This window comes from Macrobrachium rosenbergii, chromosome 16, assembly GCF_040412425.1.
Source record: "Macrobrachium rosenbergii isolate ZJJX-2024 chromosome 16, ASM4041242v1, whole genome shotgun sequence".
Lineage (NCBI taxonomy): Eukaryota > Metazoa > Arthropoda > Malacostraca > Decapoda > Palaemonidae > Macrobrachium > Macrobrachium rosenbergii.
The window spans coordinates 12,851,769-12,913,725 of NC_089756.1; the positions used below are offsets into that span (position 1 = coordinate 12,851,769).

General features: G+C 35.7%; 1 long non-coding RNA gene across 1 annotated transcript; it reads right to left on the reverse strand.

The window, feature by feature from the left end:
* Positions 1 to 23,926: 23,926 nt before the first annotated feature.
* On the reverse strand, positions 23,927 to 53,348 carry LOC136847091 (uncharacterized). The gene is made up of 2 exons (XR_010855610.1): positions 53,200 to 53,348; positions 23,927 to 26,960 (listed from the first exon to the last, which is right to left on the reverse strand). It is a non-coding gene; the product is annotated as an uncharacterized lncRNA (long non-coding RNA).
* Positions 53,349 to 61,957: the final 8,609 nt, after the last annotated feature.

Genomic DNA, 61,957 nt, shown 5'->3' on the forward strand with positions numbered 1-61,957 from the left:
AGCAAACAGTGGTAGACTTGAAGTTATCTGCCATCCTCCTGATGTACTTTTCCCTCTGGAAAATCTCTTTTTAGTCGATCTGCCTCGCCATCCAATCCATTTTAACCATTGGCTGATCCCGGAGATGGCCACTGGAGGCACTGGAGTCAGTGCACCTACTGAGTTATGGAGCTATACGCATGCGCGATTGGCATTTCTCTCGTCCTTGCAGGAGCTGAAGACGGAAGGATTCTAAAACGTCTTTAGGGAAAACAAGAATATATACCGGTACCAGGCGACAATGATTCTTTCTCGCAGAAGATGATATGAAATTTTCTTGAAAGCTTTATTGCCACGAAAATATCAATATTTAAAAAAAAGAAAGAAATATAAATTTAGCGAAAAATCATCGTCATCATATCCTTTTCTTTCGTCGTCGGATATATATATATATATATATATATATATATATATATATATATATATATATATATATATATATTATATATATTTTTATAAATATTACTGCTGTTCGCCCTCGATGTATTTAGGTTTAGGAATATTAGTCAGATTGACCTCGACAGAGAACATCTCTGTCCCGCCGGTAGGCCAGGCAATTCTAAATAACGATCACAGCAGAGACATATGGCGCCCGAGCATAGGCTGGGTAGTTCAAAAAACAAAATATGCTATGGCATTAGGGACCTAAACCTCAGAGAGGGTTTTCACTCAATCGTCTCTAGTAATGGTGGCCTTAAGCTATCTTTCCCTTTACTCTATGCATTCGGCGATGCCTTTGTCAAGGTCGGATTGCCTGGGGCGGTATGTCAAGAGACCGCCTCACCTTGCGGGAACGCGAGCGAGGTCAGAGAGAGACAGACAACGAACGAGGGAGTACGCCGCGTAGCGTGCCGGAACGGTGTCCCTTTGTTCCTTACTCCACTTTTGCTCCTACGTCTATATTAATTAGTGAATTGGGAAGACTGCCAGAATCCTGACTCCTGAGGTCCATCGTATGCGCAAACGACTCGATGTTCAAGGTAAGTCCGATTCTTGTTAAAGCTTCGTCGATTGACTAATAACTTTTTTGTATTTCCGTTTTCTTTGTTTCATTCTTCAGCCACCACTTACGGGATATGCTATTACGAAGTCTAGATTAAGTCAAATTATTATATTGTTAGCGTTAGCCGAATTGTCCCAGTAAGTCTCGGGGATTTAGGCAAGCAAGTCATTTTTAATACTCTGGTATTCGTTATGCCTAGCGCTCATTGTTTGGGGGAGAACCGTTGTGGTTTTTGTATTTAATGTGGTGAAACTTTAAAGTTTTAGGCCCACATTCGGTACGATTTCATTCAACCTTAAGCCCTCCTGCCCTAGCTTTGAATGAGACCAAGTTACAGTGCTGAGGAGTTTACTAACTTACTTAAATGTACCATGAAGTCAAGAAACATTATATTCTTTCCAACAAAGTGCAGTTGAGAAACAATCAACTATATTTCCTGCACCAATTCTTTTTGGGTGATGCCACACGGGTTCACAAATACGCAATTAAAAAGGTTTAACACATATAATTAATATTTAAAGGACACAACAATCATCCAAGTTACATTAAGAAGCAAGAAAACATTAACATATTACTGCAAAAATTGACAAAACGTTATGTTACTTCGATAGAGGAAAACATAAATAGCCAAAAAAAAAGGGGGATTTCAGAATATTCTTATGAAGAAATTACTGCAATGACGACGACAGTTCACGAGGTGATGGGGCTGGATTTTTACGAGAACTTCTTCTAACTTGCCTTTCTGGGTATGCTGCGAAACAGGCAGAGCTTCATGTTCTCACCCTGGAAGAAAACTCGGGAGCAGTACATTGGATAGCACAGTTGTCACATCTACAAAACTACAGGGTTACGTAACAAACCATCAACTAAAACACAAACATTAAGTTGTTTAATCGTAACCCAACATACAAAAAAAGGGGTTTCGTCCAGAAGGCAAGCTTAATCTACTGGCATGTGCCCTTACAAATAAGAAAATAACACATATATTCTCCACAAGAAGAAGTTTGACAACACTGCAATCAGACGTCATTTAATTTTATAGAGATGGATAAAATTTGCGAAAAAGGTGTTTTACTACTTTAAATATCAATGTACTAATTTATACAAACTCATTGCTATAGTTAATATAATAAAAAGCTTCTTCTGTGGAGCAAAACAATCACATCAACGTATTTTTTCATAGAAACTGGGAAATACATCAAAATAAGTATTCAAGAAAACTAGGAAATTTTATTCAAGGGAATAAATGGCAATTTTGACATTCTCCCCAAGAAGAATCATAATTAGAAGTAATCACAACTGCACCTAGGAGCGAATTCAATTGAATAACGCTATGCAGCTGTGACCATCTTAACACATCAAAATTTAAATCAAATATACATTTTAGAGCACATCCATAATTTCCTTCAGGAAATTATTAAATCCAACAAAATTCCTACCATTGTCAGATATAATCAGACTCGGCAGAGAATGATATGCTACAAAGCGTCGAAAAGCCAGTAGGAAATCGGAAGCAGTCATGTATAATCAACTCCTACTGATTGGAAAGATCTATCATATCTCACTCTTTCTGTGGGTAATGGTGGAGGAGGAGGCAAACACAACCGTTTCTTGGTTAACTTCTGACACAAAACACACTTTGACAGAATTGATTTGATAACTTGTCTTGCTTTCGGTACCCAAAAAGTTTCTCTCAACAATACCAGTACAGAATTGACACCACAATGGTGATGATGTCTATGCAAATGTTCAACTATCAACACTGTTAAATAACTTCTGGAAGGCAATAACATTGGGCACTGAGTATCATAAGACATGGAAGCGTTTTTCATGCGACCCTGAGACCTAATTAGATTTTCCTCATCAACAAATAAGTTCAACTGATTACAGAAATTTTAATATCCATGGACACTCCATGTGAATTCTTATCACAGAGGTACATTCTGGTAGTAGAAAAATGTTGCTTCTGTTCAAGGAGGACAAGTACTTTCATTTCGTTAACAACAAACTTAGAACCTTTACTGCATTTATTAAGAAAAAGCAATATTGACCTCATGATACGTTTAAGCTTACTTAAATTACTGTAACGTGGGATGTCAATTAATGGGGTTGGAGGGTTAACAAACTTAGGTTCTGAAAGAATTTCATTAACATGCACAGTTTCTGTAGCTAAAGATTGGGGATAATCACCAGTTAAAAGCCATTTAGGGCCATTCCACCATAAGGAATTTTGCGCTAAATCTTTACTAGTACTACCTCTGGATAGAATATCAGCTGGATTATCCTTAGAGGGGTATACCATAAGTGGAAACTTGAATTCATTAATTTCAGTGACACTGTTTCGTACATAGGGAATTTTACTATTATTGTTCTTCACCCAACAAATAGAAACCATGGAGTCACTCCAGAGAGTGCAAGAACTCAATCTCAAATCATTATTCTGCATTAATCTTCCAGCAAGTTTCGCACCCAAGGACAAGGCTGTCAATTCCAAACGCGGAATAGTCTGTTTAGGGTTTGGTGCAACTTACACTTACTGACCAGTAAACTGCTTACACTTCTCCTGAAATCAATCACATAGGCAGCAGCTCCATATGCCTTGTTAGAGGCATCACAAAATACATGTAAGTGGGAACCTTCAGGATGTACAACAAACCTAGGAAACTTTAAACTTTCTACATTTCTAATACATTTGCAAATTTCATCAAACCTTGAACATAATGATTCTGGCAAAGGGTCATCCCACCCGTAGTTACTCCACAAACATTTAAGAAAATATTTACCTCTCACCTGTATTGGTGACAATAATCCTAGAGGATCAAACATTCGAGCTATTACTGATAAAACCTTTCGCTTGGTTAAAGGTCCTTTATACTCACAATTTACTTCCTTCAGTGACATCTCATCTTGTGTTAGATACCACTCTAAACCCAAAACGTTCACTCTTTCTTTGATAACATCTATGGTTCTGTTAAACTCTGAATCATTACTGACCCATTCTTGTAGAGGCATATTAGCATCTTCAAGAATCTCATTTATTACTGGATACTCATCCATCAAGACTGACACATCCTTGTAAGTTTTACTAAAATTATCTACATAGAAATTCTTCATCAGAGATGATGCAAGGGGGATTATCATGTAAAGATAAATGATGCAAAAGGGTTTGCTGCAAGAGAAAGGGGGAGCATGTAGCTCCAAAACAAACTACACAAAACCGGTAAGTTACAGTAGACTTCAAATCGGAGGGATCAGTTATCCATAGAAATCTGCAATAATCACGACAGTCAGGTGAAATGCCTATCCTTAAAAGGCTTTACTGATATCTGAAATCACAGCTACTGGGTTTGTACGGAAACTCAACAGGGCATCAAAAGTTTAGTAGTTAATGAGGGACCAGTTAATAAACAATCATTTAAGGAAAGTTCTCCTTTAGCCTTGGAAGAAACATTAAAAACTATTCGAATGGGAGTTGTTTCTGAATCCTTCAATACAGCATGGTGGGGTAAATAATGCCCTATAATAGGGAGCCTGAGGAATTAATTCTATAAACCCAGACTGAACGTAATCTTTGATAATCTTATCATAATGAGCATACAAGGAGGGGTCAGATTCGAATCTATGTAGCGAGGAATTTAATTGACCAATGGCTATTCTATAGTTGACAGGCGGTCTACTTTCATCTTTAAATGGCAAGGACACTTCATACTTATTGTCAACCCTTTTTACTTTATCCTTAAAACACTTAACTGATTCTCTTTCTTCAGGACTAATTTCAGATTGACGGATACCAACACTTTCTAAATCCCATAATTTTCTAACTTCACAACAAGAATTAATAGGGATTTCCTCTACTTCTATTCTTGAACAACATACATTTGATGTAGTAATCTCATTAGATTCTACGTTGTCATAAGACCAACTAGGAAGAGGTCCAAAAATTAGTGCACCACCAGAACTATTCAATATCTGTATTCCAGAGCAAATTTGACTGTTGTGAATGAATTTTCCATAGTAATCAGCTCCAATGACTAATTCTATACCATTCACTTCATCTGAATTTAAATCATTATCTGCTAATTTTATGCCTTTACTCGTCAAGAACGCAGCTGACTTACTTAAACCTGGAGAATAAATTCTGGAATTAACTCTATCGAATGCAATGGCATTAATGACAGTACGAATCTTACCTAGTCTCACCACAACTCTTACTATATTACAATTAACTTCCATGGCATCACTGCCAAATGGTTTTACAACTTAAGGCTACTGTTGCTATGGACGGTAGACTAAGCTTATGAACTAATTCCGTTGCAATAAACGTTCTTTGTGCACCAGAATCAAAGAGTGCTCTCCCAAAGGAACGATGTCCATTCCTGACACAATTACATTAGCAGTAGGAAGAGCAGTCGAAACAGAACTCTTATTAGTCTGAGAATGATCAATACCCAAAGAAGCAGTCATAACTACTGGGGAATCACCTTTACTTACAGTACCTTTAGAATCATTATGAGATTTCCTGAATTAACATTTGACTTACTAACATTAGTACTATTTACACTCAACTTTGGTGGAGCAGGATTAACAGGGTTTTCTGTTTTCTTACAAATCATCGGGTAATGAGGCCCATCACATATATTACATTTCGGTTTGTTTCTACATTCAGAGAATAAATGACCTCCTTTGAGGCAAGCAAAGCACAATCTTAAGTATTTAACTCTGTCCCTTCTACTATCAATGGTTTTGAAAGTCTTACAATCGCGAGAGGCATGGTTCGATGAGCAAAACACACAATTATGGTAAGAACTACTATTACTAGGCTTACTGTTACTTTGTTGTGCTCTCTGCACGTTTTGCACATTTGAGGGAATCACTTTAGAATAGTTACCCTGATCACGTTTTCTCTTATTAGAATTCTCACCTTCGTAACAAAAATTCCATTAATTCACAAACATATTTCAAACCTGAGGAAATTTGCTTTAAATCAAGAGACATACTATTATGTTTATTAGCTATAGCCTTACGTGTTTCAGGTGATAATTTCTCGCATATTATACTAGAGAAAATGGGGTTCATGGCCTCTACATCTAAATTCAATGTGTTCATTTGTAAAATAATCTTCTCATATTCCAATTTGAACGTGTTCAAATCCTCTATTGTATGACTGAGAGGGACTAAATGCGTTAATTTGGACATAAGTCTACGTTTCAATTTGTCCTTATTATCATACTTCTCCTTTAGGGTCTGAATAGCTACTGAATAATTGGCATTAGTGACAGCCAAACCTTCTATGGCTTTAAAGGCGTTATCCTTTAAACTAGCTCTGAGGGTAGAAAACTTAATCACATTGGAAATATCCCTACGATCGTGAACTAAACTGTTAAATATATCCCAAAATGCAAGCCATTGTTCTTCCCCACCGCTAAATTCAGGTATCTTAATTGCTGGGAGTTTAGGGGGAGGGAGAGGGTTAATGGGAGCCGAAGGAGGAGGCAAAGCGGGCTGTTGATTTATATCTCCTGTGTCAATCTCGCTCATAGTTTTCTGTGCAGTAGCAATAGCTTTCCTTACACATCTAGTTATTGCTCTATAACTTCTACTTAAACTATCATATTCACTATCCTGTGAAATAATCGTCACATTCTGTGACCAACTATCTTCAAAACGTTGTAGACCCTCAATAAGACAACGTTCATACATTACAAGGGTCGATTTTGGTGTATCAGTATCACCAATGCAGTTATCTGTCTCATCAAGCAAATCTTGTAAGGAAATAATTTCCCTTTCAATAACTACCTAATCTTGGAATCCATTTTCTTGTTAATGGATCAATAAGAAACTTGCTCAAATATCAAAAATGTATGGCAAATTATCTAAACCTGATTGAAAATATAACTAATCTTATTCATAGGTCGAATAACATTCACTGAATGATAGATAATTTGACCACGTGCTCTTCATCACTTCACAAAATAAATCTGGTCACGAAAACCTGTTCAAAATAGCTACGAAATTCAACAAGAATTTCTTCACAGAGTAATCACTAAATACGAACAATAATGTTCCATAAACAATAGATTAGTTGGCAAAACACTCCATGTAATCATCACTTCACAAAATAAATCTGGTCACGAAAACCCAAGTTCAAAATGGCTACGAAATTCAACAAGAATTTCTTCACAGAGTGATCACTAAATACGAACAATAATGTTCCATAAACAATAGATTACTTGGCAAAACACTCCAAGTAATTCAATACCTTACCCTGCTCACCAAATAACTTTGGACACGTGCCAGCTACACTAAAATGACTTTATAGCCATCCATCACCAACGTGAACTTTATCGTAAATTATCTTTAACATCCAAAAAAATCCTTTGTGAATCGTTATGGCATCCGGTTCGTTCGAAGGACCAAAGCAAAGTACTACTATAACTAGCAAAGAATGTGGTGAAACTTTAAAGTTTTAGGCCCACATTCGGTACGATTTCATTCAACCTTAAGCCCTCCTGCCCTAGCTTTGAATGAGACCAAGTTACAGTGCTGAGGAGTTTACTAACTTACTTAAATGTACCATGAAGTCAAGAAACATTATATTCTTTCCAACAAAGTGCAGTTGAGAAACAATCAACTATATTTCCTGCACCAATTCTTTTTGGGTGATGCCACACGGGTTCACAAATACGCAATTAAAAAGGTTTAACACATATAATTAATATTTAAAGGACACAACAATCATCCAAGTTACATTAAGAAGCAAGAAAACATTAACATATTACTGCAAAAATTGACAAAACGTTACGTTACTTCGATAGAGGAAAACATAAATAGCCAAAAAAAGGGGGATTTCAGAATATTCTTATGAAGAAATTACTGCAATGACGACGACAGTTCACGAGGTGATGGGGCTGGATTTTACGAGAACTTCTTCTCTAACTTGCCTTTCTGGAGTATGCTGCGAAACAGGCAGAGCTTCATGTTCTCACCCTGGAAGAAAACTCGGGAGCAGTACATTGGATAGCACAGTTGTCACATCTACAAAACTACAGGGTTACGTAACAAACCATCAACTAAAACACAAACATTAAGTTGTTTAATCGTAACCCAACATACAAAAAAAAAGGGGTTTCGTCCAGAAGGCAAGCTTAATCTACTGGCATGTGCCCTTACAAATAAGAAAATAACACATATATTCTCCACAAGAAGAAGTTTGACAACACTGCAATCAGACGTCATTTAATTTTATAGAGATGGATAAAATTTGCGAAAAAGGTGTTTTACTACTTTAAATATCAATGTACTAATTTATACAAACTCATTGCTATAGTTAATATAATAAAAAGCTTCTTCTGTGGAGCAAAACAATCACATCAACGTATTTTTTCATAGAAACTGGGAAATACATCAAAATAAGTATTCAAGAAAACTAGGAAATTTTATTCAAGGGGAATAAATGGCAATTTTTGACATTTAATACCATTTTAACAAGTAGAGATTTTTTCTGCGTCCGCAGTTAGTGACGTTTATCATAAAGTCTTTATTCCTTGAATATTCTTTGTTAAGGTTAATTACCCTTAACTGGCGACCTTTGATTAATTAACGTCTGTCTTTGAGGTTAACTCTTGGCTTCAAGAGACAGGTTACGTGTATTCTTGGCCTGCAAGGCTGTGAAACTTTACGTAAATTAACCAATAACTGATTAGCCAAGACACACACGTAACACTGACGACCTTGCGTAGAATCTAAAGTAAATTTTAGAGAAAGAATCTGGAGAAAAGGAAACTAATTACAGTAATTCCAAAGATAAAAGTCAGATATTGAATTCCATTTTACTCTTCCAAACAAGGAGCCAGGCATAATAACAAACAATAAGAAGTATAGTGAGAATTAGCGTAGGTAGGCAAGGGTGCATCGAAGGCAGAGCGAGTCATAATTTGTAGCGTTGTGAGAAAGGGCATTTTTACCGCGTTCGAGTTAAGTCGTTCAGTAACGAATCCTAAGACCGAATCCGCGGAGCCCATTTCCTGTACACAAAGTAATTTAGTAATCGCGTCGGTAACGTATCCGATCGTTATTGTTTTCATATAGCGGGAATCATTCAAAACACTGTGTCAGTGAAATAGCGAACGAACGGAATTAGTAATTTTACCATAAAATACATTTTTCAGTAACGTAAATTTGGTCCCATCCGAACCACACAAATCCATTTCATTGTCCCGTCCGAATCAGTCCTTAAACGGACGTTTTAGCTGTGGAAAATACGATAACAAAAGACACAAAGTTGTTTGGTAATTTCGTTTTCCATCCTTAACGTAAAACGCTATGCATGATTGGTATATTTAAAGTAAAATCTGGATACCTGCATTTGTTTCGTTCGTTATTTTGAATTTTGTGCCAAAAGGAAAATACCCACTATCTTGATTCCTCCGCTGAGCGGGTATTCAGAATTGTTTTGAACTGTTTGTGAGAGGACCCGCTATTTGGGGTTCCCGTGCCGCCCAAGGTTTTGAATTTAGGCCTAACGGGACTTGGCCGCTATCTTAAGACCTTGTTATTGTGACTGACTCTGCTTCCAGCCACTTTTGGGTCATTTTTTTTTTTTTTTTTTGGCGTAGTAGACCCACCTCGCAATAGCTAGACAGACTTCGGTAGACAAAATCAAGATATAATTTAGTTAGGATTAATACAATAACACGTTCCTATACAATTACCTGCTGTAAAAATCATATAAAAAGAATTTTAAATTTTACGATAAAGTCGTGTGACGTCACGTCGGCTCCTTTGAAGGTCAGATATAAAGCATCGCACAGGAAGCCAAGACGACGTATCTGAATTTTATTTAGAACCATGCCATTGTGCAATTATAAAATCTTTGCTTAACATGTTCTCAAGCAGCAAGAAATTAACTGATTGAAAATCTCTCTCTCTCTCTCTCTCTCTCTCTCTCTCTCTCTCTCTCTCTCTCTCTCTCTCTCTCTCTCTCTCTCTCTCTCCATTCAAGTAAGCCGTCTCTCTCCCTCTCTCTCTCCCTTCATTTAAGTAAGCGTGAAGTAATAACCTTTAGAGTGTACGTGACCCGCTTTAAAGAAAGACGGGCCGACACAGAAATTAAATTAATAAGTAAAAGAAATACCTCTGTCCCACAAGTCAGATGAGGACAAGTTAAGCTTTTACAGTGATAAATTGTCGGTCGACTGAGGCCTGCTACCCATAGCGAAACCGTAGTTTTCACCCTCTGAAAGAAGAGTACCTTTAGAAAAAAAAGAAAACCCAAATTCACTTTATTCCACAGTGCCAATAATTTGCTGCACTGTCATCAATTGAATAGCTTACTTCTCTCTCTCTCTCTCTCTCTCTCTCTCTCTCTCTCTCTCTCTCTCTCTCTCTCTCTCTCTCTCTCTCTCTTTTACCTTCCCTTTCTCTCTCATTCAATTGTTACACTCTGCAGGGGGTGTAGAGTGCCTTTCCTCCTATATAGCCTAGTTGGACTCCAGTAGAGGGTCCCTAGGAACACATTGGCACCATAGTGCCACCAAGCAAGCATATAGAAAATAAATAAAACCAAAACAAAAGGGAACACAGAAGAGAAAGTTCTTCTGGAACCTAACCTGCACCAGTGCCTAGGGATACTGAGTGCCACCAGTGTGACCTGTACACGGCACACCCAACTACAGTGCCACCTTTTGAAAGGGTGCCACGTCACTGAAGAGACACTTCCTCGCTGCCCAAGTACGCCCGTCGACCCGGCAGCAGAAAATTATAAAACCTTCCTGGGGCTGGGGACGGCGGCAGGTCTCACCGGCTCGGAACTTACCACCTGGGTCAAGGAGCAAGTGGACGACTTGGCCAAGCGGGAGAAGTTAGAAAGACTTGAACGGAGGAGGTATGAAGAAGAACGGAGGGCGTATGAAGCCGAGCAGAGGCAACTAGAAGAGGAAAGAGAAGAAAGAAGAAGACAGCATGTGTTAGCCTGCAAGGAAAGTGAGCTAGCCTTCAAGGAGAAAGAGCTCGAGCTGGAAAGAGCGAAAATGGAGAATGCCGAAGCTATGGCTAGACAGCAAGCCTCCAGTCCTACACCTGCTGCATCAAACGCTCCAATTTCGAGCATCAATTCCCTAGTCCCCAAGTGGACTGAGGACGAGCCAGAAGCATGGCTGGAGGAGATCGAGGCTCTTTTCGATAACTACAGCACCACGGAGACAGAGAGAGCCTTAATACTAGCCAAGCATATGGAGGGAAAAGCCAAGGCAGCGCTTCGCTCACTGGAGAAAAGCCAGAGAGGCAACATGGCGGAAGTTCGTAGAGTCATTACCAAGGCCTACGAAATAACCCCAGAAAAATGGAGACAAAGGTTCCGAGGTCTTGCCAAGGAAGTCGGCTGGTCTTGGACGGAATGGGCATGTCACAAAACCCAGTCCGGTACGCGCTGGTTCGACTCCTTGGCCTGCACGACGTTTGAGGATCTTTTCAATCGGACCATGCTAGAAGACCTTTACCAATGTGTTCCTGGGCCCCTTGCTGTATGTCTTAACGATAAACAGCCCCCCATACTTCTGGAAGCTTGTCGCATGGCTGATTCGTGGGAAACTTTTAATCAGTCACAAAGCACCTCGCAGAAGCGAATCGTTCCTCCAGCCTACCTCTCGAACTCAAATTGCTCAAAGAATGGACTGCCGAGCAAGACCATGTGCAACTATTGCAAGAAGGGGGGACACGCTGAAGCTGAGTGCCGATACAAACTCGGCACTAATAAACAGCCTGCCCCTACCAACCAGAACTCCTCTCCCGATTCATCTGCTCAGCCCTCTCCTCCAACAGTTACTGCAGGCCACCGAGCAAATCCAAAGGGCCCGTGCAAATCCTGTGGGGCTGCCAGCCACTACAATGCTGGATCTCCGGCCTGTCCACATCATGTCCCCACCACAAAATTTGTCAACCTAATTAGCACTTCATTCTCTGCGGCCGGTCCGCACCAGATCCTTTACCACGAGAGACTGGAAACGAAGTTCATCTCGGTGGCCCCTCTTCAGTGCACTAGCCTGCCCGTGACCCTTCCGGTCACAGTAGACACTGCGGCAGACATTAGCCTGATCACTAGGGCCCAAGTGCCAGCCGGTGCCATGGTTGACGAAAAAACCCGGTGGGAAATGAAGTGGATAGAAGGCCACACCATTACCGTTCCCACGGTCCAACTCCAGGTTACGACACCTTGGGGCACAATACCCCACCGCCTTGGCGTGGTAGGTGGAATTCGGCCCGGAGTGGCCTTCTTGTTGGGACGGGATCTTCTCTGGGGAAGCCCGTTACCAATGCCACTTCGCAGCCACGTTACCTCCTCCACGGAGGCCCCATCTAGAACTCTCAATAAAGTCAAACCCCCCACTTTCCGCCCTCTCCAATCGCGAAGGGCTGGCCCACCAAGAGGTCCTCCCTCTCCCCGAAGAGATATTCAGGAGGAGCAGTACCGCTGCAGGACGTGCAAGCAGACAGACCACTCCACAAATTGGGAGGGCTGCCCAAGTAAGCAACGCCCAGCGGACGCCCCCAAACAAAACTCTCGGAGAGGCTACGATCTCCTGCTGGGGCAGGAATCTCTGCCGCAGCCAAACCCAAGTCATCCGCGAGGTATTGCACCTCCGGACCCCTTGTCAGGCATGCCTGACCCTCAACTGCTGCCAGTGCCACTTGCGAGCACTGAGCAGTGCCACCCTCCGTCCGCCAAGGACGTTGAGCTACCAATTAAGAAGGCCCCTATGCCGGGTCTAAATCATGAGGCGAATCCTCCTCCGGGAGATTTAGGATTCCCCATGCAGTTGATCATCACAACTGGAGAGCCTCCAGCACCCGACACTTCCTCTTTGCCAAATCTGACTCCAGGGGATGAACCCCTGGAGGATCGAAATGGTACCCCGTCTCTGGAAGACCAGGAACTGGCCTCCTCGGACGCAGGAGTCGAGATCGCTCTCGCTCCGGTTGTCGCAGCAGCCGGAGTAGGGAGCCCTCCTGTAGCTTTTGAAGTTGTCCCTGACTTCGCGCCCGCTAGCCCTTCTGGCCTGTCCCCAGAGTCGGTGCCCTCATCACCTCCTAGGCCTGCTACTGATAGGCCTTGGAGGAACCCAAAGAAGAAGAAGAAGGGGCGGAAGAGAGCCCAGTAGTTGCCGAGCCATAAGCTCATCCAAGCACTAGTGCCCTCTCGGCACAGTGCCCTACCATCTTAGAGTGATCCTGGTCCCTTGCCCAGAGAAGGTAGCCAGTGTGATCTCTTTTCTTGTACATAGCCTAGACTGCCTTAAGTACGGTACATCAAATTAGTAGCCTTGTTCCTTCCACTTACCACCGAGCCGCAGTAATCACGTAAGTAGCATAACTAATTTCAATAATCTTAACTATTGTGAAACGAGCCACGATGCTCATGACACGCATGGCCTAAGACCTCAGTGACGCACCCACTTATCACATGAGGCAACCCTCATGAATTAACTAGTAATTATTAATTGTATTAAACATAAACCAAGTTGTGATTTAGTTAGAACATTAACTCTTATGTTGGTGCTACGGTCCGGTTAGGGTAGGTTAGGCTAGGGAATACCATAGAATGTACCACTAGGCTAGGTCTAAAAACATCATGATTGTAGGGGGTAGCCTATAATAACCGTGAGCACCTTCTAGTACTATTAGAATTAGGTAAAGTAGTGATTATAGCTCATATCCTATCTAGGGTTAGGTAGTTCTGTAGCTAGGTAGGCTAACCAGGACTAATCTGCTCAGGGGAAGAAGAGTAACATACTAGAGGCGAACAGCTTGCTTAGGACAGACCTTCACGCCCGAAAAGGGAGTGAAGGCCCTCTTAAGTGGGGGGAGCTTTTATAAATATTACTGCTGTTCGCCCTTGATGTATTTAGGTGTAGGAATATTAGTCAGATTGACCTCGACAGAAAACATCTCTGTCCCGCCGGTAGGCCAGGCAATTCAAAATAACGATCACAGCAGAGACAGATGGCACCCGAGCATAGGCTGGGTAGTTCAAAAAACAAAATATGCTATGGCATTAGGGACCTAAACCTCAGAGAGGGTTTTCACTCAATCGTCTCTAGTAATGGTGGCCTTAAGCTATCTTTCCCTTTACTCTATGCATTCGGCGATGCCTTTGTCAAGGTTGGATTGCCTGGGGTGGTATGTCAAGAGACCGCCTCACCTTGCGGGAACGCGAGCGAGGTCAGAGAGAGACAGACAACGAACGAGGAGTACGCCACGTAGCGTGCCGAACAGTGTCCCTTGTTCCTTACTCCACTTTTGCTCCTACATCTATATTAATTAGTGAATTGGGAAGACTGCCAGAATCCCGACTCCTGAGGTCCATCGTATGCGCAAACAACTTGACGTTCAAGGTAAGTCCGATTCTTGTTAAAGCTTCGTCGATTGACTAATAACTTTTTTGTATTTCCGTTTTCTTTGTTTCATCCTCCAGCCACCACTTACGGGATATGCTATTACGAAGTCTAGATTAAGTCAAATTATTCATTTGTTAGCGTTAGCCGAATTGTCCCAGTAAGTCTCGGGGATTTAGGCAAGCAAGTCATTTTTAATACTCTGGTATTCGTTAAGCCTACCGCTCATTGTTTGGGGGAGAACCGTTGTGGTTTTTGTATTTAATACCATTTTAACAAGTAGAGATTTTTTCCTGCATCCGCCATTAGTGACGTTTATCATAAAGTCTTTATTCCTTGAATATTCTTTGTTAAGGTTAATTACCCTTAACTGGCGACCTTTGATTAATTAACTTCTGTCTTTGAGGTTAACTCTTGGCTTCAAGAGACAGGTTACGTGTATTCTTGGCCTGCAAGGCCGTGAAACTTTACGTAAATTAACCAATAACTGATTAGCCAAGACACGTGTAACAATATATATATATATATATATATATATATATATATCGAATCTGGGAATTCCGAAGGCTTCTGGGAATTCCAGAGGCTTCTGGGGTTTCCGAAGGCTTCAAGACAGTCTCCAGGCCCTATAGCCTTTGGATTTCTTGCATAATACTAAAGATCAGAGTTTTATGGAGAAGAAATCGGAGACGGAAGGCTTCGAAGATTTCTTTGGGTGAAGCCCACGTTCTTAGAGATGAATTCCGGAGGCTTCTGGGGCTTTCGAAGGCCTCAAGACGATCTCCAGGCTCTGAAGCCTTTGGAAACGCCCATTGGATTCTCGAGGAATGCTTCAGGAGCTGAAGACTGCTTCAAAGGATCCTGGAAGTCTTGAAGACTTCTTCAAGAATACCCAGAAGCCTTCTCAAGAAATTTGCTGTAAGAAGTATCACAATTAGGTAGAGCCATTACCAGAAAATTAAGCCAAAATTTTAACAACTCATAATTGATTAATAATTAAAATTAAAATTAATTACTATGTATGAAAGGCGAGATGAATGAGAACATTTGGGGTTACCAAAATTAATTAAACCGTAGGTCATTGAAAATAGTCTCTGCTGGTATCAGCTTCATATGAAATATGACATGTTTAATTAAGCAAATCGAAAATCTTTAAAGCATTATTAGATTTACGGTCATCTATTTATAGACATATACTAGTAGTCTTGGATATTACTTTATTATGCAATATGACATTCAGAAGACACCTATTTACTGAAAATCTCTCTCTCTCTCTCTCTCTCTCTCTCTCTCTCTCTCTCTCTCTCTCTCTCTTCTCTTGCTATATTCGCTGTTTTGTCGAAACTACGTGAACATATCCAATTTCTACTCTCTTACATAATTTACAGTCAAATTTACTGAAGAATGCAACGACAAGAAATACAACACAAGAACTTACCTAAGCCTTCAAAAAAAAAAAATGTCCTTTACCACATTGTTTTCCAGAATGATTTTGGTTTGTGAACGGAACCGTAGTATTTCATAACTGCGGTTCAGTTCAAAAAACAAAATCATCCTGGAAAACAATATATTAAAAGAATTTTTTTTTTGAAGGATTAGGTAAATTACGTAAGAGGGTAGAAATTGGATATGTTCGCATAGTTTCGACAAAACAGCGAATGTAGCGAGAGAGAGAGAGAGAGATTTTCAGTAAAGTTGACCGTAAATCTAATAATGCTTCGAAGATTTTCGACCTGCTTAATTAAACATGTCATATTCAGACTAAGCATGAGACTGAACCTTTTAAAAAAAATCCTGTGTTAAATTTACCTTTGCAACATTTTGATACTTGAATTAATAGCCAAAATTAATAACCTTTAAATATCATTCGACACACAATGTATTTTATATTAAATATGTTTGTTTATTCACGTAAAGAGCGGAGGTAGCGTACAACTCCATCAGATTAAAAACAATCATTAAGAGTCCCCTTCGCGGGGAAGTGGCAGCGTGGAATGAATTCTAATATTATTCGATTCTTCGTCCTAAGCTCGCTATTTGAAATTCCTCAGTTATAAATTCCCCCTCAACATCTCCTCCTTCTCCTCCCCCTCCCCCATTTTCCCTCCCACTCGTCCCCTTCCCTTCTCCCCTCCTACCGCTGTAAATAAAAGGAGAAAAAAGTTATATGTAAAATGTTTTAAAAATGACATTACGCTGGCAAACTTCCCATCTGGGGTCGTATTTTATCCTCAAGCCTCACCATTATATTATCTCCTCGCTAAGATTCCTTTTGGATCGGCTCATCGTCTGTCTGTTTGTTTGCCTGTCTTGCGTCTTCGTTGACTTGAGTTCATTTTGACCTCACGCTGTTAACTTAATTTATCTGGAGTTATATTATTCAATCGCTGCTGAAGAGAGGATGACTTTTTTCAGCGTTCATTCACCTAGTGAATGGTGCTTTGTTTCATCCTGTTATTATTATTATTATTATTATTATTATTATTATTATTATTATTATTATTATTATTATTATTATTATTATTGTATTTTCGTTGGCGTTGCCGTTTCTTCTCGTCATTTTAGTGTTCGTTTTTTTCATGGTTTTAGAATGATAGCAATTCACTGTGAAGTGAAAGATAGACAATTTAAAGGAATAAAATAAAGCGAAAAGGTATAGTTAATAAAGAAATCGACTTAGTGGTCCAAAAGTAATTTACATTTCTTCCTGACTGGCAATTACAATAACAATATTTGTAATGCATCTCTACTCGTTTTCTTACCATTGTTTTCCTTTATAATAATTTACATAGAATTCCCTTTAAAAGGTAAAAGAGAGGTCATTATCAATCAAGGCTTTTCCTTGTTTCATTTTTAACGAATATTTGTGCTGTATTAACTACGAATTTCTTTTTCATATGCTGGAAAACATAAACATTGATTACCTGGGAGAATCGCTTCTGAGATTTTGCTATGCTTTTATATTGGCCATGACCATTTTATAATATATATATATATATATATATATATATATATATATATATATATATATATATATATATATATATATACATATATATATATATATATATATATATATATATATATATATATAGTATCTTTTAATAATCGTTGAATTTATATTTTATTTCCTTTTTTTTTTTGCACCGTCATTGAGTTTATTCTTTATTTTCGTTTTTATATACACCATCTCTAAGTTCACATCATTTTTTTCTATTTTACTCTAGAGAGTCATAGCTGTGAGATTGCAAATTTGCGCTAACAGTTGTTATTAATAAAATATGTTCCATCTTTGTGATACTGTCAAATAAATATTGCAATATTGTTTCTCGTATTTATTCATATTTTCATTCATTAAACGTTTGTCGTTCATATTTATATTTTAACTATTGATTCAGTTTCTCATTCACTCTGCTGGCTCCTTGGATTTCAGTTGCCGCTCACAGTAGACTTCCAGCGTCTGTTGCATGTTTTTAAGCATTGAATTCTAGGATGATGTTTTTAGCACCATGGCCATTGCCGCCCCCACCCCCCAAGATAGTCGGGTACCTATTTGCTAAATGCGCGTGGTTTTCACAGCTGGTCACCTATCCAAGTACTGACCATCCTTAAAGTTATCAAATTTTTTTGTTACGGAAGATTTTATATATATATATATATATATATATATATATATATATATATATATATATATATATATATATATATATATATATATATATATATATATATGTGTGTGTGTGTGTGTGTGTGTGTATGTGTGTGTGGTGTGTAATATTGATGAGTGTCAAATGAAATTGGTTTTTTCTAGTTTCACAGAAATTTATCTTCTTCAGTAAAGGAAGTAATTTGGGTAGTCTTGAGAGCGCATTTTTCTTCATAAAGGAGATCATTTTGATTTTTAGATAGCCATCAGCATAAACCTTCAACAGGTATGAAATGTCAAAATTTTACGCTAAACTTCTTTCTCTCCTTCGGAAGTTTTTTCCATTAGAGACATTTCCACTGGGAAGAAGGAGTCTCTCTCTCTCTCTCTCTCTCTCTCTCTCTCTCTCTCTCTCTCTCTCTCTCTCTCTCTCTGTGGGTGTATGTGTGTAATGTGGTATCACTTTCTCTGTAGTGATTTCTTTCATTCCATGTATTCGATGTTCTCTCTCTCTCTTTGAGAACACCCCCCACCCCACCCTCCATTAATCTAACACAGATCCCAGCCGCAACTTTGCCGTAATACTGGAGATGTCCTATAAGATCCTCTCTCTCTCACACACACACACAGAGGAGGACGTTCCAGCAGATCGCGCCGGACTCCTTTCGGAAAACGACCAGGAAGTCATCGTCGCCCGCGACCCGATTTTCCGCTCGCTTGATTTACCTTCTTAGGAGCTGAAACCGTTCCTGAGAGAGAGAGAAATTCTCTCACTGGTATTGGATGAGATATTTTCCTCCCAGTTTCCACCCCCTCCTCCTCCCCTCCACCACACCGTTTCATCTACCCATGACCCTCCCTCCATCTCTCCCTCCCTCCCTCCCTCTTTCTCCCCTTCCCTCCCTCTAAATTCCATCCTATGTCTTCGTTAAATGTTTCATTTTGTGTTTTGAAAACGTAACGTTCATGATTTACTGAAATTGATGGGAATGAGTATATGATAAGAATGGTTAAAGCATTACGTAGTTATTAAAGAAGGAAACGTTATATATATATATATATATATATATATATATATATATATATATATATATATATATATATATATATATATATATATATAGGAATTGGAGTAACGGAAAGGCGTTCTTTTTCTTTATCCATTTATTATTACGCCGACGTTTCGTATCTCCTGATACATTTCCGAGGCTGAAAAAGCGATGAACTTGAACAGTAATTGTGTATAAACACTAAAAGGTATACACACCATACTTAACACCATGTTAAAGGACAATTAAAAAAAAAGACAACCTTAAAAACACTTAAAAGTTATTTAAAAAAAAGTATTTAAAAAAGAACAACACAGCAGAAGAAGGCCAGGGCCAATACGAAAAGCAAAAGACACCTATCTACGCCGGTAGTGTAAAGCAAACTGACACAGGCAACCAGTGCAAGGCGGTGGGGGGGGAGTATAAACAAAGAGGTTACAGCAGGTACGTTAAGCGATGAACAGCTGGGTGAAAGTTGATTGGTGATTAAGGGCAGGGACAGTTAATTAAATCATAATGGATTCAAGTGTGGTTAATTCTTCTGCGTATCGGGTTCCTCCCACAATCCTAAAATCCTTAGCATCTACTGTATGTGTCTTACAAATTTTACTGATTTCTTACATTGGACTGCTCGGGATTGGGTAATCGGCAGCCTGTTCTAAAACTAACTCCTTGATGAGAGGAAATTCGGACTTTTAGCAGCCTCCTGGTACAACCGATGTAAGTGCCAAGGTCACATCTAGGACAATTATTATATTTATAAATCACACCGGAAGTAAATAAGGGGCTAATAAGATTAAGAGCGGGTACTTGTCCGTTGAATAGCCTGATACATTTTTTCCGAAATCTGTTGTCATATAAAAAAGGAAATCTTGCATTCAAACATAATTTGGGGCACTATGGACTAAAGGTGGGGGGTTAAGTTTCAAATTAAGCAATATATTGAGAGCTCTATGGACAATCAATGGTGAGTAGTAATTATTCTTAAAATAATCAGTGAGGATAATCACCTCAGCATGAAATGCGGACCAACTTGAGGTCAGGTTAATGGCTCTACGAAGGATAGTGGTCAAGGAATTAATTTTAAAATTGTAAAAACATGAGCTATAAAAATTCGTGCCAAGGCCAGTAAAAGTGTTCTTCCTATAAATACCTGTATGGAAGCCAATTTTATCCTTAGTTACCTTTACGTCCAGGAAGGGGAGAGAATTATGGGCTTCAACCTCAATGGTAAATTTTATGTTCTGGTGTTGCGCATTTAAATGTTCCAAAAACGCGTCATCATGGTAGTCAGATCTAAAAAGGGCAAATGTATCATAAACGTAATGTTTACAAAAGAGTGGACGGAAATCAAAAGGACATTCATCTATAGCTAGCTCCTCCAAGAAGTTCATAAAGATGTCGCCCACTCTCCTTCACAGAACCATTAACCTGACCTCAAGTTGGTCCGCATTTCATGCTGAGGTGATTATCCTCACTGATTATTTTAAGAATAATTAGTACTCACCAGTGATTGTCCATAGAGCTCTCAACAAACTGCTTAATTTGAAACTTAACCCCCCACCTTTAGTCCATACTGCCCCAAATTATGTTTGTATGCAAGATTTCCTTTTTTACATTGCAGTAGATTTCGGAAAAATGTATCAGGCTATTCAACGGACAATTACCCGCTCTTAATCTTATTAGCCCCTTATTTACTTCCGGTGTGATTTATAAATGTAATAATTGTCCTAGGTGTGATCTTGGCACTTAAATCGGTTGTACCAGGAGGCTGCTAAAAGTCCGAATTTCCTCTCATCAAGGAGTTAGTTTTAGAACAGGCTGCCGATTACCCAATCCCGAGCAGTCCAATGTAAGAAATCACAGTAAAATTTGTAAGACACATACAGTAAATGCTAAGGATTTTAGGATTGAGGGGAGAACCCGATACGCAGAAAAATTAACCACACTTGAATCCATTATGATTAAATTAACTGTCCCTGCCCTTAATCACCAATCAACTTTTACCCATCTGTTCACCGCTTAACGTACCTGCTGTAACCTCTTTGTTTATACCCCTCCCCCTCCCCACCCTATCTCTCCCCTCCCTTGCATTGGTTGCAGTGTTGTCAATTTAGCTCATTTTACGCTTGATCTAGAGCATTGCCTTCACAACTAGTATAAAAATTTGGCTCCCAGCGCCTAGCGTAAAATCTGGAGTAGAGCAATGATTTCTTAGCGGATTTTGAGCGTATTCATGTGAATATACTTTCTCATTCTAATATCATTCAAAATATATCCTATACTTTTATTTTCTTTTCACTCCGTCGATTGCACCGTCATTGCACAGGTGCCTATACTTAACCACCCCGCACAAGTCCCTGGAATGAACACCCCGCACATCCCCCTCCTTCAGAGTCTGAACATGGAAAGAAAAAGTGCGAATGGCGTGCTAAGACAGGAATTGAACGAGACTTTTTTTTTTTTCTATAGAACAAGATACATGACTTACCACAAGTCTCATTCTCCACTGTCTCCATGGATTTCAGTTTGGACAGAGACCATACGTGAATATTGCATTGACAACAAAGAATCATACAGGAACAACTGTAAGTTATAGGTACTGATACGGATTTATATTTGATCAACCGGCAGTCTTTCAGTAGTGTTCGTTAGTGCCAGTTACCTTGTTTCCTAAAGGTTATTAGTAATTATTAGTGATCTCTGTTATCAAAAAGAAATGCAATGCTAAAGGAATTCCTGCCTAAATCCTAACATCAATAGGAATCCAGTGCTAAAACCGAGTGACTATAGGACTATTATTTGAAATTCACTGATAATCCATAATAGATCAAGGCTGAGTTTGGCCTATGGCTTCATCATGCATAGCCTAGACCTATGGCCTATATATAACACTCTCTCTCTCTGTCTCTCTCTCTCTCTCTCTCTCTCTCTCTCTCTCTCTCTCTCTCTCTCTCTCTCACACACACACAGAACTATACATATTTATAAACTTTACATCCTTTACTAACAAATATTGAATGTGTTTACGTTTTCCAGGTTTTGAAATGGGAAAACAATATAAAGAGAAATTTGGGAGTAGAATCCTTTAAAAATTGGCTGGTGGAAGTGCCTGGTGAGTCCAGCAAGGGCCTTTTTTTTTATGTAAATTTCCATGAAATGAAAATATAACAGGAGTGAGAGCCGGCAGGTAAACTAATGTAATTTCTGGAAGTCTTGGTACATATCTAGCGTAAATCTAGCGGACGCCACCCTCGGATCTAACGTACAAGTAGTCAGTTTGCTTTACACTACTGGCGTAGGTAGGTGCCTTTTGCTTTTCGTATTGGCTCTGGCCTTCTTCTGCTGTTTTGTTCTTTTTTAAATACTTCTAAGTGTTTTTAAGGTTGCCTTTTTTTTTAATTGTCCTTTAACATGGTGTCAAGTATATAATGTGTATACCTTTTAGTGTATTTACACAATTACTGTTAAAGTTCATCGCTTTTCCAGCCTGGGAAATGTATCATGAGATACGAAACGTCGGCGTAATAATAAATGGATAAAGAAAAAAGAACGCCTTTCCGTTACTCCAATATGCCTGTTGTTTGAGTGTCTGCTTCTGTCTTCATCATATATATATAATATATATATATTATATATATATATATATATATATATATATATATATATATATATATATGCGTGTGCGTATACACGTGTGTCTGCTGATTCTCAGAGAAATTGACTAGTCAAGTATAAGATTATGATAAGTCCGCCAGAGAATAACTAACACATACTTTTATCTTCTTTCTGCATCTCTCTCTCTCTCTCTCTCTATATATATATATATATATATATATATATATATATATATATATATATATGTATATAATATATATATAAACATATACATATATATATATATATATATATATATATATATATATATATATATATATATATATATATATATATATATATGAATTCGATTTTATAGTGTCATTTTCTTTGCTAAACGTCAGGAAAGTTAACTGTATCTCTCTTCCGAATTATCTTTAAACTGTAATTTACTTTCGTTTACATTTCTTGAAGGGGAAAGTGGACAGTATAATCTACAAAACGTTGAGTATCATTTTATAAATTTCTTTTAGAAATGAGTTGTTTCTTTTCTTAGTGACACGATAGTATTCTCATTCACTGATTATCAGCTGCAGGTTATACAGAGAAAAATGTTATTTCTTTTGTACGCCAGTCATGGTTTAGCAGTCCAGCCCATATTTTGTTTAGTTAACTTAATTTAGTTTTCATTAAAAATGAATCAACACTGTGATGAAATATGCATGAATAGTAATTGTATGACTGGTCGGTGTCACTAATTTTGTCTGACATAAGTTTGTAAAAGGCAATCGTTTCTAGTTCATTACTGTAAGGGTTGACCTGAAAACGTTTTATTATATCTCCCATTCATACTTTCTTGTGTGCCTTAATGTGTCAGAACGCATTTAGAAACAGGATAAAATGTAACTAGGGTGAATTTTTTTTATTTATTACAAAAGCAGACAAAAGAAACTAACAAAATAGTGCAAATAATACAAACCTATGCAGCAGATCGCCAAAGCGGCTGATAATGATACAAGATAAAATTGTAAAAAAAAGCTATGCGTCCATTAAAAGATTAATTTTCTGCTAATTCTTTCAGGCCCAGGGGTGGGCGAACCGAGGGGAGGTTAGGTAAAACAATGCACTGAAGATGGTTTAGGTTGAACTGTGCCCATGGAAGCATTCCTACCTCCAGTCAGATCGTACCAAACACAGTATACTGTTCTCTTCTGCTTCTTCTCCTTCTTCTTCTTCTTCTTCTTCTTCTTCTTCTTCTTCACTCCGTGATAAGAGAAATATGGTCTCGGAGATTCTGGACGGTTCAGGAACGGCAGAAGTACCGTACTTGGAAGATGCTGTAATATTCACTCCTCAGTTTTTTGCTTTTCGTTCACAAATTAAACTTGATCAGGTAAGCTTATTTTTATACACAAAGCGAAAGATAAAAATAATTTGCATCGACCCAAAAACTGTAGAAAATACTCAAGATTATATGTCTAAAATAATGTAAATAAAATGGCACGAGGCATCTTTTCGTTAAAAACTTGAAAAGATTAAATTTTTCTCCATAAGATACAAATAAAGATTATTCCAAGAAAATTATTAATGAAGAGCTCAAAAAAGTTTTATTCTTTACCATTTGGTGCACTTTAGAAGAATCATAGCGTCAGAAAAATACTCCCCCTCCCCCCCCCTTCTTCTATCCTATGATTTTCTCGTATTCAAAGGCAGCATTGGCTAAGTCATATCACTACATTTACGTATAATTGTGTATCCTGCCGTAGCAACTTAGGGAAAGAGCAAGATTACAAGACAGTAAGGAAATATAAAATCACATTGTAAGGCGATAATTCGGGAAGTCGGCTTTTACACCACCTCCTAAAAAAGTGAAATAAAAAACAAATTTATGATTGACAGTTATTTTCTACCGTTAATGCCGAACGCATGCAGATGATTCCAAAAAGTAGATGCTTTCAAAATTTAGATACTTTAAAAGAGCAGATACTTTGAGAAGGTGAATTATTTCAAAAATATCTCTTACACGTAAGTATACATTTTCTTCAACACCATCCTTAGTTCATGTTTCAGAAAGTTTTTCAGAGAAAGGTTTTGCAAGCTGTTCAGTGAAAGAATGATAAATGAAGCACTTACACCTAAGTCTACTGTAAGTTCTGTATTTTATCTTTTGTTGTGCATTTTGAACTATAATGTAATGATTCATGATAATAAATAGCAAACATATTTATTGAAAATCAATGCTAGAAGCGAACCAGCCAAAATGTCATGGGCATTTCATTGATTGATGAAAGATTGGACATTAACGACATTTCAGAGCCCATTTAGATTCCTCGCCGAAAACTAAGCAATATATGTATTTTCTTTTTTTCTATTCTGAAGAAAACTCGTGCCAGTAATGCGAATATTAGTCGCCAAGCTCTTCTCCATGAATTGCACGATTTGTACAAGATTCGATGACCATAGAAAATGTAACGTCAGTTTGGCAGTTTGATCGATCAATCATCACTGCTTTCGAAGGGTTGCCATAATGCAATATTTGGTCATTGCTGACCAAGTATTGCATTATGCGCACCTTTCACAAGCAATGATGATTGATCGATCAAACCCCCAGACTGACGTTGCATTTTTTGTGGTCATCGAATCCTGTACAAATCATTTAATTCATGGAGAAGAGTATGGCGACTAATGTTCGTATTACTAGCACGAGTTTTTATCCGAAGAGAAATAACAAATATACAAATATTGCTGAGTTTTCTGCGAGGAATCTAAATGGGTTTTGAAATGCCGTTAATGTCCAGCCTTCCATCAGTCAGTAAAATGTCTAAAATATTTTGGCTTCTAGCATTGATTTCTTAAAATTATTTTGCTGTACATTATTATCAGTACTCCATTATAATTCAAAATGCGTGACACAAGATAAAATAGAGAAAATAATAACAAACTTAAATATGCGTACGTAAATGGGTACCTTGGAATACATTATGTGATTAAGATAATTGCTTACATGTAATCAGGAGAGTACAGTAATTGTGCAGTCATCAACAATGATAATTATTAACTCCTAGAATCATTAATTAATGATATAACAGCGCACGTTTATCATAAGGAAGATAATAATGTTTATATACAGGATGGAAAAAGAAGTCCTTCAATCTATCACAGCCTCATTGATATAGAATTTGTAACCGTAATTCTACTGTATGACAAAATTATTTTCTTTATCACTAAATGATACGATCGTATACCGATACAATTTTCAAACCATCACTCAAGTAGGTAACAAAGTAGCACAAAAATGTCCTTGAAAATCATTTTAGTAAAAAAAAAGTATAATTTTTTTTTTTTTTTCATTCTTAAGCTCTTCCTAGAATAAATCACAGAGCAAGAACTGCTGTCTCCAGCGCAGATCATCACTATGAATTATTCACCAGTGAAACATATCGAAAGCACTTAGGTGAAATATAATGCAACACAGGACAGATAGTATTTTTCGAAGGCTTTGTATTACATAACTTTGCATCATTTCGCGAGCAGTATTTCGCGAACAAGTTTTTCTGGATTTCTTAGCATTTTACCACCAAACCTTAAACTAAGTGGCTGATATTAATGTCTATGGAATTCACCTATATATGGGATTTTAAGCAGCAGCCACTGAGAAGATTTTTATCATGGGACTACATCAGATCCAAGTATATTGGCACTGTGCTGTACCGCTGAATGAGGATACATAGCAGGTGATAATGTACTGAAAAATTCAAGGTATTTTGTTGACAGATAAATGGTTTTGCATTATTGTTAACCATTTTTAATGACAAATTAAACTTGCCAGTATGTAAATTTGTCACAACGAGCGATCCTCTCGCCGGATCACTCATTTGTAAATGTTGTTATTTTCATTTTACTCTTCTCGATGATGCCATCTCAGGAGACAGATAAAATCATCTTTAGAAAGCGATAGTTCACATATGCTTCAGCGTCACCGACCATAGATGTTGCGATGCGATGATGCGATACTAGATCCTTCGTTAATCAAACAAGCAGAATGTAAAAGAGGGAAACCCTTTTAACGTTCCTCATTTGCTTCTTGTAAGGACTTCAGTCTTACGCTAAGAAGAGAGTTTTCAATCCGATCTGTAAAAGTTCATTGATGAGTCTTGCTGTCAAATTAGGCTGTGGTCAATTTCGGTCATTCTATGCCCACAGCATCCGTGAAGGTGGTTTGTGTCAGTCGACAGGATCTGAAAACAAACAAACAAGTTATGAATGAACATGTGCAGAGTAATTAGTAACAAATAATTGCTTAAAATACTGTATGACGAAAAGAGGTAAATTGCGCTCCTAAACAGTATTGCAGTTACCTGACCTTCATTACAGATAGCTCTTGTTTTGTTACTGTTAACGGAGATGCTTATGGGGATTAAGGGCAACTTTGCTCCCAATGCAATGTAGGTAATGTCGTTATTTTTAAAGTAAATAATGACTAAACTTAAATTTGTCATTTTTGTTAATACGTTTTAGTGAGACTGGAACTACAATATCATTTTTTATTTTTATTTGTAATTTCGTCTAATTATCTTACATTTTACATATGTTTGTGACTTACCTTCTTCATTAAGTACATGTACCGAATTGCAAGTTATTAATATGATTAATATGTAATATTTGTTATTATCTATAGCCTTTGAAGTAAATCTCTTGTTTCCGATATTTTGCATTTGCTATTTATTTGTCTATTTATATATTTATTTACTTATTTTTTGGTATTTTGGCTGCTTCCATTTTTCGGTCCTAATAATAATTATTTTCACAGGTCTGATGTGTGTCTGACTGTTTCGAATTGTACGGTTTATGTACTATATTTATATTTCGTCTCTAAACATGCGCGTTATAGGTTACAGGTATCTAATAATACGAAGTGTAGTTTGTGTTATTACTTATTGTTACGCATTAGATCGTTAAAAATTCTGAATAGGTTATTCTGTCGAGAGAGAAAATGAGCAGAAAATAATTGACGTATATTACTAAATTGTAAGTGGTCTCGCTAAATCGGTTGCAATTCTAATTCACTGTACACAGCGGACATTAACTCTCATTGCTGAGGCACAAAAGTGTCGCAGCAGAACGGAAGTCTCAATCCATATGCTGACAATAATCGGCAGCGTAATGGCGGGGCAAGTTACCTCATTTAAATGACAATCACCGCCTGCATTAATCAGCATACCATGAGATGTTAATGCGATATACCTCCGGATTAACTAATGCATTAGATATCATTTGAGCAGGAGAGAGAGAGAATTCAGGCGCGGCCCATGAATTATTGAATATGTATTATTCAATGGAAACGTCCGTAATGTTATGCTTCCTACCTCGGGCGATGACACGTCTGCAATTCGCCTTCTGTGTCAAATGGGGACGCCATTTTCGGCGACTCTCCCGCTCTAAATAAAGAGGTCTTAATTTCGCTGAGGCTTTCGTGTTGGCAGTGTTAATTTATGCGTCTTCAGTGTTAGGTTATTCACGTGATGCAGTGGGCGGGAAATTTATGCAAGAAATTTATTCATGTCAATATATTTGATAGTCGTTCTTGTTGTGATAATGTTGAAATACCTGAGGGCATTTATCTATCGTTGTTTTATTTTATATTTATAGTATATGGTGAAAGATATTATTTTAATGGAGGCTTGTCTCAAATTCAGAACTGTATCTTTATTTATCTTGAAAGAGTCCCTTGAGGCAAATAATTACCCAAAGCAGGTTGGCCCACTTTGCTTGAAAGTACAGTAAAGCAAAATTTTGCGTCAGTCAAGGAACACCTGAATGAATTTTGTTTCTTGTTCTAGTCACACCAAGTAACATGGAACAGTTGAAGCTCGCACATTCCCAGTAGTACTAAAAGCTAGAATACATTCAGTGATTTTTTTCCAAGTATATGTCATCCACGATCAAGGAGTACTGTCGTGTTTGTTCTTAAAAAAATTTTTTTTCTAATTAAAATCAATACAATTTTTTGCAGAGACTTTATTTACTTTCTGACGTGTTGTATTATTATGTATAATTTTTTTCATTATATTCGATTAGAAGTCTGATTAATATACAAATGTTGTGTGCATTTTCTCCATTTATTACTCGTTAAATCTTCCCGAGGATAATAAGACGATATACGAACATATTCAGGACATCGTGTTACATATATATATATATATATATATATATATATATATATATATATATATATATATATATATATATATATATGTATATATATATATATATATATATATATATATATATATATATATAAATTATGTATGTATGTATGTATGTACTCGTATGTATATATATATATGTATGTATATATAAATATAATATATGTATGTACGTGTATATGTGTGTGCGTGTATATGTGACTGCGTAAAGAAAAACTCGAAGGTTGACCAAAATAATCGATGCTTTTTACAGGCTAACCTGAACGCGGCGCACAGGACACCCATTACGCTGATGGGGCCTCCCTTTGGCTTCCCTAATGCCCCGAAACTAAAATATACAGCGAAGATTCCATTCCGAATCAGGGTACAACTGATCCCATGCAAATACAACGCTTTATTCTCCTTCCTTATATCCCTAAGGGCTTCTTTCTTTCTTTCCTTCTTTTCCTCTCTTTCTTTTTTTCCATTCTCTCTTTTTTCTCCAGTGCAAATGCAACGCTCTTTTTCTGATGCAGATATTTCCTAGGAATTCTTTTTTCTCTTTTCATTCATGACAGTTGGGCTTAGAAGGGGTCAGTCGTTTAGGAAAATGAAATAAATTTAGCGAATTTAGAGTCTCTGACTGACTGATGGTTGAAGGGGCATTTGTGACCTGAAGGAGGCAACGCCATTTGGGTCTCGTCTCTCCTGACCTCTTGGTTATCGGACTCTCTTCGGTGCTCTTAGTCGGAAATGGCTGAACTACCTATAACTGAAGAAGAAACTCTCTCTCTCTCTCTCTCTCTCTCTCTCTCTCTCTCTCTCTCTCTCTCTCTCTCTCTCTCTCTCTCTCTGTGTGTGTGTGTGTGTGTGTGTGTTGCAGGTTTGGCTCCTGGCTGCAATAGGGAGTTACCTATCCAAGTGCTGACCAAACCTAGTGTTCCTAAGTTTATTGTTCGTAGAAACATTCTCTCTCTCTCTCTCTCTCTCTCTCTCTCTCTCTCTCTCTCTCTCTCTCTCTCTCTCTCTCTCTCTCTCTCTCTCTCTCTCTCTCTTGTGGCTTCCATTGGAAGGTACGTATCCAAGTGCTGACCAAACCTAGTGTTACTAAAGTTTATTGTTCGAGAAACTATAAAATAATAAAGCATGACTTGATGTCAATATTGATCTATTATTCTTTTCCATTGTACAGTGTAGTACATATATAAATTCTAAAGTTAGCTCTGAGGATCCATATCTTGCCAAAGTATTTTATGTCAGTGTAGAAGTTTGTCAAGTACCATATAACATCTGAAATCAGGTCTTTAATAAACGTCTTGCTAAACTAACGTCTGCTCTTTAGTTTTCATATTTGGTCATAATGATCACGATTACTTTTGCAAAACTGATGTTTACGAACATTTCTCTTCTCTCCTGATCCCAAGACTTCGGCAGCGTAATCGCCTTTCGGAAGGAGCGTTCAATAAACATCAATAGAACCCAACAATAAAGATAATCTCGACGACTTCTTAACTGCAATATTGATTCATCTCTACAACTCATAATTCGCCCCCTTCTCTCTCTCTCTCTCTCTCTCTCTCTCTCTCTCTCTCTCTCTCTCTCTCACATTTTTTCCATTGATTTAGATCAGAAATTACCACGAAATTCGACTTACCAAAGAAATCGAAATGAAAGACCGTATCATTTCTATTTGTATGTTCTCGTGAAATGTTTTTATTTTAAATATTTAGCGAATATAGCTTATCCCATTCAATCTGTGAGTGAATATTTGGCTTACATGACTTTGAAAGATGAAAACTTACACCAGGATTTCATCGGGAACATTATTGGACCAAGTATTTTTATTATTGTTATTGTTTTTATCGAAATAATATCAAGATTTTAAAAAATGGGTAAATTCTGTATGAAAGCAACGGTAACAGTGAATCGATAAGCAGAAAGAAGATTTAACTTCCAAGCTAATGTTATTTAAGCTATTTAAACGGTAAGAACTCAATGAGACAATTTATAAGCGCATAACATGAAATTGGATTTTTCCTAGATATCCTTAAGAACTCGAATGTAATACGAATCAAAAGTCAGTTTGACCATAATTATTTTCATTTGCTAATGTTTTCATGAAAGCTGTACTTGAAATAGACCTCTATGGAAGTACAGCGATAAAATACTATATTTTATTGAAAATATAGATAGGCTTGTCCTAATTAAAGTGTCAGATTTACTTATACATCTTCTAAACTAATTTATTTGGTGAACCCAAAGTAATCTTCAGATGTCTGAGATAAATACTGACTGTCACGGAGACTGGATAAATTCTTGAACGTTGAAAAAGGTAAGATTTGCTTTCTGACGCTTCTGTGAAGATTCATTTAGGGATCTATAGGGAATCATGTAAGGAAGCGTTGAAGATTGTTGAAGGAAAGTATCAGTTAACTGAAGGAAGAGATGTTTTGTAAAGGTACAGTGGCACCAGAACTTAACAGACACTTTGGGGGTCTAGCTTTCCGATAAGCAACAAACTCCGTTAAAAGACCAAGACCCCATACCCCGTAGGGGGTTAGTGCCGTCAGTACACCTTACGCGGTGCACTGTAGACATTACTTAAGGTTCTTTGCAGTGTACCTTCGGCCCCTAGCTGCAACCTCTTTCATTTCTTTTACTGTACCTCTGTTCTTATTTTTTTTTTTCTTCCATCTTACTTTCCACCTTCTAATAATTGTTTCATGGTGCAACCCCGAGGTTTTCCTCCAGTTACACCTTTCAAACCTTTCGACCATCAGTTTCCCTTTTAGCGCTGAATGACCTCATAGGTCCTGGGCCAAAATTCTATATTCCATTCCATTCCAAAGACCCCATATCATGACCTACATTTGAATATTTTCAAGATATCTTGCAGCTAACAGCAATTCCACATAGCTTCCATCTCAAATTAACCTGCATTTTACACTTATCTAAAAATGTACGACATCTGAAATGGTAGCGTAGCAACAAAAAAATACCCATAATAACGTATCTGATAAGTACCGAAGTCCGCTAAGTTGTGGTCCGTTAATTTGAGGTGTTGCTGTATAGTGTAATCCAAAGTAGACGCTTGTACAGAGGAATAATTAAGTATCAGCTGATATTTGTACGCTGTATTTGAACTAGGCTGAGGCAATGGCTTTCATTTATAGGTATTAATTGTTTATTTTTTTTATAAAAGTGCGAAATGACGTTTCTCCCGAGATGAGATCATTATGCTTTACAATGAAATTTTAAAATCACTTAGGTCATGATGTTATTATAGTATAGTACAGATACCTATTTTAGAAATGTTAATGGCATTGGTAATGCAGTCTAAACTTTCTCTTGTAGAGAGCTTCATATAATTCCAATAGAACTGAATATTTAAATACTTAATTATGCTAACTTATGAGCCCAAACATATTTCTGAAAGGTATAATTTACTTATGATAGAGTTTAAATGATATTTCTTAATTGTACTCCATAATAAAATTTTTAGATCACTGTTCTTTTTAAAGTATCAAAATTTAAGACTAGGATGACTGAGACATTTTTCAGATGTCGAAAAATATCTTTTACGAAAGTTTAAACATTTTCTTTTTAGGGAAATGTCATTAGGTGTTGTACCCTGAAGCTTGCATTTTAGGGCAGTGTCAATGGGCGTTCTACCCTGAAGCTTGCATTGAGCTCAAATCTTATCGTTGTAAAGTCGTTTGGATGACATAATAATAATAATAATAATAATAATAATAATAATAATAATAATAATAATAATAATAATGGAGAAACAAATCCACAGTTATGTATATATTTAAAGATAAATCTGTACAGAAAGCTTTCAGGAAAATGTTCGATTCCCCTTTTCAGTCGAACAGTTTCCCAGAAGCTTTCTGTACAGATTTATCTTTAAATATATGCACATGTGCATAACTGTGGATTTGTTTCTCTATTTCGAGACTTATGCTACTGTGAGTATTTTTAATAATAATAATAATAATAATAATAATAATAATAATAATTCTTCTTCTTCTCCTTCTTCTTCTTCTTCTTCTTCTTCTTCTTCTTCTTCTTCTTCTTCTTCTTATTATTATTATTATTATTATTATTATTATTATTATTATTATTATTATTATTATTATTAAAAAGCGCATCCAAGAGAGGATAAGAAAATGTTAAGCGCCATCTTGTTCATTGCCTTTTTATGTATTTTTCCTAGTCTTTATAATACTGTGTCCTAGTCTGACCTATCCTTACGCAACCTAACTTAGGGCGCTATGCCATACCTGACCAGGGATGACCCTACGTAACCCCATATGCTAGTCTTATTTTGAATTTAAGTCATTCACTTCAGAATACAATAGCTGCACTAGCGAAAAACTATATGCAAGACTCAATTTAATTTTTCCACATGAAATACTGGAATTTACCATTGTAAAGAATTTGTAATTCAGGTTCAGATTCTTTAGTTCGAAATTGCAAGAGTACAAGCCAGAGTCTTATTAAAAAATGTGTATATATAGCTTTCTTGGACTAGCAGCTTGTTATTTACAAAGGAAAATTTGTAACAAAGCGTAATTGATTTCGTTTTAGAAGTCTCAAGATATTCTCCAACTGAATTCAAGTTTGACGCTTTGATATGGACGCTTGAATTGTCTCTTGTATTGTCGTCTAAAATAGCATCTCTTTGGTAATTAAGTTGCCTCATTTAGGCGTCTGAATTAAATCAGCTCTGGTTTTTGTTTCATTTTTCGGCTGAATTTGATTCTTGGAGCAAATGAATACAACCTTAATAAGACTGTCTCTGCACATAACTCTTGTAGAAAGCATTCAACTGACGTGTAATTGAAGTTTGTAAATAGACTATTACAAAAATGTAAGTAGAATATTACAAAAATCCAGCCTTCTGCGTTTTTTTTTTTATTTTACGTGGGTAAAAGTGATTGTTGTTAAGATGTTTACACTGACCTTGTATATTGCTGAAATTATTTACTTAGTAATTTATAAAATCAGTGTAGCCCTCTCAGATTTACTCATTCATAGTAGTAAAATGAATACTGTATATAAGATTAAGTTTAATTTATTCAGGGTTCTGAACTGAGGAGGCCAAACACTTCCATTGATTTCAGCGGAGCTTTAGCCATCGGATGTGAATGAATTCGGCCATAAATTATTCGATAACAAAAGTAGGGAATATTCATGATGGCAAAATTTTAAAGTGACCCTTCCATTCCCGCCATCCATAAAAGGGAAAATTCGGAGAACTAATTCCTATTTCCTTTATATATATCTTTTTGAGTTTTGACAACCTTCCATTTGCAGAAATAAGTTACATAGACAACCTTCCATTTGCAGAGATTACGTACATAGATTAACCTTCCATTTGGAGAAATAAGTTACATAGACAACCTTCTATTTGCAGAAATAAATTACATAGACAGCAGAAATAATTCACATGTGTAAAGTACTGTTAGTATTTAGAGTAAGATTACAATAATTCTTTCCTTTCAAGCTTCATCGCTCGGCGTTAATTTTTTTTACATATTCGCTATGATTAAGAGGGTATTCATAGTGAGGTTACAAAAATTTTTTGCGTTCATCGCTATGCGTTAATTTTTTTACATATTCGCTAGGATTAAGAGGGTATTCATAGTAAGGTTACAAAAATTCTTTGCGTTCATCGCTAGGCGTTAATTTTTGTACAAATTAACCAGGATTACGGTGGTATTCTAGTAAGGTTACAATAATTCTTTGCGTTCGAGCTTCATCGCTAGGCGTTAATTCTTGTACCCATTGGCTATGATTGCGTCCGCTGTAATACACTATATTTTGTGAGCGATGAAGCACAAAGATGTAGGATATCAGTTGCATTTCATGTCCTTGCAAGAGAATGTTGTTATGATTCAAAACGAGCAACTGAAGGAATGAAAGAAAGTGTTCAGTAATGATCCGATTTCTGGGCAAGAGACGTTTAGCCGAAAATCGGCGACCGAATTTCGTCCGCCGTACTTAATGTGATTCCCCCATACCGTTATCAGTAATTATAATTATATTATATATATATATATATATATATATATATATATATATATATATATGTATGTATATATATATATTATATATATATGTATGTATGTATATATACACATATATGTATATATATATATATGTGTGTATATATTTATATACAGTATATATACATATATAGATACTGTATATATGATATATATATATTTGTGTGTTTAATGTGTATGGATAAATACAATTATACAACATTCTAATTGACTTGTTAAGCTTTTTGGTAATTGATCATTAACAGCAGAATCATCATAATATTACTATTTATCATCATCAGCATACTAGCATGATATTATTATCATTATTATTATTATTATTATTATTATTATTATTATTATTATTATTATTATATTGCTTTTAATGATACGACATTGACGTTATTATCAAAGCATCATTATATGCCGGGGAATCTATTACTCGTACACATGTAATTGGTTACCATCCTGGCCACCCCGGCCCCCCTCACAATAATAATGGCATCTCGCTAATCAAAATCTTAATTCCGTAAGGGGTAACGCCTACAATGTGCCTTGGGTGGTATACTGTGGGCGTTTCTAGAAACGTTTTGCAGCGTCCCTTCTTAGTCTTCATGTTGAGTTGCTTTCTTCACTTTACTTTTCATCTTTCCAACTTTTTAAACTTAATAATAATAATAATAATAATAATAATAATAATAATAATAATAATAATAATAATAATAATAATACCTTTTTATTTCTTCAACAGGGCGAAGTCAGTTCGTGAATGCACAATATATACAGTAATATTTTTCAACCTGATATTTTGAATTATGAAACACCTAATTTGCATACACCTCAGTGAACAATCCCTTGTGACTTAATTTTTTTGTGTGAATAAATGTTATTAGTGTATGTACTTATGTACATCGTCTCATTTTTAAAAAAGTATTAATGATAACCTTTCGATCTTGCTGTTGCGGCGAAATTGAAAGGACACAGTTAACAGTCATGTTAACAGTCATATTCGTGGGAGTCCTTAATTCATTCATTAGATAAGTGTGTGTACGTATTTGTTTGTCTATCTTTTTCATTTATTTTCTTCTCTTCGATTCGTTTTTAGATTTATAGTCGACGTTGTTTTTATAATAATAATAATAATAATAATAATAATAATAATAATAATAATAATAATAATAATAATAATATATGAAGGGAGCAGACCCTCTTTTAAACAGGTCTTATTAAAAAGGATGGCTGTATTATGCGAATTTATCTTATATAGTGTCTTTTCTATCTTCCTTATGATTCGCTTTTCAGGCTCAGCGATGTTAGTCAGCAACTGGCCGATATTCATGTTGGAAAAGGATAGTGTGCGGAATATGGGAAGTCTGAATCCAGACGAACGATTTCTGATTGGATATTTTAATAAAAGACTTCCCATATTCCGCACACTATCCTTTTCCAACATGAATATCGGCCAGTTGCTGACTAACATCGCTGAGTCTGAAAAGCGAATCATAAGGAAGATAGAAAAGACACTACAGTATATAAGATAAATTCGCATAATACAGCCATCATTTTTTATAATAATAATAATAATAATAATAATAATAATAATAATAATAATAATAATAATCCGTAAAATTCTCATAATCGCACGAGTCATTAAATTGGTGAAGAAATCCACAACGGTGTAAGTGAAAATATATATATAAAAATATATACAAAACGAGAGCTTTCGAGAACTTGCTCGAGCACGTTCTCGGAAGCTCTCGTTTTGTATATTTTTTTATTATATATTTACTCTTACACCATTGTGGATTTCTTCACCAATAATAATAATAATAATAATAATAATAATAATAATAATAATAATAATAATAATAATAATAAAGCTTTGTACCAAGCGAACTTCCATCCCTCATAGCAAGTGACAGAGTAAGTGTGTCTCTTTCTCTTTCGAGAAATCTTGGTACTTACCTTCCATAATGAAATGCAAATGGCATGCAAATGTAGCCACCTAGGTTTTAGTTAATGAGCGTAAATGGCGATTTTGTTGTGGCCTTCAGTGTTCCCAGTCCCATACATTCTGGGTTTTTGTCGTCAAGTGGAGGACGACCTGCGCAAAGGATTATAATCTCTCTCTCTCTCTCTCTCTCTCTCTCTCTCTCTCTCTCTCTCTCTCTCTCTCTCCTTTAGAAAGGTGTGCTGGTTATGTGTTAATCCGTGGAAATTTGGCGAACAGATTGCTTTTGTATTAGGGAAAACGGGGTTGAAATATTGTGTTGACTTATACAAAACACAACACATTCAAAACAAGAAATAACAAGGTTTTGTCTTTTATTATATCCAGGTATACACGCTATTCATGTTATTAACTTGCACTCCTTTGATAATTTGTTAGTTTATTTTCAGACGCTTCTCAGAGAGTTATTATGTAATCTCATTCCATGTCAGTTATTTTACTGGCTTTCTCGAGAGCTCTGCGTTAGTGTCAGTTTGTGTACAAATAAGATTAACGTCAATTTATGGCTCTGCAATATTGTTGGCGCTATCGTGCCCTGTGCATGTCTTTTGTTTTCAGTGGCGTCTTAATATGGCGTAAAAGTATTGTATCATTGCGAGCAAATGCCAATTTTGGGACGTGCTTGCTGTAAGTAATTCATGTTACCCTGGATTTGTGTATATGTTAGGTAGATATCAATAACGCAGAGAAACGAGAGTATTAGATCATGTGATTCTGCAGTTAGAATTATAACATAACAGTGGGTTACTGCCAAACTATATTTAGGAAAACAGGTTATTGCAAATTTGAATATAGGAACATTAACGTGTTTTCTCCTGCAATGTGTATCAAACAAAAACAAAAAGATATACAGTTTACAATTATCAAGAGGTATTTTGGAGCGTAATAAGAAGAAGAAGAAGAAGAAGAAGAAGAAGAAGAAGAAGAAGAAGAAGAAGTAGAAGAAGAAGAAGGAGGAGGAGGAGGAGGGTATGGTTGTGTAAACAGTTTTTCTTGTATGCACAGAGAAACTGGCTTTTGTCACAGCCGTCATTCACCATTTGACAGACGACCAACTTGCTTCTTTTAATGTACGACCTATATGCGTGTAGATAAGGGGTAGATAAGGAATCTCGGTAATTACTTGAGTCGAGCGTTCTTAAGATAAAGTGTCGGAGACTAATGGAGAGAGAAAGAGAGAGTTGAGGGGAGACCTACCGGCTTCACGACTGCCTGTCAGCCATCTTGGAGTTTGTATATGAGAAAAAAAATCTTGTATCTGTTCATACTTATCGTATTTTCTTCTAGATTCCTTCTTCGTTATAGCATGACACTCGAAGCAACTTGAGAAAATAGTTAAATGAAATCGTAGTTACGTTAAATATTTGCTTGGAAATCTGTCCACACCTGTTTTATCAAACTGGAAATCATTTCGGGTAATAATGAATTATTTTTAACGTATTATTCGTAAATAAGTGAACTTTACCAAAATAGATAATTAAGATCTGCTTAATTATTTTCACGGAGAGACCACTTTTGTGAACCGTTCATGCAAAATTATTACATTGCATATGAATAAACATTTGTAATTTTGAACTGATGGTATTTGATGAAAGGGTAAGATAATGAAATCTAGCGAATGCCATGTTTTTATTGGAAAAAAAGGAAAAAGATGAACATCACCTTAACTAAATTATTATTTGTAACTAAAGGAGACTATTATTATTATTATTATTATTATTATTATTATTATTATTATTATTATTATTATTATTGTTATGTTAGCTTTTGTGTTTCTTTGAAATAGTGGAACTGTAAATAAAATCGGAAATGATAAAGACAGTGTAGATGACGATGACAATTGTCATGACTTTTAAAAGTAGAAAAAATAAATTATTAAAATACATAATCAATTTCCGCCAGTATAAAAATTCGTTTTCTCATTTTCTTACCACAGTGAAAGAAAAGGCTGGCGTTAATACCCATAATTTCATTTTATTTATATATATATATATAATATATATATATATATATATATATATATATATATATATATATATATATATATATATATATACAGAGAGAGAGAGGGAGAGATTTCGGTAAACTTCAGTGTCATATTCTTCATGAACTTTTGATTTAGAAGTTAACTGAACTGTTGGAAAACAAATCATCTAGAGTTCTAGACGGTCTAATATATTTTGAGTAAGACACATCTCTCATATACCTCGGCACCATGTCATTCTCTCTCTCTCTCTCTCTCTCTCTCTCTCTCTCTCTCTCTCTCTCTCTCTCTCTCTCTCTCTCTCATTTTTATATTTAAACATTATCAGTTCTTTCTCCCTCGATCCCTCTCCTTACAGCCTAAATACGACCTCTCTCTCTCTCTCTCTCTCTCTCTCTCTCTCTCTCTCTCTCTCTCTCTCTCTCTCTCTCTCTCTCTCTCTCATTTTTATAACTAAACAGTTTCAGTTTTTCTCACTCCATCCCTCTCTTTTGCATTTTGACCCATTCAACTTACTATCGTATTCTCTCTCTCTCTCTCTCTCTCTCTCTCTCTCTCTCTCTCTCTCTCTCTCTCTCTCTCTCTCTCATTTATATTATTAAACATAATCATTTCTTTCTCTCTTTCAATCCCATTCTCTTACAGCTTAATTCCTTCTCTCTTTCCATCCCATTCTCTTACAGCTTAAGCACGACCACTTTCTCTCTCCCTCTCTCTCTCTCTCTCTCTCTCTCTCTCTCTCTCTCTCTCTCTCTCTCTCTCTCTGTTGTATTATTAAACATAATAATTTTCTCTCTCTCTCATCCCATTCTCTTACAGCTTAAGGACAACCACTTTCTCTCTCTCTCTCTCTCTCTCTCTCTCTCTCTCTCTCTCTCTCTCTCTCTCTCTCTCTCTCTCTGTTGTATTATTAAACATAATAATTTTTCTCTCCATCCCATTCTCTTACAGCTTAAGCACGACCACTCTCTCTCTCTCTCTCTCTCTCTCTCTCTCTCTCTCTCTCTCTCTCTCTCTCTCTCTCTCTCTCTCTCTCTGTTGTATTATTAAACATAATAATTTTTCTTTCTCTCCATCCCATTCTCTTACAGCTTAAGCACGACCACTTTCTCTCTCTCTCTCTCTCTCTCTCTCTCTCTCTCTCTCTCTCTCTCTCTCTCTCTCTCTCTCTCTCTCTCTCATTTTTTGTTACATAAAACAAACTACGCCTAGAATTTACGAGTCCCATTCTGGGCCTGACATAACGTTCATAGTTCAAATGGACGTAGAATTAAGGAGAAAAATTCGAGTACCGCAGATCAATTGAGTCATGTCTTAATTACTTACAGTCGCCATTTACCGTGATATGTTCTTGCGACAGGTAATGTTCTGAGGATAAATCTTGAAGATGGATGAGTTCGCATATAACTGAGAATGGAGCTCTTCAAATTTTTTCTATTGCTGTCATGCGATTTGAAGATTATAATGGTTGAAATATTGAATGTGTGTACATATGTATATATACATATGTATATATTTTGTGTATATATACATATATATATGTATATATACATATACATACATATATATACACGTTTCGCGTGCGTATGTATATTTTCCTGGATATACACGATAAAATTATATAAGAATAAAAGTAAACTAGTCACTTGATAGAGGCTGTTTCTTAAATCAGATCATTGCATATAAGCCCTCTAAGAAAATGCTTGCAATAAACATCTGTGTGAATATTGGCAGTGTCTAGTATTTTATAGTAAATTTTCATAAGTACTTCCAATAGATGCCAATCTAGTAATTGCAATTTCTAGTATATTTTAGTAAATTTCTATAAATAAATACATGCTATAGGTGGTAGTCTGTTTTGAATTCTGTAATCACCGCAATAAAGGAATCGTAAGTCTCCCAAAAATCGCTTCAACAAAACATAATTCAAAACTTATTTTTTTCTGGTCAGAAGAATTTCCGTCGTCAGATTCGAATGACGTCATTCAGAATGTCGCGAGATACAGGCATCGCTATCAGAATAATGCCCTAAATAACTCACTCCTGCGGACGCCATGCCAAATGCCCCAGGCACGCAGATGAGAGCAATATTATTATGCGATCCGGCCCAAAAAACCATCTTTGGAATGTTTATTAGAAAAAGATACCCTCTTTTTTTTCCTCTAACATGTTCGTTTATATTTGGCCGTGATTTTCCGTTCTCGGAGAGAAAAACATACGTGCATGTTTATATATATGTACATATATATATATATATATATATATATATATATATATATATATATATATATATATATATATATATATATATATATATATATATATGTGTGTGTGTATGTATATATATAAATATATATATTTATATATATATATATATATATATATATATATATATGTGTGTGTGTGTGTGTGTATGTATATATATATTATATATAAATATATATATATATATATATATATATATATATATATATATATATATATATATATATATATATACCACATGCACCGTGAAATTTTAAATTCACAAACGTAAACTAGAAATGTCGTTTAATGACAAATTCACCCTACCTTGCAACGCATACTCCTAAATGGAATTTATAAGTGATAAGCCATCCGTCACCAGGGGTACTCGAACCAGCGAATGGTCTGTGAATACTACTTTTTAGTGATAGACCAATCGGCTGTCAAGAAAGGTATGAGTTGGTATATTCAAATATTCGCTTGAGAAATATGAAGACTTCGTAATGAATAGTCATCATCGGCCTTTTGAGACGTTATAAGCAAGCAACCTAACGAAACTTGCTGTAAAGATTTTACGAATTTGTTGTGTCATTCTCCAGTGAAATTCGCGAATTATCTCAGCTAACGGCTTAGTTCAGTTTAGTCCATCGTATAAAACTAAGCATCCAAGCCGCGTGGAAATATTTAATTTTCATCTCATTTATAATTCCCCCGAAAAAAAAAATCGAAAATAAAAAGAAAACAATATGACGGGGCATAATGGATTTCCATTAGAAAAAAAAATCTCTGCATTTCAAATGAGGAATATTTTGATTTCGACCATGAATTTCCCCAATTCAAAAGCGCATATGAGCCAGCCGGCCATCATAGCCCTATTTTTATCTTCTAAACCTATTAGCTGTACTGGCGGATATTAAAAAAAAAAGGTAACTAAATGAAAGGTAATTGATAATCTCTCTCTCTCTTTTCTCTCTCTCTCTCTCTCTGGCTCTGGCTCAATAGAAGCCGAGATTTATAATTTGGACGGGATTTCTTTTCAAAAGACTCCAATTAATATCTTTTAGCAAGAGCTGCAAGTGTTGGACTGAGGCCATTACAGCGTTTATTTCAAGTTGTGATAGTGCCTGGTTACTCACCACTATACTGCTTACAGGTGACGTTTAGTCATAACACTGTTAGGTTAATCCCCTACCATCCTGTCCTCTCTCTCTCTCTCTCTCTCTCTCTCTCTCTCTCTCTCTCTCTCTCTCTCTCTCTCTCTCACGCAAAGGCAGTACAGCTTCCACAAGATCTTATTGATATCTTACCTAGCAAGTCTTTGAAACTCTTCAAAGTACTTATTAGTATAAGAACCTCCTTTCATTTTGTTTCATTTGCTTTTACAAACTGAAAGCGGTTTTGCCCCAGGCGTATTGTCAGACGATTTTCTAACAAACAGAATTCAAGTTGGATTCTTGTTCAAGTTCACGTTTATGTGCTGTACGTACTTTTCTTTATTTATACCTGTTCAGCTATAATCTAGTAAACCTTGTAATGCATGTATTTTAACTAAAACCAGGAATTCCAAGACATAAGAATCTTGCAGAAGAGAAATTTGTGCTTTGATTTTTACACCTGATAAAGACCTCAACAATGATATACATATATATATATATATATATATATATATATATATATATATATATATATATATATATATATATATACTGTATATATATAATGTATATATATATATATATATATATATATATATATATATATATATATATATTACATATACTGTATAGATAGGTAGATACGTAATGTGCAGGTTGATAGGTAGAAAGATAGATAGATAGCTAGATATACGATAAAAGGGTAAGATAGAGAGAGACAGGGAGAGTGATTCAAATACAATTGGCTCTGTGTACGTTTTCTTCTTCATGTAACCCGAAGTGGGAGCTTTCCACTTTAACTCCAACGCAACCAAATAACAGATGCACATGCAGATGTACGTGCATGTCCGACTATTTTAGTCGGACGGGAGAGAGTGAGAATTTTATCCCCCTGGTAGTTGTCCGTGTGAAATTTTGTCATGCACGGAGTTTGTACTTACGTTTATTCCGAAATAACTCGAGGACAGCAAAATCCATTTAACTTTGAATCGGAGGGAACACTTTTTTCCCCGGCGAGGACGACTTAATTGAATTTCAATATTCCCTTTCATCGCCCGCCGCGGGACGCATGCGACTCTGCAGGCACCTTTGTAAGAATGCAAGAATGTCACCCTAATCCCCACCCCCCCAAAAAAGCAGCAATGTCTCCTGCCACCCCCTCCCCCAAAAACAAAAATATCTTCCCCCAAAAAACGAGAATGTTTCCTCCAAAAGAAAACAAGACTGTCTCCCCCACAAAAAAAGCAAGCATGTCTCACCAGAAAGAAAGCAAGACTGTCTCCCCCTTACCCAGAAAAACAAGAATGCCTCCCCAAAAACGAAAACAAGAATATCTCCCCTAAAAGAAAACAAGAATGTCACCCACCCAAAAAAAAAGTCTCCCCTCAAGAAAACAAGAATGTCTCCCGCCAAAAAATAGTCTCTCCCAAAAGAAAATAAGATTATCTCCCCCATGAAAAAAAAAAAAAGCAAGAATGTCTCTCCCAAAGAAAACAAGAATGTCCCCCCACCAAAAAAAGAATGCATCCCTCCCCCCCAAAAAAAAAAAAATCAAGAATGTCCCCCAAAAAAAAAAAAACAAGAATGTCTCCCCCAAAAAAAGAATGTCTCCCCCTAAAAAAATAATTTCTCCCTCCACAAAACAAGAATCTCTCTCCCCCAAAAAACTAGAAAACATATATTTTTTTTTTCTATATTATCAACATCATCATCACTGACCACGGACTTGGGGAACTAGACATAAGAAAGAAATTTTTAGTTTTTCAAATTCATGGCATGTATAATATCATTACCGGCCAGTGAAGAATTAGAGGAATTTATTTCTGGTGATAGAAATTAATTTCTCGTCATAATGTGGTTCGGATTCCACAATAAGCTGTAGGTCCCGTTGCTAGGTAACCAGTTGGTTCTTAGCCACGTAAAATAAATCTAATCCTTCGGGCCAGCCCTAGGAGAGCTGTTAATCAGCTCAGTGGTCTGGTTAAACTAAGATATACTTAACTTTTTCCCATGAATAAATCTCTTATAGTTTTATTCTTAAATCATCGCTGATATATAAGAAAAAAATGCTTTTAGAAAATGCCTTTTAGTTTTTTAAATTCGAGAGTTTTATCATAAAAAAATTTTAAGTTTTTTCAGATTATTCAGTTTCTTTTCTAGAGCACATTTACATTGTCTGTCTTTTGGGTTGTTTATTTTTTTGAATAAGTATGATAATTATAGTATCACGTATGAAGTTATTCAAGCGTGGATCTCACATTTTCATGATCAAATTATGCCGGTTTTTCGATTATCACAAAGGTCTCATCATTATATTTTGTGACACTGATGTACGAAAATAGTGACGCTGTTCTAAGAATAAAAAAAACGATGACAGTCAATAAACAAGCAACTGCTTTTCGAAAAAAATTATTCAAAATCGGGTAAAATATGGAAGACAAAAAGTAAATGCTAAATTGTTTCTTATGAAGCACAATGTTGTTATTATTATTATTATTATTATTATTATTATTATTATTATTATTATTATTATTATTATTATTATTATACCCGCAAGCGGCTTGCAGAAACTTTTTAAGGTTTTTCATTTTTCATTCCGCTCCCAGCAAATTGGAGGAGCGAACCCCTCTCCCACTTCGACAACCAATGAAAAATCGCCAAAAACATTATTATTATTATTATTATTATTATTATTATTATTATTATTATTATTATTATTATTATTATTATTATTATTATTCGTTTTACTGGTAAAAATACCTTTTATTTTTTAGCTTGCTTTATCTCCATTATCATTATTATTTTAATGATTGATAGTGTAACTTCACGTTCAGTGGAATTATATTGCTTAGGGTTACAGTCTTATTTATTCTGCTTTAGACTTTAACCTCGAGTGACTTTGACAATTCTGAAGTAAGAGTTTCGAAATTGCAGCACAGGGAGACTCTGAAGGGACAAGTAAAGTTTCAACGTATCACATATACACACACACACACACGCATATATATGTGTGCATATATATCAACAGAAAACCACGGAATAAGATTTAAATATTAAAAACAACAGAAAAATTAATTTCTGTCTTCTGTTTTCCAAGTATTATTATTATTATTATTATTATTATTATTATTATTATTATTATTATTATTATTATTATTGTTGTTGTTGTTGTTGTTGTTGTTGTTGTTGTTGTTGCTGTTGCTATCATTATTATACTCAGAATTCAAAGAGCCAAAAAACTTCCTTAGCTTGTTTCCACAGAATAAATTAACCATATTTAAAAAAAAAAATATGAAAAAATGCCCCTAAGAAATATAGTAAAATACAGATGCAAATAATAAAATCAACAAAGAAATTTTAGATAAAGAAATCGAAATAATCATTTGCGTTTACAGTAGGATTGAAAATGTAAAAATCTCCATAAAAGTTCCAGGTCATTTTAGAAACCCTTTACACAAACCCTGGTCTTTCCCCTTATATTTTAATAATTTTGCATGAATATATTTTATAGATTGTTTTATTGATAGGTTTATATAAAAATGGCATCAAATATCCAAGGTTATCTGCGGCGGCAGGAATTCGTTTTTTCGAAGGCAGACTAAATATGGACTTACGGCTTTACTTCAGAATCATTATTCCTCATTATTTTCTAATTATTCTCGTGAATATCTAACTAATCTCACCGATTTTTATGCTTTCGTTTGTGAAAAGATGCGTAACGTCTCCTTCGGTAGTATTCATTCTTTGTATACAAAGCAGAGTAGGTCCTGCGATTTTATATTTTGAACATTGAAGATAAAGTTGAATCGCTTTACAAATTTCTTTTAGATACTTTATTTCAGTACTTACGCTGAAGATGGTTCAAATAATTTAAGTTTACGTAAAACTTTGTTGAGATGACATCTTCACTCATTCAATTTCACTATAAATTATTATTATTATTATTATTATTATTATTATTATTATTATTATATATGCACATATATATTTGTGTATGTATGTGCGTTTTATATATACTTCTATATATATATATATATATATATATATATATATATATATATATATATATATATATATATATATATATATATGCATATATATATGTGTATATAAATGAGCATTAATTAGAAATTCTTGCTAAGAAACTGAAGGATACCTTTAAAAATATGCGTATGTTGACAAATATTTAGTTTTTGTGTACATACATACTTACATAATACATAACGTATTTAAAATGAACATAAAAATGCAATACTGTATAATTATATATATACAGTATATGCACACACGCATATATATATATATATATATATATATATATATATATATATATATATTTTATATATATATAGATAGATATATAGATAGATAGATATGGACATTAATTATAAATTCTTGCAGAAGAAACTGAAGGTTAACTCTAAAATATGCTTATGTTGGAAAATATATAGTTTCTGTGTACATACATACTTACATAATACAAACATACATATACATGTATATGTATACTTACATAATACAAGCATACATATTCATGTATATATATTATAATATATACTGTATGTGTATATATATTATATATCTATATATATATATATATATATATATATATTATATATATACATATATATAGATGTAGATATATATGTAGATGCTGTATATATATATATATATATATATATATATATATATATATATATATATATATATATATATATATATATAATACATGTATATGTATGTTTGTATTATGTAAGTATGTATGTACACAGAAACTAAATATTTCCAACATAAGCATATATTTAGAGCTAACCTTCAGTTTCTTAACAAACATTTGTAATTAATGTCCATATATATCTATATCTATATATATATATGTATATATATATATATATATATATATATATATACAGTATATATATATATATATATATATATATATATATGTATGTATGTGTGTGTGCATATACTGTATATCTATAAGTATATGGTATTGCATTTTCATGTTCATTTGAAATACGTTATAGGCTGATATTTATAGAAAAAAATATGATTTTTAATATTCATTGATAATATAAGTCATTTCTTCAAAATTATAGCCACAGATAGTCAGTTTACGTTTCAGAGGATTTGTTAATCTTCATTGGAGTACCATATTTATTTTAAACAAAATAATCTCCTTAGTGGTATCCAGCAAAATATCATAATAATAAATAAAAACTCTTTAGTGACATTCAGTATGATATAATAATAATAATAATAATAATAATAATAATAATAATAATAATAATAATAATAATAATAATAATAATAATAATAATAGTAATAATAAATGCTAGTCTTAAATTTTCAGTTTCTCTTTAGGTCGAAAAGTGTCAATAACCAGACGTGTATTCACTCATATTCGTACATTTGATATAATACTTCCGGTCAAAGGAAATTTATAATCAATTTATACAAAGTACATTTTTGTACTGGCGTCCAGTCAAACTATATTGTCAATTTTATTTAGCAAGGTAGGAGTTTGTGACAAATATTTAATAGCGTCTATTTTTAACATCTAATCCTAGAACTCTATTTTAACTGAATTCTAATCAGGAAACAATTACGTCGTTATCTGCTCATTTGGACACAGTTAAAAACACGAGGTTTTTAATTAAATGATATCTAGTATTTTGAAACATTAGTAATTACCTAGTTTGAATTCTAATTCACAAAATATTAAGTTGTGTTCATGTGTTTCACCTTTGTATTACTTGCCAATACAAATGTCTATAATTTGAAATAATGTGTTCAATACCCAAGGATTAATCCACATTTTTTATCATTATGTTGAAAGATGCAAAATTCATAACAATTTCTTTCAGAAGCACGGGAATTACGCTCTATTAGATTAGCAAATCGCTTGTTAGTTTCACGTAAGGGACAATTTAAGCATTCCTGACCCAAATTCTGACGCAAATTAACATATGTTCAGTTCCTGAAGTGTAGTATGCATTTTGTAAAAAGGTAATCTTCGACACTTTAATTGACAACATTCCCCAAATACAAATTTCGTTTTGACACTTGCCGATAGCGCAGCATCTTGACATCCGAGCTATTACAGCAGTATCTTGACCTTTAGACAAAAAAAAAAAAAAGAGTGCGGTACATTTATTTCTTGGGAATTGTCATGCTATTAGAAGCTCACCATGAAATGTCGTGATTGAGGGAATAGAGCTTGATGTCCTCTATCATTGCATTTGTTGTACTTTTCGAATACAGATTGTAAGTAATGTTTTTCACCTTGGTTTTATATAACTAAGTGCCAGTGAAGAAGTTTCCTAACTGATAACTTCAAATTAGAATGCTGAGGAAATATGTCCATTATTATTATTATTATTATTATTATTATTATTATTATTATTATTATTATTATTATTATTATCATCGTCGTATTTTACACACTGTCAGCCTTGTTTGCATGGATTTCTTTTGAAAACAAAGGCATAAAACAAGGGTAAAAATAATAATGTATTATGTAAGTATTTACACATACGATTTCACAATACCTATGGTGTTAATGCCTTTAAATAAAGGTCATGATAACTGTTAGCCTTGCATTAAAATCTTATGTAGCATTTTATATTTTATCTCTTCTAACATAGAGTCCTTAAGCTTCTGTATTTTGGATCGAAATTTTGAGCGCGCTCACAGCCGCTCCGTGTCAACATCTGGCCTTACAGCGTTCGTCCATATTTGCATCTCTGGATTTTTTGACGATGAAATTTTTGCAGAACGAAAAAAAAAAGTTTTTGTTTATATTTTCTGTGAAGATTTTTCTGTTCCCAGATTATTTGAAATCTGCAGCGATATAGATACTCTAAAAAGGCCGCGTAATTTCGATTCAAAATAGTTAACTGCTTAATTGCAAGAAGTAATAGCACCTAATGCAGTTGTCACTTCATAGGTAGTCGAATAGAAGCAGAGATCACGCAGATGGTTATTCAAATAATAATCATTTATATTTACACTACAAAAATATAATATAGTTCCTGAAAAATGTACTCGGGATGATAAAAATATGTCATTGTACTTAATCCAGGACTTCCTTTAGTTTTCTTAATGTTCTACTATCCAGGTTTTCATGAATACTCGTATATGCAAGGTGTGAGAAAATTGTTGACCAACATTCTACTTGATGAACAACTCATTTTCAGTATATTGACCGAAACTGACGTACATTCACAGCATATTTTTTTCCTTGTATGACAACAACAACAATAATAATAATAATAATAATAGTACAATACCTTATCACTTTCTCTTTCCTCACTACCGTAAATGGTAATGCCGGTAGAAGTAATAATAATTATTAAAATTATTTAACCAAATGATTATCATAACTAGATGTTAATTCTCTTCAAATCGGAGTCATCACCAGCAGCTTTCATCAATAGTTATAATAATAATCCTTATCATTATCGAAGGTCTTGGTGTTCTTGCTCCAATCATAACGAAAACGTTCATATATATATATATATATATATATATATATATATATATATATATATATATATATATATATATAAAAAAGATCTGTATTGTAAAACTGATAAAATTACGTCAGCTAGACACAAAATGTTAATGGTTTATTCATACACAAATAATGCTATATATATATATATATATATATATATATATATATATATATATATATATATATATATATATATATGTGTGTGTGTGTGTGTATGTATATATATGTATATATATGCAAGATCTGTATATTAAAACTGATAAAGTTATGGCAACTAGAAGCAAAATATTAATGGTTTATTCATACACAGCAATGCAATGATAGACTTTAGCGAAAACGCAATAAATTAAAACGAAGTGTCAATTTGGTGGACAACCGATGAATTAACAATATTTGTAAATTTTGGTTTTCCTTAAATTGATACATATTTGATATATATATATATATATATATATATATATATATATATATATATATATATATATATATATCAGTTCACCAAATGAAAAAATAATGTTCATTTTCTGGGTTTATGAACGGGTAAGAATACACTGCGAAAATATATTTATGGGCCATGAATTGAAATATTTCAAGTTAATCAGGAAAAAGCTAAGGATATATTGAATTTCCTTGTCCAGCACTGAATGAGATACTGTCGAAAACGGTCTTTTAAACTTAAGTAAAGTAGCCACCATAATTATTTCACCCAGCGGAGGTATTTAGCAGTATGATAATATTACCAATCATTTGTTTAGTGTAGAATTTAGTATGTAATATTTCCTAAAAATTTTTTTCTTATTCTCCTCTGTACCAAGTTATATAAAATCCTAACTGCTAGATTCTACGTACAATGAGCCCTAAAATGATTACAGTATTAACCTTCCTTTTTTGTAATTTTTCAGAAAATATCCGTGAACTTACATCGAAAAATTTTTTTCTCTTCATTTTCCTAGAATGAGAATTTTCATTGAATCTAGGACTATCGTAAACATTACCGGCGATATCTTCCCGCTATCCAGAGTTTTGATAAAGTCTACGGTAATTGTTTGCCACGTTTGAATTACTGCTCGGCTGCTGTTCATTGCATCGGTATGTCAAGTTAAAAGAACGCATTCCGGTATCGTAGGCATACTAATTACATTTATCAGGATGATAAATAAAAATAACTGAAACCAGATTTCGTAAGCGTTTGGCGAACTCAAAGCTTCAATATTCGGTAAACCATTATTTATTAAAAATGAAAATGTGCTTATGAGTATTTAATTCTAAGTTCTTTCTTCAACTTTTAATAAAATTACGTACGGTATTTTCTCACATTTGATTTATGTTTAGGATGACAAGCCAGTAATATAGATACATATACATATATACATACATACATACATACATACATATATATATATATATATATATATATATATATATATATATACATATACTGTATATATATATATATACCTGTGTGTGTGTGTGTGTGGTATCTGGATGAAACGAAAAATTTCGCCAGGGAAAACATCTCATTCTACAGAATACAAAATTTATCTTATTTTGTTAACCCTCATTGCATAGGGGATACTCGTGTCAACTTTGAGATGAAGTTGTAAGCCCATGCCCTGCCTCACTGGTGTTCAAAGAAGCTTATGTACTGACGGCGTCTGGCATTTGGAAGTGGTCAGCCATCCAAGTGCTGACCAGACCCAAAGTTGTTTATCTTCGCCGATTGGGAAAGTAGCCATATAGCGAATGAGTTTCAGCAGAATTCTGGAATGTGTGGATTTTTGTAATATATGTAATATGGGTTAATCTTTTAGTTAACCTGTCACCTTATGACTGTCATCTATTCCAGGTATTTGTGTGGTGTGTGTATGTGTGTGTGCATGTGCATGTGTGTGTGTGTGTGTGTACGGAAATTAGATGGATAATCTTGCGCTATTTTTTCTGAATCCCATTTATCCTTTACTGAGTGAATGTTTTCGTCGCTATATTCAATATTGCGCATCTCACGTTGACGTTTTGTTTAGTATGTATTTATATGTTTGTGCTTGCGGGCACCACGTTTGTGCGTAAACCTATGTTTTTGTTTTATACATGTACTCGTTAATATGTATAGGTAAAGTGTTATCGACATACATGTATGTGTATATATTGAAGATTTCCAACCTTTTTGCGTAGCAGATATGTAGTTATATATGCACCAACTCGTGTGTGTATAAATATATATATATATATATATATATATATATATATATATATATATATATATATATATATATATATATATGTGTGTGTGTGTGTGTGTGTGTGTGTGTGTGTGTGTGTGTGTGTGTGTGTGTATATACAGTATATATATATGTATTTTATATATATACAGTACATACAGTAGGCCTGTGTGTACATGTATTGTAGAATTTAATTATTTTTGCGTGTAAATTAGAGTATACATGCTTAATAAAGTTAACATCATTTGATATAATATCTCATGACCTCTTTTATTATTATACCGCAAAATTTATTTTCCTTTTACCATTAACCACCTTTATCGTTCATGAGCCACTCCACTTTCCATCTTCTCTTCTCTGCAAATCGTTTACTTATCAAAGTTTCCTGTAATTCCGTTTATTTCCGCTTATCTTTTGTCACTGTCCGCACTTTGATTCATTTCACTGACCACATATCCTTTTCTTTTGGGGAGATCCTTCGAGAAGAATCCCTGACGAGACGATTCTATTCTATAGAGCAATCTAGGTCACCGGACAGTGTCTACGCAAAACAATAATTTTACTCTAAAACTGAACTATTGTAAGTCCGCTTCGATCTTACTCTAGAGAAAGTTTTAGAGCGTCTTCTAAGTTGTTATTTATGCTCTATCGGTCAAAAAAACTGAACTACTTCTTGTGTTATTGCATCATAACGAGAGAATCTGGGATCCCCGTATGTTTGCAACTGTCGTTTCTACGAGAAAATATTTGCTAACAATCGACCAAGTAGTTGACTACGGTAGCAGTGGCAGCAGCAGGATTGTCTATGAGATAGCCAGTTATACAAAATAAAATTATTTGTGTTAGAACTACGGCAATGAAAGAGCAACGAGAGAGAGAGAGAAAAAAAAATAGAAAGAGAGAGAGAGAGAGTGAGAGTTTTATTTCATTCTAGGGCATTGGAGTGGCTCATATGGTACCCCTATGCCCGATCTTTGCTAAGTGACTATGATGAAGTCAAATGCTGTCTAGAACGACGGCTATTTTCAGCTATGTCATGATCTAGTTGGCTGTACTAGTGGTCTACCCAGCCTACTATGACCTATTCAGGCCACGACTGTGAACATACCCAGCATCCATCATCCATCCGCCGATTACGTGGTGGGACCTAAAGGGATTCAGGGATTCAGGGGAATGAGGTCCCAGGGCAATGGGGATTGGGGCATTTGAGGACACAATAGGGCAAGGTGCTCTTCATCTAAGGGAACAAAGTAAACTAAATGGAAACGTCACCCCTATTATTCGGAGATTTCAGGAGAATGAATGCGCGCGCAGGCCGAGGGCGGAGCCATGCCAAGGGGAGGCGGCATTGGTCAATGGGGACCCGCCCACCGTGCCACGGGAGGGGGCGGAGCCAATCGCCACTCTCACTTGGCACGCTGTCAGTACGACGACACACGTCGTACGAGGCCGCCTAATTCGTTATCATTATCATCATAATCCCTTTGATGTGATCGCGGAATATTTTTCTCGAACCCTTTGATGAGGAGACTTTCAAATCAAGTCCCGGTCTGGAGAGACTCCCCAGGCGGTTTGGGCGCGCTTCGGCCCGCCGCTGGTCAATTGGCAGCGATTTTGGGTACCGTGACCCGAAAAATGTAGGCATTGTACGCCTTCCTCGTACGCTGGTCGTTCACTTGGCACCACTTCTGAGTCAGCAAGTCTTCGCCAGCCCAACCACCCCCTCCCCCCTGTAATCAATAATTGGCTGGTTTTGTGTGTTGATGATATTTACCGGCGATTTTTGATGGCGCCAAAGTCGTTATACAAGATCGACTCCCTCGTGGAATGATGCCAAAATATCAACAAGGTTTCCTTCCATCTCACTCTCCCCCCCCCTTTTTTTTCCTTCCCTTATTCTGTTTCCCTTCTGTTTTTCCCCCCCTTTCCCTTCCTCTATACAATATCCCGACGTCAACAGCTCTTGTTTCGTACGAGGTTCGTTTTGGTCAACACCTCCCAAAAAATGTCACAGGAACATGGTCAAGCGAGCCCCTAAAGTTGCCCTGAGAGCTTGTCAAGTCCACATCCCTCCTTCACAGGACTCGAGTGTCCCAACGTATGGGGACTTTCCCGTCTACTAACAAATTCATCCTATTACTCTTAGGATTTTATACCCCCTTTTTAATCTCCTGTCGACATCAATTAACCTGACTGTTTCAAGCGGTGAAAAAGATACAGTTCCAGAGGAATTTTCATTGGTCTTTTATTTTCCACGCATCGAATACCAGACATCTTAATTTTTCTCAAAACTGTTAATATCGGTGTTCAGATTTTCATCACACTTAAAGGCATAGGGTCAATAGTAAGAGGTTGAATCATCATTTCTTGTCACTTTCAATTGAATATCTTTTACATTTAAGATTGAAAACCAGCGCTAAAATGACTAAGAACGACTTTGTAAAGAGAAAAATGTGGGAAGAAAGAAAAAGAAGTAAAACAGAGAGAGAACAGAGAGAGAGAGAGAGAGAGAGAGAGAGAGAGAGAGAGAGAGAGAGAGAGAGAGAGAGAGAAAGACTGACTGCTTTTTATTGCTGCAGCAACTTCGTCTTTGACACTTAAGTTTTATACAAATCTTTCTCTTCTCTGTGGGACTCTTAAACGACCGCTGAGAATCATTCTTGCTTAGCTTTTCAAACTTGCAATAAAGAATTTAAAGGAAACACTTTATAACTTGGCCGTATGTGCCTTCTACTTTTTCTTTTTTTGGTGGGGTAAGGGGGGAGGTTGGAGGCTTGGGGCCGTGGGGTTAGCAATCTCTTGCAGCTTATACATTCTCGTGTAAGACTGTTTGAGCTTGACTATAACTCAATAAAAAATGCCTGCACCCTGAATTAGGGGATAGACTTAAAACATTTTGATGTTCTTCAGTTCTGTTATTAGCTGTGAAAGTCTCTCCATGAATATACGTATGAATGTGTATGAATAATGAAATAATTTCCACCTCTCTCTCTCTCTCTCTCTCTCTCTCTCTCTCTCTCTCTCTCTCTCTCTCTCTCTCTCTCTCTCTCTCTCGTGGTGAAATAGTACCACTGTCGTCTCACGACTGTGATCAGTACCAAATGGTGTGCCATCAAATCATAAAGAAAAGATGGAAGGGCCTCGACGAAGTAATCCCTGAAACCATTCTCTCTCTCTCTCTCTCTCTCTCTCTCTCTCTCTCTCTCTCTCTCTCTCTCAATGCATGTATTGAGTTTGTGTATGCATTTGCACGTCCCCAAACACCCGTTGCTTGTTCCTTCCTCTTCTCGTCCACAGTCAGCAGTGTGCCTGGCCGCCAGCATTCTCACAATCCATTAACAGATTACCAAGATTTCGGGGTCCCGTAAGGTCGGCTGGAATTTGATGCGAAAGTCTTTGTAAATACTGCTTCGCTAGTCACACACTCACACACACACACACACACACACACACACACACACAGGCAAGTCTGGCAGCTTGCGGTACAGATTAAATACAGCTGTAGCTTTGGTAAAACCACGGAATAAACCCAAGTTTGGGGCCTGGAGTTCAACGTAAATACAGCTGTAGATTAACAAAACTCCCGGAATATTCATCGTTAGTGTTCTGGAAATGAATTTGAATTGTTCTGCGTGATTCTTTTAGAGATAACTTTAGTGCTTTGATCTAATGGAATTTTTTATTTAGTTCACCTATGTTCTGTATTTTAGAGTAAGTTGGCATTTGTAAATTGGATGCTATAAATATAATGTATAAGTACTTGCATCGATGCATAAAAATCTCTCTCTCTCTCTCTCTCTCTCTCTCTCTCTCTCTCTCTCATATATATATATATATATATATATATATATATATATATATATATATATATATGTGTGTGTGTGTGTGTGTGTGTGTGTGTAAAAGATTTTGTGCATTTATATATATATATATATATATATATATATATATATATATATATATATATATATATATATATATATATAAATGCACAAAATCTGTTTACATAAATTCCTATGCATTATAAGCATATAAGAAATTGACATAGTATGACATTGCATTTAGACAATTATAGTAACGATATCACTTAGGTCTAGCTTATCAACCTCTTTCAGCAAACACAAAAGAGTAAAAACAAAAGTCAAGTGTGTGCTTGACTGTGAGATAAGTAAACTGACGTTATCAACATGATCGTAGATAGCGAGATGTGAGTTTGGGGCAAGATTTGTCTTCCTCCTTCTCAAATAATAGCAAGTGTATGGCTGTGTGCACATTAGGGTTTTTAGATGTCAAATATACGAGTATACTTGGTATAATTCGGTATATAAATGCATGTAAATGCATCATAAAGATTGTATCGATTATACGTACATGTATAGGGATGCCTGCTTACGGCACATTCATCATAACCAGTGCTTCAACAGCTGGAGGAAGTCTTTAAATGCATTCTAGAAGAACTATAAACCTTTATTTATTGGTTCCTAGCCCCTAATCTTACGGGCTGCCCTAGAGCAAGAGCCCATGCCAGCACAAGCCTGGGTTAATCTCAGACAACGTCTCTCAATCGAAGGGAAAATCCACATTTTGTTACCTTCAGCAATCAAAGGCCCATTTGCAGCCAGGTGAACTAATGACGTCATGGCCGGGTATCATGCTCAGATAGTGGAAGTGAATTCTCTCGTTCCTTGCGAGATCTTAGGTCAAATGACCTATGACATTGCGGTTTGCGTTAGGCCTTACCATCTTGGGAAGGTTCGTGAGATCCAACCGGTTTTTTCTTGTCCGTTTCTATGATAATGTAGCTTGGGTAATGTAAGTGATGATACCTCCTTCATTGAGCCTTTAAAGCAACACAAGCAAAATGTTGCCCTTTTGACATGAGCGTTTTTGGTCCTGCCAACGCTTGGACGAATGGTCACCAAGATATACTAGACTCGGTTCGCATATCGGCCTTTGAGCATCATTGGGGCATACCTTGGGGCTAGCAGCCTCATCCCCCTAAAAAAGTCTTGATAACCAGAAGAGGAGAGCTTTTCGGATAAGATTGCCAGCCCCCAATTTCTACCTTTCTACCCGCCATAACCATCGCTTAGAGCATTAGGGGCATAACGGAGTTCTGAGCCTGTCCACCCAGCAACAGATGTTATTTACATAATATTCTCTTATTTATATAATATTCTCGCTGGGTAGACATTTGTAAATGCTTAATAAGATGTTTTCATCATAGGATCCCAAATCCACGTTACCTTGGAAAAGAAAACACTAGCACAAGTGGATTCGTTTGGGGTAAAATAACCTTGATTTTTGGTAGAAAGTGAAACAGAACTGACAAGCAGTGAATGCAGTGCTTGAAACGATAAAGTACAACTGTGTCCGGTAAGGACATAAGATGTAGGTCAAGGGAGAGGGTGAGTGATTGATGTCACGTCTGAAACCTGAAAGAAAGGGTGATCAACAATAGTCAATTGTAACTGGATGTAAAGAGAAGAATTCCATGCGAAAACGTGGCAGGCTCGAGATAGAAAATTAAAATTAAAGGAAAAAAAAAATTCTCTGGAATTGGGGTGGATTAGTGTACAGCCAGATAGAGGGAATAACGGAGATAATGATAATTCAGATTATTATTATTATTATTATTATTATTATTATTATTATTATTATTATTATTATTATTATTATTAGTTTAACAAGAACGCTGATTTACATTTATTGACTCTCTTAGAGCTTATACGAAGAAATGATTCGTTAATAAAAAGATAAAATCAGAGCAAGGTAGAGTTTAAAAGTTGGATTTGTAAATAGTCATAGACGAAAGGAAACGAAAGAAATGTAAAAAAGAAAGCAAAGCAGCTGTAAGAAGGGGTCGAACTGACCCTGCAAAGAACCTTCTTATTAAAGGGATGGTTTAGAGTTTACTTATTTGTGCAGTGACGCACATAAAGGACCTACTTGAGACCCAGGTACCCGATTCTGCAAATTATTCGTGTTTTTATTAACCCCACTGCCAGTTACTACATTAAGTAAATTTCATTCAGTTTCATAATACATATTTTAGTAAATTTTCGAAACATTTTCTTTGAATTATACAATGCTTGATACTGGTTGTGAATGCTGCTTTATTTATTTTGATATTCTGACCATGGGATACATTCAAGCTACGTCATATATATATATATATATATATATATATATATATATATATATATATATATATATATATATATATATAAATATATATATATATATATATATATATTTATATATATATATACATATATATATATATATATATATATATATATATATATATATAAGTTAATTATATCTTAGTTTAACAGACCACTGAGCTGATTAACAGCTCTCCTAGGCTGGCCTGAAGGATTAGATTTATTTTTACGTGGCTAAGAACCAATTGGTTATCTAGCTATATATATATATATATATATATATATATAAACACCCACTCTCGCACATACACAGACATATATATATACATACAAATGTATCATATATGTAAGTTTATGTATATATACATATATAAATATGTACAGTAGATATATGTAGACATATATATATGTGTGTGTGTGCGTATGTATGTATGTATGTATATGCATATGCACACAGTGTATGCTAATAGAATTTGCACCATTAATATTCAAAATATGTTATTACACGTAATGCATCACCTACAGTACCCTGCGTAAAATAACCGGCGATTATTAAACGTCACTAGAATGATGTCCGCGTTCGAACGTCAATCAAGAGTCTCTACCTCCAAGATAAACAGCAAAGAAGAAGCTCGATGGGTTTGAAAGCATTATACCGGTAACGTCAATCTAAATTCGAAGACGCGCCCAGGCCAGCGCAGATAGAAGAAAAAAAAAATAGAAAATGTTCCCAAACACTCACGTGATAGACAACATTTGCCTTAAGGTGACACTGACAAGCGGGGACTGTGAGTTATGCTTCTTCTCCGTCTTCTTCTTCTTCTTCTTCTTCTTCTTGGGTTGATATGAGAAAAGGGGAACCATATTGCTGGCCAGAATTACCGGATGCGTTTCGTTAAGTCAAAGCAATTTGAAGCAAACGTCTGTTAAAGCACATCACGTCAGGTACGGGGGAAGATTGTTTTCGTTTGTTTAATGACGCTTGTGTTATGAGCTTCGGTCGTCTTAGAATGGCATCAAGATGCACGCGGCGATGACACTTTGAGAGCCTGCGTCTGTAATCACTGCGTCGTTTTCGTATCCGGCGTACTCCCGATTATTTTGTTTTGTTTCGCGTGGTTTGCCCGCTATATTCACACATGAATTCGCAGAAGATGCCGTAAAATCTCTGTCTAGGGAAGCAACGATGAACAAAATAAGGTCATTCTGTTTTTGTTAATTCATCGAAATGGTTAAATATAAACACAGTTGTTTATTGTCAAGCAGATGTTTAACAGGCAGTAAGAGAGACGAGACAGAGTCCCAGTCTTTTCTTAGATTGCCATTAACACCCATCAGTCAACCGCCTCACACTTCTGCGTTGTAAAGGTCAGAAATCACCGAAAAGATCGATTTGGTTACTTTTTATTGTCCTACTTGTCTCCTGAATCCTTTCAAGAGGCTAGTCTACACCTCCCTTGCAGGGTTCACCCTATTCATCATAGCCCTCGTCCATCTTTCGTCTTTTTTATTTATATTAATTTGTTCTTTCCAGTTACCGTTGCTCACGAAATGCGAAATAAAGCAATATTTAGTCCAGGATTAATAGAATACAGGGTTAGACCGTCCCGGCGCTTCTGCGCATGTTTGTGACGTCACTGGTAGGCAACCATAGAAGAAAATCAGGAAAACAAGGAAATGAAGGGTCACTGTGGGAAATGTTTCCCCACACACATTCTCTCTCTCTCTCTCTCTCTCTCTCTCTCTCTCTCTCTCTCTCTCTCTCTTTCACGACCTTAGGTGAGAGAGGTCCCCGTTAATCTCCAGGTGCTGCTGAATTAAAGGATTGAATAACCCTCCATGTCTTTTTATTGCCATATGGCTAATGCAGTATAATGTATATGTATATATAAAATGACAGTCTTAACTATCACCAGCAACCCACATATTCAATATAAAAAAGGATGAGAAAATCCTGTTTAAATTTTATGCTGTATAATGAAAGTACACAAAGAAACGCGAAAGCAAGTAAAACTTTTTAAAGCGTTATTATGAAAGTGGCTATTTTATCAGTTTTGCATATTTTCTCTTTTGACTTCTCACAGAAGAGATGTTTCTGTTTAGAACTGGTCGGGTCGTCGAGATTAAAAGGACTGACCGCCTTAATCCAGGTTAGGAGAGCTGCCATGTTCTTCACTCTGGTAAAGCCAAATATTGACTGATGACCATTCTTTATCTTAACCTCGACCAAATGCAGCCACACGACGACATGCGCAAGATGTCCTTATTTTGGTCAGAAGCGGACTAACCCTGTACTCTATTAATCCTGATTCAGTCATGATATATTGGACTGGTTAAGCGATTTCTATGGTAGTGTTTAATATTGTTAGGGAAGGAAAAAATGTCTGTTGCGAGCGGCAGTAAGTTACAATTGTGTCTTGATGTAAAGGAATCTGGTGCCAATGGCAATAGGTCACAATGAGGCTCGAGAGCCGGTATAATGTGAATAACGAATGAATTATTTACACCTACGTCTAACTAAGGACGCCGTTTCCAGCAATAATTGTACAATAAAGGGGAAAATCAGTTTCTTCAAAGACTTTTAAAGATAGAATCGAAATTGATATTGGATCAGAGGTGGGAGTTGGGGTTTGGGTTGACTGGTCTGAATGGCAATGGGTTACAGTAAGCCCCGAGAGCCAATGAACAAACTGAACAAAACGAAGCCCTTTTTTTTAATGAAAACGTAAAACAGGAAATATTTGGCGGAGTAGCTGAAACTCTCATGAACAGAGTAAACAAATCTTGAAATTTACCCCAAGATGACCCTTCATGAGAGCCACCTGAGTTTTATTTCGTGATCCAACTCATTAGAGTATTATTGTTATAATCGCGTGACTGTGCCATGACTGTAGCTTCTTAAGGAAGTGGTTTTTATATCATTTACGTCACGACTGTCTTCAAAAAAGTAAGGGCATATATATCATTATATATGTCACCACTGTCTTTGTAAAAAACGGTGTCTTTTAATGTTACTGTGTCACGGTTGTGACTTTTCAAAAATCACACCGATATTTTTTATCGATATGTTGCTACTGTTTTTGTAAAAAAAAGTCTTAAATGATAAACAACACAGTTCCATATACAATAACAGTGGTTTTCATATCATTGTGTTACAAATTTCCTTGTAAAATATAATGTCTTCTGTATTACTGTCTCTAAATGTGCCATTTTGAAATGCCCTCTATGATATAACGTGAAGGTTGTCCCACCTGAAAACTAGACGAAGTAATATGATAAATAATGAAAATAACGAAATCATATAAAAAAACATGAAACGCGACCAGTTTAATCCACTGCGCTCCAACAGGGGGAAAATTTAAAGCAAAACTAGCAAATCAAGAAAAAAACTCTTAAAAACTTAAAAAAAAAAAAAAGCTTCGTCTAGGTCGGGAGTCAGCACCGTTTAAAAATTTCAAACATACAGGGAAAAAAAAAAAGGTTAGAAAATAGCTACGGTGAAATTTCGGCTCGTCCCAACGCGTGATCGTTAATCCAAGGAAATATTTGTGTGCAGCGGCGTCACGTCGAACCTCCAAAACAAACAGACAGGCCGAACGCTCTGGCATGCGATTGGAGGCTTAAAGGTTAGAACCCCGTTGGGGGAGGGGGGAGGGTGGGGGAAGGGAGGAAAGGGGGGAGCGGTGGTGATACGACGGG